General features: G+C 37.4%; 1 protein-coding gene across 1 annotated transcript; it reads right to left on the bottom strand.

The window, feature by feature from the left end:
• Positions 1-3,137: 3,137 nt before the first annotated feature.
• On the bottom strand, positions 3,138-44,337 carry RB1CC1 (RB1-inducible coiled-coil 1; the record flags this gene model as incomplete). Its single annotated transcript, XM_010159117.1, has 14 exons — positions 44,216-44,337; positions 41,685-41,812; positions 39,252-39,378; positions 38,823-38,993; positions 27,622-27,824; positions 26,110-26,545; positions 24,406-24,576; positions 18,665-18,849; positions 15,974-16,160; positions 15,808-15,889; positions 14,996-15,057; positions 13,827-13,930; positions 11,241-11,367; positions 3,138-5,053 (listed from the first exon to the last, which is right to left on the bottom strand). Coding segments are annotated over exons 2-14 (3,842 nt in total), but the record flags the coding sequence as incomplete, so codon positions are not given.
• Positions 44,338-57,971: the final 13,634 nt, after the last annotated feature.

The following is a 57,971-nucleotide window of genomic DNA, read 5'->3' as shown; positions in this document are numbered from 1 at the left end:
CGGAGTTAAACCACGACAACAGGATAAGTTTGTCTGAGGTATAAAGAAGAGGTATGCCTGCACTGCACTTCATAAGCAACAAAAATCCACTCTCTTATTATTCTGGATTATGTAAAAAACAAGTTAATACACCAGCCTAACCGAAGCAGGTACCATCGGCCTCTCAGACAGGCTGCCTGGCTACTGACTGTTCTCAAATGACAGGCAAATAAAGGACCTTGTTATTCTACAAAGGATGCTAACATACATTTCTAGTTTTCTTAACTGCTTCACTCTTATCAGGTATTCAGTTTACATACGTAATCTGCCAAGGTCTCGACAACTATGGCAATAGTGACAACTGCAGTGTTTTCAAGATACGAAAAGCACATTTCTTCAGAGGCTGGAGTTCCTTTGTTAGTAAACACTGCACTTATTGTACTCTAAGATGACAAAGTATGTATTTTAGCAACGTTACCACTGTTCTACCACATGAGTATCTACTGAAGATACAAACTATTATGCAGTAGTATGCACACAAGAAAGCCTGTAAGAAGTTGTAAGTAAGAGCCCTGAAAGCCAAGTGAACTTCTCAGAGCGGCAAAACAACCTTTTGACATTCCAGAAATCAGAAGTAACAGAAGCACAGAATAAAGCAAGTCATGAGGCACCCAGGGAGATTGTTCTTATGCCACTGGGAAAGCATCTTCATGTTGGATTAAATTTCAGTTTATTTCTAAATTAAGCCTAGCAGTGAGAGACAGCACATGCTCTACACAGAAGGTTCACTACTGATGGTCTGATAGAAGTGCCTGGAAGACACCAAAGCTGTGTTTTCAAAGCAGTCAGGATTCTTATTCTAATTTTAATATTCCATACAATGTTATACATCTTTTAACTAAACTACTTAACAGTGAAAGTCATTACAGAAACTGTTTTTTATCAGTTAATCCTGATAAGTCAATCTTAAATACAATAGAAAGATTTACAAATGATTTGCAGTTTTATTACCTTTCCTAATCACGATGACTTGAATTTCAGGCACATTATAACCAGAACACATTAATTTTCACGTGTTGGTAATGCATGGGTCACAAACATTTCTTTGTTGCTTCTCAAAAGCTCAAAAATACGATTCCTGACAGCAGTGCAACACTCGGGTCAAATTTAACAATTCATCTCCCTGTCCGTGCCTCCCAGACAGCTAACGTAACATTGCTCTTTCAGAAAAGGACATTTACCTGACAAGTATACAGGCACATGCCAAATAAAAGTTGGTTTGTACCATTACAATTTAATTGCTAAACAATGACTGAGTGAGGAAAACAAGTCAACTCGAATTACTGACATAGGAACTCAAAACCCAAGTAGCTAGACAGTGACTTTGAAATATTAAGACAAGTTTCGCATAACATAGGCCCTCCAAAAGATAAAACTCTGCAGGTCTTTACTCCTAAAGAAGAAAACCTAACAGCAGATTAACAGCATAAAGAGGAGCCTTCGGAAGCAATACATATTTTAACATCACACTGAAAATTAAATCATTTAGACAGAACTCACAACAAACTACTAACTCTTCTTTAGACTGAAACAGGTAATATTTCTTCAAAATGCACTACTCTATAAAGAGTTTGTGTAAGAATACACAGCTGCGCTCAGAAGTTCTTCAGATCTGAAGAGTTGGTGGACTTTTAGCAAGTCTGATGACACACACAGTTATACCTTTCTCCTGTTGAGTCAAGCTTTTTTTAAAAACTTCTATGATCCACTAATACACAAAAAAGGAAAAGAATATAGCTTATCTTTTCTCTCCTCAATTCACCAGGAATATTTTGTTCAATGAACAACAGTTTCGAATTGAGATTAGGATATAATGAAATTAAAAAAAACGTAGTATCTTGAAGCATTTTTTCACAGTTACATACAAAACACAGGCACTGATACATTATCATTTAACAATGGATATATTCACGTATCACAATCCTGAGGGAATGGGACTGCAGTGGATAATCCAAGCAAAGCGGACTTGCAAATTTCCTTTGCACTATGTGAATTGTACGCACGTGTTGTACTCTGCATAACCTCCCCTCTCCTTCCTTTTAGTTATTTTTTTAAGATTACATATATATTCAAAAGTACTCATGTTCTGCAGTAGTCTTCCTGGTTTTATGCCCATTTTGTCCATTTTATTGGTCCGTTCCCATTTCACATACTTGGTGTATCATAATAACTAGAAAAAATGCTCCATTTAGGTACTGGACAAAAGAGATCTATCCATTGTGCTCCTTCACACTACAATAACATAAATGACAAATTTTAGCATTTCAAAATTCAACATTGTTTCTAAGCAGTAGCCACATAGAAAAATTCTAGTATTTCCATTCCACATCATCATAATCTACTCTGCTGACTGGCATTATGAACTAAAAAGTAGATATGAGAAGTCAGAAAGAGTAATTCTAGGCATTTATAGCAAGGGAAAACATTTTTCTTTTTAAAATGGAAAAACACTGCAGAAATTAACAGTGAAAGAATGTTAGGATGTTTTTTAAAATTATGTTGCCCATGTGTTTCATTTTAATCTCAAACAGAAGACCCTGAAATATGTAACTGTGGCAGCTAAAGTCAATGGAAGTCCAGACGGCCATGCGACAGTTCCCAGCTGATCATATATATTCCCAAACACTTTTTCATGCCACCATTAGCACCAAGTGTGTACAGTTACCCAATGAAAACAAGTTAACAGCCTAAAAGCTAGCCACTGCATGCTTCCACAGTGCTAATACCAGTGCAAAGGATGGGAGAGAGAGAGGCTGAGACTATCAAAATCAGAATTTCAAGCAAGATGCTATAGTCGAAACACTCCTGCTAACATAAAAACACTGAAATACAAACTCTTCATTGAAGTCTGGAAATAATACTGCATAAAAGATACTGTACAATTCACAGATTCATAGAATCTTTGAGATTAACTACCGACACAAGTATATCGCTACCTATAAAATGGAAGTAACTTGAAATGTGACCACAGAAACCAACCCAGATAAACACTATTACATATACATACAAATTTTACTTACTGCATAGTGAATCATGAATATACCATATTAATTACTTTAAAGTACTAGGAAAACAGAGCAACTTAATTCTTACAGTACCTCCGATTTACTTGCATCTCAAGTTGTTGTATTTTTTCCAAAAGCCCTTTTTCAGCAGCTTCCCTCTGTAATTCAAACTCTTTGCAAGCAGTTTGTACTGCAGTCTCTTTTTCACAAGTGAGTTTCTCAATGAGCAACTGCCTGTCTTGTTCTTGGTTAGACACTAACACTTCTTTCTCTTCCTTAAGCTTGTGGATAATAGCTTCGTATTTTTCCTGCTGCTCGCAGAGAGACAATTTTTCTGTTTTTTCCTTTTCTAGGGCATTGGCTTCCAACTCTAACTTACTTTGCAGTTCCGTTATTTGCTCTGAAAGTCTTTTTTCTGCCTCAGAAGTTTTTTGATGAAGAAGTGTTACTTTATTTAGTTCAGTTCTAAGCAAATTTGATTCTTCTTCGTATCTGTCTACTAGCTCAGAAATGCACTGATCTTTCTCAATTGTCATCAGAGTCCTTAGTTCTGATAAGACCACTTGATATTCATCAGTGTTAATTTGTATTTTATTGTTTAATTTATCTATCTCTCTTTTTAAGCTTTCAGTTTCTTTATCAATCTGAGATCTTAAGGTCTCTTGTTGCTGGTTTCTGCTTTCTTCCAAAAGCAGCTTCATTTCATCAGTTTCTGCCTCTTTCAGGGCAAGTTCAACTTCTAATTTGCACCTCAAATCAGAAAGATCTGAAACCTTGAGTTGTAACTCTTCTACCTGTTGTTGCTTCTCCTGCATAACTAATGCATGAGATTCCTGCATTTGTTCAAGTCTATGCTGGTTCTCTTTTTTTACTTTATCTAAGCAGTCCTTGTGCTCAGCTAGCACCTTCTCAAACTCCTGTAGATGCCTGGCTTGTAGGTTGTTCTCCAGTTCTTTTAAATGGCTTTGCTCTAAACTTTCGAGTTCCGCCCTCAGGAGTTGTAGTTTTTCATTGTTTTCAACATGAAGTTTTTTCAAGTCTTCAAGTACTATCTCCCGTGACTCTCTCAGTTCCTTAATTTCAGAATTTTGTGTCTCCATTTGGCATTCCAATTGAAGTAATTTTTGATCTTTCTCATTCTGAAGGCAAACTACAGCTTCTTTCTCATTTTTCACCATTGCAAATTCATCATTCTTATTCTGAAGAACTTCCTCAAGGCCTAGTAAGTCACCTTTTAACTTTGTAATCTTCTTTTTATTTTCTTCACCATCCTCCACCAATTTATTAATTTTAGTTTCATATTCACTTTTCAAAGACTGTAATTCTTTTTGATGTTTATCTTTTAGTGTTTTTTCAAGTGAAAGTTTTACCTTCTCAACAGTATTTACTATTTCTAACGAAGTGCATTTTAAAGAATTCGAAAAGTCACACTGTTCTCTTTGTACAAGTGTTCTAAAGTGGCAAAGATCTTCTTTTATACCTCTTAAATGTACCTTTGAGTCTTGGGCAATAACCCTACACTTCTCCACGCAAACATTGTGAGAAGCATTGTCTACTGAAACATCCTTTACACAAGACTTTGTGTCTTGCATACGTCTACTGTCTATTGCATTGATAACTGAAGAATAAAGAGATTCCACCATCATTTCTGGACTTTGTGGATCACTTATTACATTAGGAGATACTGGATTTTCTTCTATTACAAATTCATTTACTGCTGACATGAAGTCGGATTCTGGACTTTCTGCTAATGAATCCAAGTCTAACGACCCTTGCTTAAGAGCTTGCTCCAAGTTCGGATGGGCAATAGTTTCAAAATCAAATGTATGAGCATCAATGCTGTCTGGAGACAATTCTTCTAATGGAGCTGGGGGACACACAGGAGGACACAGGGGACCCTGAAGACTGAGTGACGGAGGAGTTCTTGAAGAGGTAGCAATTGCGGTTCCTGTTGTACTTTCCATCCTTGGTGTGGTAGCAGATTGTGGTGATGCTTGACTATTGGAGGCCTACAAGTTATAAAATATGAAACACACACTTAACGTGATAAGCAAAACTGTTAATATTTTAAATTTATTAAAAATTACCAGGCAAAACAAGAACTTAAAAAGTAAGCCTTATTATCTGTAACCGTCCAAAATACATACGACTAAAATTTAAGTAAAAGATGCAGAAATTCAGAGATATTTTCAGTAAATATTTTTTAAAAGCGTCATTTGAAAAAACAAATATCAAGTGTTCATCTATCCCAAAGACCACAGACATATCTGGAAGGGCTGAAACATAAGTTTGGACAACAAAATATGAAGTAACCAGTCAGAAATAGGCCTTATTTTCTAACTGCCTATTGATTTCAGTTTTCCTAATAATTTTCCTAATAAAATATTTTTATTTTATTGTTGCTAATACTGTTATTAAAAGACAGTGTAGTCCATTCACTAGTAATATACTAAACTGTCTTACAAAACTGTTGTCTGCTAACATATCAAAAACATGCATGAGAATTGTTCTGCTCCTGAGTGCATGAAAGTAATACAGAATAATGAAGGGAACGTTCTAATTTAAAGAAACATTCTAATTTTTCAGAATGCAAGACATCATAGCCTGAGCAGATTTCCACCCCCATGCTGCTCCCATCACTCCCAGGTTTTGACGTTTTGCCTCTAGAACTTGGATACCACCAAACCTGATAATGTCCCACCGGATCCTTCAATATTCAGCTGAAAAGCTATTGGTTAGAATAATCACCCATCCATGAGTAACAACATCTTGCAAACCAATACAAAGATTAAGAAAAGCTTATCTACCTTCAGAAAATTGCTCCCAACTAATTCTGATGAACTCCAGCGCTTTTGATTCTTACAAGACTAAAAACTTACCTTTAAATCAGTCTTCCAATTAACTGTGATTAGACAACATGCTTACATCTTATTATCATCAGTTTTTCACTACTATATGAATTATAAAGCAAGATCTCAAGCTCCAGTGCATACTCTGCTGTAGAGTGTAACTTCATGGACAGTGTCTGAAAACCAACTGTTGCTATTTCAAAGACATCATACTTTTCTATACTGTCATGGAATATATACAGTGAATTCAACTGAAGTTTGATTTATCACAGTTGTAACTGCAGGCAAAGTTACGTGCACTCATTTCTATGCACCTGAAATTCAGTAAAGCATCATTTTGAAATGTTTTTAAAAAAAAGTCAACCTCAGCAAGGCATTAGAGACTGTGCAAACAGCCCGTGTTCTGAGATTTTCAAGCTTTTTGCTATCTTTGCTATTTAATAGATTTAACATAATTGATTTACTGTTTGCAATTTTTGATTGACAGAGTAGGTGGTGTGTTAAAATCCTCTTCCTTTACTATCTTCACATCAACCACAACTACGAACAAATGGTCAACCTGTACTATCTTATACTATTAACTATTAAATACAACAGAGAATATAAAAGCCCTAATACCAAGTGTCATCACCTGCAGATTCTTAGAGCAAAAATATAAACCTTAAGGTTCAGCAAGTGAAGAACATATCCCAGTGGAAACCAAAAAGCAATGTACAGCCTCAGTACCCACCAAGGATGCATTCCTGAACAAGTTTGTAATAGGATGCATTGGAAAGCAATTTTTCCTAAGAAAAATACAGTGAAATACACACAGTTAAAATTCATAAGGAGAATATCTGTGACACATAGGATGGAAAGGCATAAGCAGGATGACAAACAAAGAGACACTGAGTTTTTCTGAATGGGTCAGCATTCTGAAAGATCTCAGACACACTGCCTGTAACACAATAGCCCAGCCATTACCTTGCTTTTCCCTCCTTCATCCTTGAAGGACTAGTTTGATCTTATTCATCTGAGGAATGCAACCACCTTGAAAAGAAACTGTTGCTACAGACTCATGGGAGTATTTATAGTAAAAGTTTCCCTTAAGATATTCAGTCGCAAAGTGCAGGAGATCTTTCAGAATGGTGCTCTTCTCCAAAAGCCGCCAACTGATAATCCTGATGATCCTGCTCTTTTTTCCAAACTATCTGCACTGCCTCCATGAATTAAAATAGTGTCTGGTGTTCTTTAGGATGTTAGTTTTTGCTATACATTGAACTCAGCTACTTAACTGGCAACAGTTAGTGGAGCTTAGCAATAAATGGTCAGCAACAGAACCAAAAAAAATCCAGAGAAGTGACAGACATCAGACTGCTGAGGTATAAATAGCCATTTTGTATTTTCTCAAGCTTTTACAAATGTGCTACCCAAAAAGGGACCCTATACCATGTAAATGTTCTCTTAATGAAGATGCAGTGTGGCTAACTCAATCCTGAACTGAGATATAGGAAGAATCTATTTCCAGCTCCGACATGCATCTGTTCAGCAGAACTGCATTTACACCTCACCTCCATTAGCCTTTGCATCCATATGAAAGTAAATCACACAACGATTTTTAAATCCCATGGTGAAAACCCACTGTAAAAAACATCTGTATGTTTATTATGTACAAAATATTGTCTTTATCAAAAATGAACACAGGGCAGGAGACAAAAACTTAAAGGGAAATGATCCTTTTGTTAGAGGTACTATTAATCCAGGTTTAAGCATTTCCTTTGAATTTAATTTCAGCTATCTAAGAAAAATTAGAAAAATAAAAGTTGAAGGATACTGTACATGCTGATACATGGATTTAAAGCATATGTTTTAAGTGACAAACATTTAACATTGATAAACCAGAGCTTTAACAGTAATAAAAGCTAGCATCACACATGTGACTAAGCACGCACTTCAAAGACTGAGTATTAGAAGGCCACATGCAAAAGAAAGACGTTATCTTTTAGCACCCCTGTAGAATCATCCCAGAAGGTAAAGAGTAAGGATCTAGCATGAAGAAGAAAAAAATATAACTGTCACTGTGTAGAGCAACACTCTACTGAGTTCAGCTTCCTTCTGACCTGGGCTGTAACAAATTCCATGCAGTGGCTGCTGTGAGCTGGGTCTGTAGTTAAGAGTACCAGATTGCTGCCCAGAGAAGAGTTAAACCTCAAATTTTGAGTGGCTGAGTACATAAGGCCTTGTTTACTGCTGCCTATTTCCGTGAGAAGCTGGTGCCTGCTATCTAGACTGTTTACAGTCTATAGGCAGCAATGTATGCATATGTCATACACTAATTCCTGTGATGACAAAAGGAAAGGAATGAAGAGCAAGCAAGAACAAATACAAAAGCAGAGAGAAACAGTTGATTTTTAAGCTCTCAGGTGTTGCTGAATTACATGCCTTGTTCTCGTTATGTTACTATGATAAGCATAATCAAGGGAACGGGGCAATTCTTCGAAGGATTACAAACAGTGTTTGTATTTCAAACTCAACTACAACAAATGGTAGATTCATAATCTGATTTGAAAGGCAAACTTCTCTTACAAGTGAAACTTTTAGTACCAAAGGATTGTGTATGTAAACTGCCTACTAGCTGTGGAGAACATACCTTGATCATCTTACCTGACTCCTATGGGCACCTTAACTTTCTCCTGGACATCTTTAACCTAATCACTAATCTGCTTAAACTTTGTCTCTATTATGAAAATGAGAGGGCACAGCAATCTCTTTGGTGTAAATTACAAAGGAAGAGCAGAAAGCTTTAAAAAGGAAAACAGATTTCAAAGTAGTGACAAATTAAGAAACACTGGTTTTCTTTAACTACTCTGATGTAATACTCAAAACAAGAAAGAAATCAGATAGAGAAATGTGTCACCATTAATTTGAAAGCTGAAATAAGTGATGGGACACTTAAAGAAATGCTACTAACATCCCCAGCAAGATACTCCTCTCTGATTTGCTCTTTGCTCACCTGTCTGCAGCCACAGCTTTTCTCTCCTGCCTAAAGCAACTATCAAAAGACCAGCTGCTGCGGCTGATGCAGTTGGATGAACTCTTACCTGACTCCAACAGAGCTAAACTGCTGCACTACCAAGAAGGCAGGGAAACTACCCCAGTTCAACTTAAAGAACCAGGCTTCTCCTGTCACTTGTAAGGAAAGGGAGGTTGTGTCGTATATGACTCCTTGGAAGAGGACAAAAGGAACATTGTTATACGAGTGACAACACCTGCACAGCGATCACCAACTCTACACCAAGCTGCGACAATATTTCACAGTTCTCCAACAGAATGTATAGGCACATGAAACTGTAGACATCTTCACGACTATTATTAAATGTTTATTCATCCTTCTAATTACATACTGTAAATTCCCAGCAACACTAAGGATAAGAAAAGAGAATTTTCAAATTATTTCAATAATTCCACACAAAAAAAAACACCACGGGCAAAAGTAGTATAATTTCAAAACCATTTCCAGATCATGTGCAGAAGAAAGCAACACAGAAAAAGACCTAGTATCTTTCAAGTAATAACAAGAACACTGTCATTGAGAAGGAAAAGAAATCTGACAGATCTATTTGCTTCAAAACCAAAAAGAGTTTAAATGAATCACTGAAATTACACACAAGCTAGGCATTTTCAAGGTGACATCATGAAAGGCCCAGCTCTGAATGTGCAATGCAATTTACTCTAAGGAAAGAGACAATTATCCAAATCTGTCTAAGCACCTGACATTTATGAGTCAGCCAAGAATCCAAACTGGTCAAAGCATAGCAGAAGAGTGGAAAGCACAGAATCTCCTGATTTGGCAAACATCATCTTTGTGCAGTCAGATAAAAATGTCTCAGATAAGTCAGTCTGAACCAAAAAGGGCAAAACATCAAGACTTGAACAAGTAAGGCAATTTTCCTGTTTATTTTTCTCCTATAATTACGTATATTTTTAATTAAAACTTACTCCTTTGATTTATTTCACCCTCTTCTGACATCCCAAGCCTTAGTGAAAAATTAATTCATAAGAACCACCTGTCACTACTCTGCTTTCTGATGAGATATATTTCAGGATGCTCCAAGTTGGGGATGCACTTCTATGTTTCAGAACCTAGTCCCAGATTTTGCAAAAATTACACCACTCCTAGTCATTCCGTTGGCTGATACAGTGGCCAGGCCCTAATGCTCTTATTCTTAATGGCTGTTCATATCAAAAAAAAAGTCTTCATAATGAGAAAAAAAGAGCTAAGAAATTACACAAATCACACACCTTTTCTTTATTACAGGACAAAGAGTGGCCCAGATGCTGTATTTTAAAGACTTCCAGCAAATCTCTTGTTCAGACCCCAGACGAATGAGTAGAGGGCATCGTATTTAAGCAGAAGTTTTCTAATTCAAAACTGAACATGCCCATACTTTTGGCAGTTATAGAAAATGTTTCTAGTCAAAGTGCAAACAAACACACTGTAAATGACAACATGGCATCCCACAAAAAGTGACTCCTTTTTTCTATAGTAAAACTGCTGAAGAAACAAAATCTGAAGCACTCAGCTACACACAAGGTTTTAAGTATTGCTAAATTCACCCACAGCTTCACTAGAATAGGCTACAGTCAGCTAAAAAGACCCTGTTTGGGGTATTAGGAAATTTAGAGGCTGAATGCAAAGAAGCAATCAAAAGTGCTTCTGCCAAACAGTTTCTAGAGCTTGACAGGCAGAGTGAAACTCAGAAGAAACCCTTTTGCCATCTGTTCCTTTTATAGTCAAAGTAAGAGACTGCACATATTTCTTCTCCTCCCCAAAAAGCAGGGCTGCAACAAAGGAGTAGGCGACACATCAATATTCAGGCTAATGGGGACAAGCAACCAAGGCCCTAAAGTCTCCCTAACTGCTTGTGCCAAAAGGACTTCAGAAGCAGTGCAAAAATCTAGAGAAGTAACAACTTCATTATATACAAACTAAAGCAACAAAGGCAAAATGCACACATTCATCACAAAGAAGCTTGAGAAAATGGCAAAGGACAGAAATATTGACAGAATAATTCTACTTCTATGACTTCTGTGGAATATAAGCACCTATTAAATGTTCAGAAGATATATACAGTATCTTTTGACTGTTGCTATATACAGATTCACTTTACTCACTGCAGAGCTTAAAATTCTCAGAATATTTATTAGTATGTGGTTAGAAAGGAAAATACTATTACGCAGTTAGGAGACCAACTAATCTTTACAGCTGGAAAAACACTTCTTTCTGAAGTGGTTGATAAAACAATATTACGAAAATATTCTCATTTTCTGAATATTCTCTTTTCTTGGTACAGAAAAAAAGAGATACCTTTTGTTCATTCAGCAGGTCTGTAATGGTTTGTGACATTTCATCCAAACTCTGTGCTGCCTTTACCAGGTTATGTAGAGCACGTACATGCTGGTGAAGAGGTTCAAAGTCACAAAGTATGGGAACCCTTAAAAGACAGTATAGGATTAAAATTTTTTCCACATTGTTAATCTAATATTCAAATACGTTATTATGTGTATATTCCAACAAGACTATGCTTCCCTGTGTAAAGTTTGCACTTCTTCATTTCACCTATTTTACATGAAAAACTCATTAAGACCACATGATATTGGTGTTTTAAATTAAGAACTTAAGAGCTTCTAACGATAAACAGTGATGGAGAAGTAATATGTCTGAGTCTTTCCTTCTGAGGAAAACATTTTGCAGTAGTACCTAATGTTACAATAACAGTAACAAAAGAGAATTGATAGTGGTTAGATCTGTAATTGAAGCACTTATGTTTGCAAATGACTATTATTCTCTCCAGCTGGATTCTTGCCAATCCAGCTCTTCCTTTGAAGTAGCTATTAATTCTCTACTGTTTTATTTTAATGATAGGTAGCCTAAATTAAAAGACTGATTAATGTGCTTTCGATTGTGAGTTTTGCAAATCTCTAGAAAAGCATATTTAATGTTTCTTGGAGTCTGTATATCCAGAATTTTTAATTTGTTCAGGAATTGCTCGACTGAAGTAATGAAATAGGAGTTCATTTACACTAACGATATAATAAAAGCACAGTATACTTCAATGAATTTTGCATTCTCTATTCAATATATAGAGCAAGTGTTGTAATTGTATACTGTATTTTTGTAGAATTAAGACTTCAATAATTGCTCAAGCGTGTAACTTCAGAAGACTGAAATACAGTAAGTAAACAGAATCGTAATTTTAATTATGTAGCACAGGGCTTCAGTGCTTACAGAAAGGGAATTTGTGCTAGGTCTCACTTTGGCTATTGCCTGCTCTTTAGATGTTAAACGAAAATACCGAAGAAAGTACTGTTCTAAAGGTTCTTCTGAAGCTCAGTGTCTACCAAGGTGTGTAACAGCTTTGCCCACTCGAGCTGCAAAGCCACTACTATCAAATATTTCCATCAAATATAACCTGAGCCCAGAAACTAGGAGGAACATGATATAATCCCACCTCTATTGCCATCAAGTGGACAGTTATGTCACTGCAATTCAGACCAACTAAAAAGAGTTTGGTTAGTGATTGGTTTTCTGACAATACCAAGCTAAATTCTTCTTTAATTCAGTCCAAATTTCCCAAGAAGGTTCTAAAATTCTCATAAACCCAAAAATCAAGGAAGCATCAATGATATTAGTTTTTTTTTTTTTTTAAACTGCAGAATCACTGAAGAGCAAGCCTAAGAGCATAGCAAGAGAAATTAAAAGGGTACATCAGCTGTATCATGACCTAGTGCAAATCCACTGTCAAGAAGACTAAACTCACTATACTTATTTTTAATTCCAGCAGTAATCCCACAAGGATGGTCAGGAATTCTGAATAAAAAAGTGTCAGTACAAAACAGAGGTGAAAAAAAGAGTGAATTCAGCTCTTGCAATGGCACCAATAACAGATATCAGCCTGATACTGTGGGTGAACCCAACAGATGACAGTGGAATATCCTCCTCTTTGATTTACCTTATCCTTTGTGGGACTGTGGCCTTGAGGCTAAAAACCAACATGAAATCTCAGCAAATCTCTAACTGCAGTTCTCTTCCAGCTGAAGGATGATGGACACATGCAGCATCTGATTGTGGTCATACTGACTGACAGACAGATCTCTTCCTACACAGGACCTTACATAGAACTTGCTACTGCCTATTTCTTGCCCATTGTCTTGGTTGGAATTTCTGTTTGCTACAGGTTTCAGACACAAGAGTCTGAACGCTCACTAACAGCCAACTTTTCCAGAAAGACACCTCTAAGTTCTATATACGAAACTAATCCTGTCACATTGCCTGTGAGAAAAACACCCAGTAGACCTTTCCTGTCTACATTTGCACATCTGCCTCGTTGTTGGAAGGTAAGAAACGCAGAAACAGAGCTTTGCTCAAAATGATGGATTTCCATACTCAGCAGAGGAAATTGTAGAATACACCTTTTAGTAAAATGTCTGTCAGAGAAAAAGCAATAATTGGATACAGAAGATCTCTATGATCTCATGCCAGGCTAAAGAATTATTCGTATTCTTTTCTCCAGAATACAACCTACAGAACAAATTTAAAAAAAAAAATCAATCTAATTCTGATCTGACAAAACAAAGTTATGAGTTTATTTCAGTTTAAAACTGAAAACACTTTTGGATTTTTTTTTTTTAAGCTACAAAGCAACTCAGAAGAACATCGAACATCTTTTACATCTCAGTATGAATGTGTCCAAATCATCCAAGCTTGAGTACACGAAGCATATAGATAATATGTCTCTACATGAAGTCAGCGAAGAATACCACTTAAGAATGGTATCAGTTCAAAAAATATCCTTGTCTGTTCCTTACAAAAAAATTAACTGAGGGGGCCGAAAAGGGTGGGAGCATGGGAAAGCTACTTCCATAACACAGAAAGTTTACAAAGGTGCTTTACCTGAGTAACGGCTGTACTTCTGAAGGACAAAAAGACTGTAGAAACTGCAAGTCACTTAGTGAGATATCTGGAAGCTCACTGTCAAACCTGCGAGGTTTTCGTGTCTGTATTAAGAAGAAATTAATTTACATGTTGTTAAGGTAAATAATATCAAGATAACAAGGAAGGATTAAAAAAAGAGGTTAACAGTAACACAGAGTTGGTGTTAGCTGATCTATCAAAAGATTCCATATGCAGGGTTTGGGTTTTTTGTTTGGTTTTGTTTTGTTTTTTTTTAAAAAAGGAACCATGTCTGGTCCCACCCCCTTAAAAAAAATAGTTTACATTTATAGTCATTAATCTCTCACAGTGTCTCATGCAGAAGTAGAATAGAGCATTTGGAAGGGACCTACAACGATCACATAGTTCAACTTCCCCCCTATTACAAAGCTTCATGAACATTAAGGATGTGTTTAAAACATTAAAGCATAAGAGATGGCACTGAAGCTTTATGTACTGTGCTGCTAAATATAGTCAAGTATTAATTCAGTTCAGTATTCTGTTCTGAATAATGAAATAAGCAGTATTCTTATTTCCTCAAGTATCCTTTAAAAAAGCTGCAAAGGAGAAGCTGAAAAGGTTAAACAAGGTAAAGTGAGATGGCAGCATAAGGATCAGGGAAAGTTGTCTTACTTGAATTAACCAAGCTGTATGAAATCAAAGTTAACAGGCAATGCTTGATTACAGAATTACTTTTTCACCCCTTCATGCTATCCAACAATGAAGAGATGAAAATGCTTTTTTCCTCTCATCCAGTAATTATAGAAAAACATGAAAACTTTTCACTTGCTTGTACAATCCAATTAATTTTATGGTGCACTCATTCAAAAGAGAGGATTAGATGATCAAATTATCCCTCTTGGATTCTTTTTTTCTGATCATTAATAGCAATTTTCTTGTTCAATACCACAGACTCCTTGTTAAAAAGGAGTATCAAGGTAACATTTCCTCTCCCAACACACTGCAAGTTATGAACCAATGTTAATATAGGTCACCTGAAACAGCAAAGAACACTAAAGCTCCCAGCTTTATCCTCTGTGTCAGAGCAATGTAACAGGCATATAGCTTGAATGAATTAAGCTTTCTTTTTTCATTTATGAAAATGAAATAAAAATATATTGAGTACATACACAAAAGGATGGGGGCCAGGAGTCAAGTCCTCTAAACAAACGATTCCTTAGAAAAGACTTCCCTGAGCAAAGAAGAAAGGTTATTTAAAAGAAAGAAATGCAATATGTAAGGAATGCCTCAAAAGATGACAATGAATCTACTGCAGTTTAAGAACTGAACTGCATTTGAAAGCGCTACTATGCCATTTTTTTACAACATAAAAATTGCAGATGACCACAAAACTTCACGTGAAATCCACCATCCAAATAGAACTTCTCAACTGAAGCATATTTTTGCTTAATATTCATCCCTGCAAAAGCCTCAAATCCTTTCCAATTTTCATTGTAATCTTGTTAATCTCCTTTCCAAAATTTTTTATAACATTTTTGCTCTATTTCCTTATTTTAGCAATTTATTCAGAACAAAGAAAGAGGATTTACCAGGAGCTTTTTTTTTTTACTCTTTTTCTGCAGTAGTACAGAGGAAGTAGCAATACCCAAATGTTAAGTAGTTCTTTTAAAATGTTATTCAAATCTTGCAGAACAAATTCAAACAGAAACTGCATTCAAATACAATAATTAGAAATCTTATCTTTACAAGCATTAAACTAATTAGAACTGTCACAGTATTTTGGATAATCTACGTAAAATCAGTTCATTAATTTGATTAATAGAAAATTAATAGAAAAATAATATTTATAATAGCACCATCTGTATGCATTTCCTCATTAAGTTAAAAATATAGGTATTTAAACTACAACATAGTGAAAATATTTTGACTACAAAGTCATACATAACCACAATTCTCATTTCACAGAAGATGAAATACTTACTGAACAGTTTACCAAAAGATTCCCTTTTTGCCTTTTCAGCTTCATATAAATGTTTTCCATCTTTTATTAAAGCACCTGCCCACTGTGGAAGGGAAAATACATAATGAGTTGTTAACCTGCACATTGCCACAAAGGTTTAGTTGTTAAGTTTTACTTTCTTACTTACCTCCCTGTAGTGTTTTATGAACATTTTCCTCCTCACAACTTCAACAACAGCTAGACAGTACATTTGAGGAACAGTACTGAGCGCCTCTACAACTTTGACCCTTTCTAGGAGCTCTGTTACAAGACGAAGCAATGCTTGTAGTTTCTCTCCATCTTGGTCAGCATGAAGCATTACAAAACAACACCACCTACAAAGGTAGGTTACACTTTAGAAGGTAACAACTTAGTCATCTCTCCTCCATTTAAATTCCACTAAGATTAGCAACATGTCTGGACAAACTAAACAACAACATCCTTTTACATGGGACAACAACACGCCATCTGGAGTACCAAGAAATTCAGAATTCAGTAGTTGCCTTGCATTTCCCTGTTCATTTTTCACAGGAGGATATCCACACCAGTGCTCAAAAAATGAGCACTCAGCACTGCTGGAGCTAAGGTGTTGGTTTTGGCAGGTAATGCTCTTAGCACACCTAACCTTAAGAGGAATGATAATGTAACTTTCTCACGAAGAATTAAAAAAAGCTGGTACATCCAGAGCAAAGAGACTATGTTTTTAATAAATCTTAAAAATACTTACTGAAAAGCATTAGCAAGAAATATTAAGGGTAGGGACAATGTCAAAAAAATGAGATCAAAACCCTGCATGGGAAGATCACACCATCTACTCATACACTACAAATAACAGCCTGTGTAATACACAAATTCTTACACCTTGTAACCACATTGTCTTCTTGATACAATCTATACATCAATTTCAAGCACAGTCACCAACATAACTAAATCACAGGATAACTATTGAAAAGGTTTGTTTGAGGGGAAACATTACAGCAACATTGCCACACCACAGACAGCCTAAGGTGGAGGTATATCCCACAAGAAGCAAAAAAAGAATAAAGAAAAACTGCTTTTATTGACAGAATTGAAGTGAAACAACAAATTCAAAGGAGACAACATTAAGAAACTAGGAATATACTAACAGAAAAACTACAGGAGACAATGTTGACCTTCTCATAGTAATGAGTACTAAGAACTAAAAGAGGGCATTATACAAAGCCAACGAGCAGCCAGCTCAAAATACAAAGGGAAATAAGTTTTCCACACAACACATAGGTAAGCTGCAGAACCTGCAAAATACAGGAGTTGGTAGATTCAAAAAGAAGGTGGACTAGTTCATGGAAAACCTGTCCATCAGCAATTAAACACAGAAGAGCTTCTTCTAAATCAGGTAAGAATATTCTCCTCTAAGATAATGTATGTATAGTTAATTCATGTTCTTTCCTCATTATTAGATTCTCATTAATGGTCATTTGCTACTAACTCCTACTGAAAACAAGCTAGAAACACCTTTGATGTGATGCAAAATACAGAAGTTTTTTGGGGGTTTTTTCTATGTTTGTTTTGGGTTTTTTTGGGGGGTAGAGGGGGTGAAAGTGGGGGTGGGCTGTTGTTGGGTTTTGTTTGTTTGAGGTTTTGGGGTTATTTTTAAACATCTATGCTTTATGAGACTTTGGGCAACCTGGTCTAGTGGAAGGTGTCCCTGTCCATGGCAGGGGGTTGGAATCAAGTGATCTCTAAGGTCCCCTTCCAACCCAAACCATTCTATGATTCTATTCTTCTCTTCAGATTTATCCTCTCTGCAGTCACTCTCCACACCTCACTTGCCTCTTCCTTACAAAGGGATGCAAGCCTTTTCCTCTAACAACTTATGAATTAAGAGTATACCACACAAATTACAAATACTTAACAAACAGGAGACGAAAGTGGTATTTATGGCACCCTAGGTTCTCCGTACTATCCCCAAATACCTACTACAATGAAAAAAAAAAGTCATCTTTTCATCACGCTAAAAGCAGATACAGAGGCAAAGACAAATTCACATTTCAATTTACTTAGCAGTAATCAATTTCACAAACACAACAGGATCTTTGTCTCTAGTACATTGTTTGACTTCTTCCTGCCCCCTGCATCTGTGTCTTCTCTATATAAACTGCCATCTCTTCAAGAAGAAAAAAACCCAAATCTACTTGATTTACATCTCCATTGTGCAAGTCTAACAGGGTCACAACATTGTCTAATAGCTTCTTGCTAGCATAAACGAAGTTTTTTCTTCCAAAAACTATTAAACTCTGTATACTTTTCCTATGTATTTGACATAAATTATCTGAAGCTTTAATAATTAAACTATTGTAGTGTTAAAGTACTGTATTTCACCTTTAGCAATATAGACTGGATACTGCTTTCCATGTAACACAGCAATGATTCTCACATGAAAATCTGCTGTATTTACTGGCTGTGACTAGAAATGATTGGTTTTGATGAACTACAAGTACATCAAACTACTGGTTACACTTATTATAATCCTTTGAAAACATCAATATAATTGCCAGTCAAATTTTAAATAAGATACTGATGGCTCCTGAGGTTGATGAGAGGAAAGGGGATTATAGGTTTTTGGATATTGTTTTATTGATATGAAGACCATTTAAACTCTAAGAAAAGTTTCTCTTAAAACAGTATTTTGTTTCACACTTACAAATAACTTCATATACAAAGTGAAGTAATCCAACTTTTATTTTTTCCCCCATTAAGGAACACTCTATGCATTACCAAAGAATTTCTTAGGACATATATTCTTTAAACATTCTTAACACAAGTGGAAGCAATATCAAGTTGAAAAGTTGTAACTTACTTCAGTCTGACTTGTAGATTATTTGCAAGCTCCTGTTTGGCAGTGGTACATTTCTGTTTAATATCTAACAGTTTTCTGTGATTAGTTAACATAATCATCAGCTGATTTGCATGACTCAAACACAAATCAGGCAGTACAGAAGGATCTTTCAAGTTCTCAGCTCTCTTCTGATTAGCCAAAAATCCCTAGAGGAAGCAAATACACATTTGTTACACAAGCTTTGTAGCAGAAAGCATGGAAGTGATCCATCTTCTCTTTAAGAATGCAAACATTTTAATAAACTTCCTTTAACCATTCAGGAGTATAACAGAATGCTACACAGAGAAGTGTCAAAGTTGCTTTGTTTACATTCAACGAGATTTATTTGGACTGGATTATAGGATAATTCTCTCCCACACAGTTACCAACACAACCCTCTAAGAACTTCACACAACTGACCACCACCACCAAAAGATAGTAAGAGTTATGCAGCAACAAAGTAGCTACGACAATGGAGGGGAATTGACCATCATTCTAATTTCTGCAAGCCACCAGCCTGTTAATTTCTGGCAGATGAAAGACTTAACATCAACTTAAAGCATATTCAGTACTATTGTGGGCTAAAGAATATATTTTTTGCCTAAAGAAATTCATATGTGTCATGGTTTAACCCCAGCCAGCAGCTAAGCATCACACAGCTGCTCACTCACCTCCCCCCTACCACGGCGGACTGGGAGGAAAGTTGAAGACAAGGAAACTCATGGGTTAAAATAAAAAGTTTAGTAATTGAAAATAAGTGAAATAGAGTATTAAAATAATGATACTAATAATACTAATAATGCTAATAATGCTAATATTACTAGTAGTAATATGTAAATAAAATAATGGAAGAGAAAAATTATAGAAATGCTCACCACCTCCCAAACAGTTCCTGAGCAGCAAGAGCCAGGCCAAGACCAAGAGAGACAGCACCAGAAAACTGTCCCACTCCCCCGAAACTTATATATCAAGCATGACATTTTATGGCATGACTTTGGTCAGTTTGGGTAAGCTGTACAGGCTGTGTCCCCTCCCAGCTTCTTGTAGAGAAGAAGCATTAGAGAAGAGAATTACACCAGTGCAGTATCAGAAACTGAAGTCGTCCTTGGCTTGGTATAAACATTCCTTAGCAACAACTAAAAATATTAGCATGTTAACAATATCCTCAGCACAACCAAGACACAGCCTCATACTAGCTACTGTGAGGAAAATTAACTCTATCCCACCTAAAACCAGCACAATACATGAAACATTCTTCTTGAGAGCCAAGACTGCAGCTTGGCATCTCATTTGCACGTTGGAGTTGGGCACAGCAAAAAATTATCTGTTGCAGATGGTTAACTGGCAAACCCTAAAAGGTTGGGGGGGACAAAACAGAGAAGATGGACTGCCTTAGATAAATACGTTCAACATGGCTGATTACAGTTCTACAAACTTGTTTATTAAGCCTTTGTTTTCCCAATGAAAAATTAAAAACCAGAAAATAGTTTTAAGTGTTTCTTTCTGAAGCTGAAGTTGATGAGAACAGTAAACCATAGAAAATTATACAAAACTGGTGCAAAATGAAACCAGTCATTGCTGATTTGATATTGACTGTAGAGCAATCTTGTCATAAGATGCTACGAAACACACTTGCAAAGCCTGCAATAATTACTTATATCCTGTGAGAACAGCACAGAAATGGAAGGAAATATCACAAAAGTATATTAAGTGTAATGACAAGGAAGAAGATGCATGCTGAAGATGGAAGAAAATACTGAAGAGTCACCCATTTACAGAACTCTAAGCACGTTATGCACTGAATGAGTGAGAAGCCTCTGTGAGACAAAAGCAGGCTGCAAACATTTTAACTCTTTAGCCAAGCTAAGTGAATGGAAACCAGAAAAGGCGGGTAGAACTGTTACTGAGATGAAGAGGACTGCTGCATCAAAAGATCATGGGTAGTTTAGGCATGAAGACAAAGACTTTGAAGAAACATGCTCTGGTAACAGTTAGGGAATTGCTACGCACCAAAATCAAAGGCAGTATAGGCATGAGAGCATAGAGGTTTGACCTAGCCCAGAATATTCTCACATCTGGGATTATGAACAGTAGAACAATTGGACTGTATACAACTTTGCCACAGGAAAAGTCAAGAAAATAATTGCTTTTAAATAGCAGCTTAGTAAGCTTTTTAAATTAATAACATGGCCTGGAGCCTGAAGTTACACAAAACTTGTTGCAGTGAGCTAGAAAATCCCTTCCAGCTTTACGCTCAGTTCCAAAATGACACAAAAATGGCAGAAGATACTCAAATTTATATCTGCAGACTCAGCTTTAAAATAAAATTGAAACTAAAATTGCGATAATCAGCAAGTTAAAATGAAGAATCTCACCATACTAGAAAAAGGCCAAACAAAAAAGAAAGGGGGGGGGAAGTGGGGGGGGTGGAGGGGGGAATTCCAATAAATTGTGAAGAAACACAAGGTCTACATAAACAACCTAAATTAATAGAAATGCATTGGTATGTAATAAAATGTTTTGAAAAGCTACACTGCTAATAGAGAAATAAAAAAAAAACCTCATCACCAAACCACCACAAATCAGAAAATGTTGGAAAGGATAAACTACTGGGCAGAATCACATCAAAAGATGAGAGCCTCCAAATTTTCCAGAGGCGTACTCTTATTATGTAATACCACCTACTGACCACAATTCTATATGCTTATGTTACAAATCCCAGCTTCCACTGAGAAAAATCAGTTTTTACTTTAACAAAGCAGCTTTCCATGTTAGATGTTAGGGGCTGGAGATCAACTATTCAGCTACATACATCAAGATGCAATTTTTCATGTAAAAGTCTGTTTAATGGTCAATTAATGGAAAAGGCTGACTAGAAGCAAGAGAACTCAGGGCAGGTCGAGGAACAAGCAAATTAACTAAGCAATGAGGCCTTCTAGCAGCCCATAACTTTGTTTCATAGGATAAATTTGGTCTAAATTTTAACAACGAAACTGATGTTGGAGAAAAATGTCAACTCAGATTCTGGATAGAGCATGAGCTTCTTCTGACCTGAGAAAAGTAATTCTACATCTTCCAATACAAAATACAAATATTGCCAATGGAATTACCATTGAGGTGTTCCTTATCCTTGTTCCATAAAGTACATCCACTTTATTTCTTTATGAACAGAAATAGCTCACTGTTCAAAGATGTGATGTAAAGGAAAATTATGGGGTTGTTTTCAGACAACACTGAATTTTCAGAGTTATCACACAAATGTGAGTACTACCATTAAAAATGCACCATCTCCTCATCTCTATTTTAAATACAACTAAACCCTTGTACTTCATTCTTCAATTTCTATGCAAACTGTCATTTTAATCAGTAACACGATACCAAGCTCTACTATCTTACAGTGTCTATTTTTTTCCAAGAAGTATCTAAACAACTGCTAAGACTGGTATGAAAATACTTCCTAAGGCTCAAATATAAAAGCAAGGAATAAAAGCATCTGGTAGTACATTTAATCACTTGTTTAAACACAGACATGTAATTAACTGAAGCTACAAAATTAACAACAAAAAAACACAAGCTCACCATCACATTCTATCTGACTGTTCTTAAATCCTGTATCATAAATCAAGGAATAGACAATTTACAACAAGAAAAAGCAAAGATGAAAGCGTGAAAGTTACAAGTCTCTGACAAGTCTTCAAAAGCTACAAATTCTAGATTTACAGTGGCATTTAAGCAAGGTGCTAAAGTATCTTTCCAAATGACTTTCAGTCAAAAGTGGGATGGGTAAACTGGAGGTACGCCCTTCATTCAAGTGAAAAGGGAACACAGAGTTCAAACCATCACTCCCAGCATTGGGCAACCAAGCACTGGGATGGAAGAGTAGCTTTTCCATCATGCTCTATTCCCTCAGATTTAGCACTGGCCTACAAGACATACTGCAACACTGAGATGCAGCACAAACTTACTTCTGAACTTACTCATTGAAATTTACTGAGGACAGGCTCCACCTTTAAACAATGCTGCCCAGAAGTACCGGCACCACCCACCTTTATGTAACAGCCAGATGATGGAGCACAAAGCCGGGATCCTGCAAGACTGTCAGCCCAGTCCTCTCCTCCTTACAGGGGGATCTAACCACCCCAACTTTGTTCACTTACTCCTACGAACCATTTTCGATTTCACATTGGTATAAATAAACTCATGCCCTTCTTCACAGTCCCAGCTCTGATGTAATGGTAAAAATCTGAATAGCAGATAATGACCATACACATATTTGAATATACTTTCAGTTGCAAAGAAGGCATTAAAGAGCAATCTTAGGTATAAAGTTACCTGAAGCTCTTCACAGAAGATTTATTAAAGAAGCTTTGATAATGCACTGTAATGTTTTCTTAAAAATAGGAGCTATATATTTTACACTAAGAATTCTATAATCAAATTTATCACTTCAAGTGACACCTAGTGCCGGCACACTACTCACTCTCCTCACTATAAACTTGGTCATCAACCATTAAACACACTTTTTCTTCCCTGATCCTGTATCACTGAGTGACAAGTTACCGAGGACTCAGCCTTTCCCTTCAAAATTAAATTTATCTTACTTATCTCCTATTCCATATCTCCAAGTCAAGTTCAGACATTCTAGCTGTTTTTGTATTTCTACACCATAAGGATAACAGATAACCCCTCCGAAACTCAAACCTGAAGGCCCTCAATTCTTCTAACTCTTGAACTATGATATAATGCAGCAGGGTCATACCTCCCATTTTCAGCTCATAAAATAAAACGACATGCCCTCTCAGAACAAGAAGCACTACCTGCATGGAGTGGCATGTGAGCTAATTAACATTATCAAGAAAAAGGATAAAAGGACACTGGAGCAGCTCACTAACAGTCTGGCTGTATGTCTGAATCCGGAACTAGTTGATGTCAGAAGACAACATAACCAATGAATTCATTGGTGTGACAGGACATGCCACCTGCGCATGATGCCAATTTCATACCTCATTTTCCCTATTATTGAGGGTTTTTTTCCTTTTCTGCCTTCCATTTAGTAAGAAGCTGGATGAACTACTGAAGATTAATTAAATTTTACCATTTTCTAAGTGATTCTTCTTCATCCAGAAGAAACCTGATTTCGATTCCAGAAACAATACCATATACTGATGTATCTGGGAATTCATCAATTATACACTGGTGCCTTTATGAAAATGCTGATTGGCTGAATTGAAATTAAATATATTTTTCCAAATTACAACCAAGAGAAAGTTGACAGAAATACTTTAGCTACAAAAATATACACCCTGATATGCAGTTGACAAAGTTGCAGCAAACTACAGCTCTGCATATTTTAGGTGCATTAAGCCCATGCTATTTTAAGACATTTTTGTTTTGTAGAGTTACTTTTTCTCCTATGTACATTAAGTGACATAAATAAGCCCTACATTGAAGCTGCATTTTCAACTACATTGACGTTTATAAAAAAAGTATTAAAATTAACATGGTATTTGGAGATACGAGCTGAAACCATGACAACAAGATGTAAATACTAGCAATACTTAAATGTCAGATTATCATGAACGTAGCACCTTTTGAGCATCTCCAGCGTGACAAATTGAAAACTATCTTGCCTTAAGACATACAACTGTTTTGTTGTAATCTTTAGCTGCGTACCCCTATCAAAAGTCTACCATCTTCCAATGTTACACACAGATGTGTATTACCTGAGCAAGTTCCTTTTGTTCATTCACCAGTCTGCTGCAGCTTGCTATCATCTGGTCCAATGCATAGAGCCTATCCTCAAGGCCTTTAATAGCCTTCATGTTCTGATTATCTAGTTTGGCGATAGTTTGGCGACATTCTGCCAGAAAGGGTTGGATGATCCTTGGATCAAGCTAAAAAAAATTTCAAAAAAAAAGGAAAAAATGTTTATTAGCAGTTCACATATTGAAAGGTGACATGAGCTAGCCACATGAGTTTTTATAACTTTTTTTTCAACCTGATGTCTGCCAATCCATTTCAGAATTCTGAGTTAAGGAGTTGGTGGATTTTATGTCACAGCATGTATTCCTTTAAAGCATTCCAACCAGACGATCATAGAAACCAGGATCCTTATGGGGAAAGGGACATCAATTGAGGGAACAAGGCAGGGTGCAGGGGGAAGAGGCAATTTAAAGCTAATAAACACAGTCTACCCTGGAACAGAGCCCATCCAGCGACAATCAAAACCAGTGATGAATTGCAACAGCTTATGTAGGACAGAGTTTAGTCTAAACCTGGAATAGATTAGTTAGGAACATCGTAAGCATCATTAGCCATTAGCAGAATATGAACAATTTGACCAAATTTATCTAAAATGGTTACAGAATGCCATTTATTATGATTATCATATAATATATGGCTTCTTTCATCAGCATGAAGGTTTTGTGCCCCTTACAGAGCGCACAAATTAACTCTCAAAAAAGAAGCCACTTAAATGACTCAATATTGACATAAATAAAAGTACTATTTGTCCCTCAATCTATTATTTAACTGTATAAAGCTTTCACACACAGCACTTTCATTCTGTAAGCCAAACTCCAGGGTAGAGAGGAATCTGAAGGGGAAAGGCATTACAAATTAGAAAGCAGCTATGATGAATAGGTCTTTCATTCTCTTCAAACAAATAAAAAAAATCACCCAAAAAAATCCCCAAGCAAACAAACAGATCATAATGAGAAATACTAAAAACTGGTATTTAGCTCAGAAGAAATTTTCAGAATAAATAATGCTATTAACATGAAAATATAAGTTAATAAGCAAAAAAAGGCAAAAGGTCTTTAAAAAATTGTAATGCTCACTGGTTAAAATAATCATTTGGAAATTAAGAAAGTAAGAAATGTTTATTCTACCAGCAGCAGAAATACAGGCTGGCATGTTGGGCTCTTCTGAGTCCATCTGTACCAGCTAATAAAGAATGCCTATATATGTAAATATGTAAATTTATCACAATTAACCATATGAATTTGTCCTATATTTTCATAAAGGCTTCAGTATTTTTAAACACAAAAGAACGTTAACTTTGGTTCAGGAAATTCTTTACGTTTGTTACAAGCATAATTTCTGTGAAAAAGACTAGAAGAAAAGTCTCTTTGCTTATACACTACAAGAAGCTATTGGCTTTCCAACGGGAAAGGCTATTTGAGAAAACAGGGAAAATGACAAGCATTCATTGTGAAATTCTACATTTTCCTAAAGGTCAAATTCTTAACATTCAAGAACTCTTAAAATAACTCCCACCCCCCAAACCCCCAGTCTCAATTCACAAAGTTGTCTAAGAAAAAGTAAGTTACAAAATTTTGAGTCACTTAAAAAGCACTGGCATCTAGAAAATAAACAGCAACATTCAATGTGATATAATTTAAGCTTTAAAAAACCTGTTAACTTACCCTGCTCATAGAATCAAAACACTTTCTCACCAGCGATTCAACATCATTAGGTCTATCTTGAACATTTATCCAGTCTAACAAAGACACATTGAAGGAAGGCTGATCATCATCTTTCAATTCCACTGATGTTTCACTGTCTTGGACAGTAGCATTCTGACCAGACTCCTTATCATCTTTTACATTTTCAGGACCTGTGCCTTCCAAAGTTGAATGTTCAACTGATTTGCAAAATGAGGCTAACATTGATTTATTGTTCTCTTTAGATATATCAGAATAAAGCACCAATTCAGCAGATTTCCCATCCTCAGTTTCTTCACCTTCTGCCCCTCCATGCTCAGCTGAAGAATCCAGTCTTCCTAAACACTCTCTGTAACTATGTCTCGTTAGGCACTCCAGAAGCGGTATCTTGGCCATGATAGAAACAGCAGAAGCCAAGCTTTGTTAAAAAGGGTGAAAAGAAAAAAACATCAGTATACAGAAGCCACTGTGACAAACACTTTGATACAAACCACCTGCAGTATAAAGTACTACTTATTTTAGAATTGAAGCTGATTTCAAACCTAAACTGGTAACTATCCTTTCAGAGTACTGTATTCAGTATCAACATCATGAGAACAGCTGAAAAGTTCTTACTCTCTTTCACTGCTGAATATGAAGTCTTCTATACTTCCAAGTAAGCTTATGTTTTTCATGCAATAAAAAAAGACAATTTGATGAACTGATACATGCCCTTTTTTTGTTTTTAAACACACAACTGGGACTTCCATCTTCCCAATCTGCATAGAAACCTATGCTTACAGCTAGAGTGTCCTCTAGCTGACTACTTCTGTGGAGCTTGAATAGTTTTCTATGTATTTGGTAAAAGCTGTGAACTTCTTTTAAAAAGTATAACATATTTATGCTTTATTTCTTTAAGTATCCAACACCCACTTACATTCTGTTACGTAAAGCACACACCAAAATACCCTAACACTACAAAGTCCAGAAAGATGTCAGAGATTTCCCTTGAAGTAACATCCAGAATTTGCAGGATACATGTATACACATACACACACAATATATACACACACCCTAAAAGGTATACATGTACACCCAACGTTTGTTATGACTTCATATTTTCAACATAGATCATTCTTAACACCATCTCGAGTGTATTAAAAAGCTATGACTTCAGAAGTGCAAATATGTATTTTAAATTGTTGCTTAATGTCCAATTTTATTATCTCACTATTTCTAGTGTGCATTCGTAAAGACTCCAGCCCTTAAAACAGCTGTTCATTAACAAGCCTGTCTTTGATATAATTTAATACAGATTTGTGTGCTGATGAATACAATGAAAAAATGCCAGTTAAAAAAGTGACTGGCATAGAACAGAATTAATGTTCTCTGTGACACATAACCAGACAAATACACGCTTGATTAATTAGAACTAGCACCAGACATACAAGATTCAAGTAAGTTTATAATACAGTAACTTTGGAGATTGAGGCTGAAGTTTAACGTCAAACCTACTGTGTAAGTTTCAACTTGATATCATCTATGGACTGCAAATAGCTTGAATATACATTTTCAAACTTGAAAAGTAGTTTTTGGTAAGAGTATGTACAGTCTTCCAAGTTGGCCATTATGGCAGCCCAGCCTTGATGCTGAAGATGTTCATCATGTACAAGACCTTCACAAAAGGAGCAAAGCTTCTTGGCAACCTCATACATTTCCTGCAAAAAAATAAATTCCAAGAAAAAAGCAAATCACTTCAGATATTAATATTTCATACAGTTACCACAGTAAAGTGAGACATTTAAAAAATATTAACATAAAAAGTATTAGATTTAGATAGTAAAAAGTTTACACCTTAAAACTTCAACCAAAAAGAGTGAAGCTTCCTTTATTCTCAAATAAAAAGTCTGATTAGATGTCATAAAGACATATAGTCAATTTACTGAGAAATATCTTCCAATAGGCAGGTGAAAGTTGCAGTTCAAAAAAATCCTATAGAATTAAACACTGCTAATGTAAAATATTCGGTGCACACATCTGAATAATAATACTTGTACTAATCTGAAAGAAGGAGCTGGCAAACAAGGTCCATTCAGGAGAATGCTACTGACAAGCCAAGCAGAAGCTCAGAACAAGAAAATGAATTGCAGGATCAGTCAGCAGAAGCGCAGGTACATCAGATGCAAGAAGAGACGCACAAGGAAAACAACAGAGCAGATAATTGACATCTTCCACTGAGATTAATAAAACCAATAGAACATCATCCACAAACTCTGAAACACACCCTGAAACTTAGTATATGCAAACCAACATGGAAGCTTTTCTCTTAAACAACTGAACCACACAGGCATTTTACTGCCTTAAGAAGGTTACCACACAGCTACGCAGAGTTAAAACAGAGACTACATATGGCAAGTACCATATCTTACTAAAATTGCATTAACATCAATGCCTATTATATTGAATTCAAAAGTTCTAACTAGTAGGAAGAGAAACTATTTTGTTTACCATTTTAAGAAAACAAGATTGCCCCCCCCCAAAGGGCCTACTGCTCCAACATCAAAATAAGAAAGTAAAACAAAAGTCATACAATAAAACCTTCAACTCAATACTTTGCCAATAACATCCTATACAGAAAACATTCTCAAGTATACAAGCATCCGTGTATGTTGGGTTTTAATATCTACCTACCCTCCAACAAAGAAATCTTACTAATTTTTGCAGGTTGGACATACTGTTAAACCAGGACTGAACACAATTTTGCTTTGCTATACTACATGTGAGAAAACCACGCATAGTGAAACAAGGTATACAAATACAGTGAGAAAACTGTTAAAAACCCAGCACATCGGTATGTTTCAGAATGCATTTGCTGCTGAACACATGGTTAGCAGCACGTATACATACACAAAAAAATTTAGAGCCCAACAACATTTATCTTCCCCAAATAAACCACAAAACTGCAGAGCATTTTATTCAAACACTTCAGAATTAACATCAACAAAACCTAAAAGTTGTAAACGTCCTCCCTTTTTTTAAGAGGCAAGCCTTGGCTCAAGCAGCATGACAAAATTCCACTGTCCTTCAAATCACTGGCACCTAAGCTACCAGCAGATGAACAATGAATAGAAATATACATTCATGTAACCCCACGGAAATCAAAAGCTATTATAAATTTCTATCACTCCGTAGTAAAGACGTCTTCTTGTTTTTTGAACTTTGGTCACAGTCTATGCACATGAGAATACGAATTTCTGGTTTGAAAATAACAGTTATTTGCTGCATGAGCTCTCACTTCCTAAATGAAAATCAAGTGATAACACAACTGGGACAGCAACCAGATAGTCTGAAGAAAACAGTGCTGAAATCTGCAAGTTATCTCCAGTTCATCTATACAATTTAAATTCACGTAAGCACATTAATGCATTACTGACAACCCGAAAAATTTTTTATTATTCACTTTGTACACAAGTTACTCAAAGGCAAATTCCAAAGCATAGAAAAAAGCAAAATTACTAAATGATCATATTAAAAACCAGAAGAACAGGCTGTTTTACTCTAAGGTACACTAAAAATATACATCAAAAACGTGAGGCTGAAAAGGTAACCAAATGTCCCCATTGTGTTCTAATGTTTGTCCTGGGAATGTATACAAGCATTTTACTTTTAACTCAAACACTATTCTCCTCCCAAAGTCAACCCTCCTCCAAACTACTGGCAATAATTCCAGAAGTGAGAGCATATGCAGAAGCACACATTAGTTTGAAGACTAAAACAATATAAGCTATCTACAAAATCAAAACTGATTAAAGTCTTTTTATAGAGCTCTTTCAAGTAAGTATCACAGTTTACTGGCAAAAGCAGGACTTCTCCCACCTTCAACAAAAAAAATTTATTTAAAACCCCTGGGTAGAGGTTTTTGTTAATCTATTTTCTTTTGGACAAACTCACTTAACACAGCACAACTTAAAAGTGTAATGAAGAAATGTATATGCTAGGCTTGACATGACCAGACTTTCCACCCTGTGACATACTCTTAACTAGCGGCCAGTGTTTGCTTTTTTAGCTACATCTTTTTGTGTTCACAGTGGGAGTCAAAATCTACAAGTTAGTGTTGTCCTATGAAGCTTTATTATAGGTCACTCTTGATGGTCCCTTGAGAAGCTAACCGTTGTCAGTTTAAGATTTTAGTTTTAACAAGGTTGTTTCCTCAGCAGAACACTTTCAAACACAAAACAGGAGTCACTAGTTCCCAAATTTTACTGGGGGGGTGGGGGTGGGGTGGTGGAAATCATTACAGTTGAGATCACTTGTTACACTACTGATGACCAACCAGCACTGACACTGTATCTCAGAGTCTAACCCATAGTGATTTAGCTAAATTTAACAAAACCATGGAACAGAAGGGCATTCTAATGTGTGTCAGGATCCATCATATAACAGAGACATGCCCCAAGGAACCGTTACATAAACCCAAAAATACCCCAATGCCATCTAAGTATTCAGTAAGGTATGCACTGTCACATGAGCTGCAGCTCCTTGTTGTATACGCAGGAGACGTGGACATTAAAACAAAAAAAATCCCCTTATGAAAGCAGTCATAAATACGATGCCGAGAGACAAAAGATTTTTCTGAACAATTTAGAGCGCAAACTGAACTATCCCTGAACTCAAAATTCATCACCCTGAAAACACAGCTAAGGTTCTTTCAAATAACATGTTTTCAAAGTTACCTGCAAGCCAAATTGTACAATTCAGACATGACTGTTTCAGGGCAGATATTACAACAGCATTCCATATTATTGTCCTCCCAAAGTTATTTTTACATGTGTATCCCACGTGCCAAAGAAATTCCGTCTGGGTGAGGGAACATGGACGAACCCAAATGCAATTAGAGTCTGCAGGAACCCAGAATCTCTTTCAGTGCTGGTTCCATAAGCAATATAAAGAAATAAGCTCATTACATTCAAATAGGAAGGAATACTACTCTGAACTCATCAGAGGATCCAAGTAGCTTGTTTTAACAAAGTTCCAATCACATGGAGTAACTATTCGTACACTTACCAGAGCCGTTCCAGCCTTACACTATAGAAAGCAGATAACAGAGCAGAACAAGAACACTATGTTAAACCATTATTTTACTTTTTAACACTGCAGGGAGGAGGGAAGGAGAAAGAGTCAATCCTACAATCCTGCTTTCAAAATGTGAGGAAGAAAATGAAGAAGTGGTGAAGCTTTACTTCCTCTAAAGTATCTATGTAGCTTAAAAGTAGTCAAGAAATTAAAAACCACACAGATATATCTTATTATTCCCTCACTACTGAAATATATCAAGTGATTTGGCTTGTTCTTCCTACCATCTCCATAGACAACATTTCTGAGGAGACCTGCTCAGGCTACTTTAGAAGGATAAAGACCAATCTATTTCACACAACCAGCATGTCTGTATGCAGAAAATAATTAAGCAGCTCTCTGCTAAATGAATAAAGTATAAAAACTGAATTAGGTCAGGTGTATAAATGAAGGTCTGCAATCAAACATATAGAATCATAGAATCATTTGGGTTGGAAGGGACCTTAAGTGTCACCCAGTTCCACCCCCCCTGCCATAGGCAGGGACACCTCCCACTAGACCAGGTTGCTCAAAGCCTCGTCCAGCCTGGCCTTGAACACTTCCAGGGATGGGGCATCCACAGCTTCTCTGGGCAACCTGTTCCAGTGCCTCACCACCCTCTCCGGGAAGAACTTCTTCCTGATATCCAAACTAAACCTCCCCGCTTTCAATTTGAACCTGTTACCCCTTGTCCTGTCACTACAGGCCCTTGTAAAAAGTCCCCCCCAGCTTCCTTGTAGCCCCTTCAGGTACTGGAAGGTGCAGTAAGGTCTCCCCGGAGCCTTCTCTTCTCCAGACTGAACAAGCCCAACTCTCTCAGCCTGTCCCCATAGCAGAGGTGCTCCAGCCCTCTGAGCATCTTCATGGCCTCCTCTGGACTCGCTCCAACCAGTCTATACCCTTCTGATGTTGAGGGCTCCACAGCCGGATGCAGCACTCCAGGTGGGGTCTCACGAGAGCAGAGTACAGGGGGAGAATCACCTCCTTGACTTCTCAGTAAAGTTGCAAGCTTTAGCACAGAAAATGGAACCTGCCTAACAACAGATCTACTCAAGGGTATCTGGCAGACACCCAATGGTTCACAGTACATAAAAGTTAACTTCAGTTGTCCGGCAGAGCTATGTCCCTCTTACCTGGCTACACCAGCATACCTACAACACTGACAGCTTTACCATGCCACTGGAATGTGGACCTCAAGGAGCACCACTACCAGTACAAAACTAGACAAACCCAGACTAATCTCAATTTGCTCTTATGTTGAAGAGTAAATAAAGGCATCTTCACTTCCTAACTTGTCAAGAAATTCACAGGCCCACCAGAAAGCTTATCCTTGGTTGAGTGCTTTAACGGAATGTTTACTTGAATTATTTCCTTCAATCATCGTAACTTAAAATTTAGGCGATTCTTCTGATTATAATTACTTCCGTTCAGTATGTTTCAACCAAAGTCAGTAGAAGGAACAAACTATGTTTTATCTAAAATGGAAATTAACTTGTAAAGGATTTCCCATTAGTTTCAAGACATTGTCTTTGCACCCTATTGTTATAGTTCTGCTTATCCATATTAAAAAAATCCAGAGAATATCTGTTTGTCTTAACTGGTCTTCAGACTTACCTCTAAATAACAAAAGTTCTGAGGAAATGCAGGGTTCTTTCCATTCTCTATAACCCTGTGATGAAAGGAAACAAGTCAAAGTCCTCTATTGCCATGTGTCTGAAATCCTGCAAAAAGGACTCCTTAAAGGTTTCAGTCACCCTAAAAAAACCAACCTCAAACCAACAAAAAAGATCCTGGAAAGTGAAATTACACATGCCCATACATTGTAACAGCAGGTAAACACTTCCATAAAAGGTAACTTATCTTGCTTACCAAAATTAGCAGTCAAGAGCATTACCTCCAATTCACACTTCCATCAGTAAAGCTACTCAATTAAATAATTCAGTATTTCAGCTTTTAAGACCTGTAATTAGAACAGCTATCTTCACTGTGAAGGAGGTTTTGATATTTCATTGCAACTTCTCTCATTAGACTGATTATTCCACTATTATTCCACTCCTTTTTGATATTGTTCATTTTTGGTGACTGTGTCCTTTGGAGATTTATCCACACAGTTCATGACATTACATACTCAGGAAGTATTAATTTTCATCAGCATCATACAGAGTAAGTTACTCTAAGGCATAGTTTAATGACTTGTTCTTCAGTACTATTTTCACTAGCACTTCACACTGACATTAAACGCTGGCTTGGAGAACTGAAAGGATTTACCACTGAAAAAAATACTAGGAAGCTGACATAAACCACCACAGCCAAGGAATAAAACCATGGGACAAGGTAAGTGATAACTTCTACTAGCTTGATTCCAAGCCACTCAAGTCTTTTTCTCCTGGTGAATTTTCTAAAAGCTTGATCTAAGAGTTGTCATTAGAAAGGCCAACCAAAACTAATGTTCTTTTAGTGCACATTAGGTTAGATCTTTTCATATACCTATGGGTAAATTTAAACCTACCCCATCTTAGTCCCATCAAGCTTAATTACCTTAAAAGGTTGAGAGTAACCAATACTCTGAGTTACAAAGAGATTTGGACTTCTGTGGAGGAGCTAGGAAGCATGCCTAGCTATAATTTAGCCAAAAAGAATGAATAGCATTGGCTTAGCTACACAATTGTTATAAACATTGCAACATCTTGAAGAACGTTAAAATTTTAGAGTAACTCTTTTCCAAAGGGACTTAAAACAGCTTTGTAGTAGAAGAGAAAGAGCATTTCTCAAAACAGTAGATAGGCAGCTTTCAGGATGTATGACGATACTTCTTGGCTGAAGTATTCTGAAGCATTTGGAACAAAACCAAGGATGACCTAGGTACTATGACTATATACAGTCATGGTTTTAAGCAACCAAATGAAGTGGCCATGCAGTTTCTCATCCTCATACCCATTTTGCAAATAAAACTGACCCAAATTGACAGTTTGAAGATGACAGCCACGGTATCACATGAAACGCGAAACATATCCACAAACAAAAAGTCCAAGTTCCCAATATCCTTCTTTTGGGAGAAACAACACAGCAAGTTCGGTTAGATCACCGAAACAATTCAAAATTAATCCTATCCTACAGGCGAAGCTACCAGAAATTATTGGAAGCAGTAGTGTTAAAAGACCACAAGATTAGACAAGATTCACACAATGTCGTTTGTTGCACAAGACCCTGCATAGAGAACAGCTTGTCTTCTCCTAAGCTGGTATGTACGTAACTTCTCACAAATACTCTGTGGACCTCACTGTCCACATACTGCAGGTCAAGGCCAAAACTGCTGAACTAGAAGTGGGAAACTAGGCTAGTTGTAAAAAGGCAAGCTGTAACCCTTTAGGCACAGACATCTCAAAAGGTAAGCCTTCAGTCAAAAGGAAACCAGCATACTGGGATATAAAGTCAAAATAGGCTTAGCAAGTTCCTTTCACTGTGATTTAAAAGCCAGACAGTAGATGCAACAAACACTGACCAAAAAGTAACTGATAAAAAGTTTGTATGACAATGGCATTGCATCCTGTGTGACAAAACCTACGGCAATAATTTCAGTTGAATTGGAAAAGGAATGAGTTAAGGTAACAGATAAACCTTCTTTCAAGCTACTGAATCTTTATCGTGCAAATTCTACATAATGAGATCTCATGTAATCAACAGGAACTTCAGAAAATCTGTACAGATGTTAAAATCATGAAAGCAAAAACAAAGAAAAATTGAGGTATCTTGATAGGATAATCACAATCCAGTGGAAAACCAAACAGGAGGTAGTAAGTTTCTCTCAGGACTGATTTTTGGTTAGGAGGTATTAAATCTAGAAGTGGCTACACACAAGTTAATGAAATTGGAAAAAGAAAAAAAAGTCTGCTTTTACATATGACTAAGCATATATGGACAGAAAGCTATGAGAATGCCAGGGCCTCCACTGTGAACTAAAAGACAACTTTTGTTCATACCTGTATAGTAACTAAGGGTATCAGAAAATTATGGAAAAAAAAAATGCAGACAGCAAAAGCATAATTTAATGGTGAGCTTTAGACAGGCAAAAAAATGATGGAGTGGAAATAAAGGCATAAATTAAAAATACCTGTTAAAGGAGAGTCTAGAACTACTTGCTATTGTGGAGAAAAGTTAAAGGCCATACACCAGTGTATACAAAGTATGGATCAGAAAAAGTGATACAGAAATATTTGTCCGCCTTTCTCCACAGTACAAATAAGGTTCAAAAAAAAAGGTAAAAAACCACAAACACCTTCCATACAGTTCTACAGCACAGTTGCCAACTAATACACAGTCCAAGTCACAGATGCCGAAAAACTTGATTCAACAGTTTTCAGACAGGCTTAAAGTGAGGGAGAAACAAGTCAGAAATAAAAGTCTTCCTACCATGAAATATTCATAATCTTCCATATAAGTTTGCCTATTACTAAAGCAGACACAAGGCATGAAGTACCAGAGATCACCAGGAGTTCTTGCACAATAAGTTAGCAGCCACTTGCTAAACAATTTTTACTATTTCATATGTTCTGATTTAAAAAAAAAAAAATAATCACCACATTGTATAGCCTCCAGGCAGAACAGCAAATTGAATAGAAACTGGTAGCTATCAAATATCCTCCCTAATTTTAGTTATACAACACTGCTTCTTAGAGTTGACAAGAATAGGTAAGACTTGATCGTGAGCAATGGTTTAGGTTGTAACTTTTGTTCTCCCAATACAAAACATATTTCTAATGTATTAGTAATAAATATTAATTAAATTACCATAAATAATTACAACAGACAAAAAACACTCCATCAAGTACTGCCACGCTGTTTTTCTGGTAAAGCAGGTTACTGTCCCCCTAAAATTAATAAAAGACAAAGCTTGGATCATCAGGCAGATTTTTCATGCCCATTTTGCAGGAAGTCTGCCATACAGTACTTTCCGTGTGGCTTTAGATGCATCAGTGTCACAACAACAGAGGTTCAGAGCCTTTCAAACTCTCTCAAGATCTTAATCAATTTGAGAAGGATTAATAGCCTACGTTTCCTCTTCTTCCCAGCCAAGCAGCTTATGGCGAACCCTGAAGAAGATTAATGTTCTAACCACATTCCCAGTCTTCCCTCAGTTTCTTCTGAATTACTGCCCAATATGCTTCAAGTAGGCATCATGAAAAACTGCTTTAGTACAACAACACTGCAATACTCCTTTATACAGCTTTCACACCTTGGTACATCTAAAGTCATGATAGCCTATCTACTAACCTTCCACCATAAATGATGGTTTTGTCATTCCCTTGTCCTCCCAAAGAAGCACCCAGTGCATTTCCACAGCCTAACACAGAGCCTACAGTTTTAAAAGAGTTAAAATGTTGGATAAAATTACCTGTGGGTATAAAGATATATCAGATTTAAGAACATTACTACCTCTTCAGTCTTTAAATAAATTTCTACATTTTTCACAAAAGAATCTACTATCATTGTAGCCCCTTTTACAAGCAGGGAAGAACTGGAAGTGGTGAACAGAGAATAATCTTTTTCAAGATAAATCTGCAGGCTAAAAATAAAACCTTCATTCTACTTCGGTTCATATTTAAAGACCTTTAAACACTAAATTCTTTCCCTCATTCTGTAATAATATTAATAGGTGCCATCAAGTACAGAAAGATTTATTTTCTTCTTGCCAATCAGCCCAGGACCACTCGCTCTAGGTACACATTACAGGTCCATTTGGCCAATAAAAGCTGTACTCCATGTAGAGACTTTTAAGAGTATTTCAGAAATACGGGCTTCCCCTACAGAAGGCTTACCACCAGAACAAGCCAGTAAAGATCTAAATAATTACGTTTATAAGCAGAAACACTGCAATAAGTTTGCTCACTGTGCATATTAATATGTCCTTTTAAATCAAGGGGAGGAAAATAGGTTCAAAGTCTAAGTAGAATTATTTTTTATTGAACTCCTGGAACACAAAAAGCTTGCTCCAGAGGAATTAAATCTCTTCTATCAGTGTACTCTAACTTCACCAGACCAAAAACAAAATTAAGAATCTTCAAGACCACAAAATTAGGGATGGGATGAAGAAAGAAGATAAAATATCAACAATGAGAAATGTGAGACTGGGTACCACCACCTTTCATTTCAAGTACCTAAGTAAGGCACAAACAAAGCCCATGTAATTACCAGAGCCCCCCTTTCATATCAAATCAAGGTGTTAAGCATTTAACAGATACCAGTCTTGCTAACTTTTAAACAATCCTCTTAACACTTCACAAAAAAATGGTTTTAAAGTACTTTCAGCTGCTAAAACCAAAATCCTCACACTCTTTAAAGGAGCACAAGTGAAAACCTCCCACTCCCAGCTGAATTCACATCAATATCCACCCTGCTCCGTATGACAGTCACATGATTCTCAGATCCCTAATAACTCAAGGTCCTATTTACTAAGTCAGCAGTAACTGTCAACAGGTGGTAGAGAGAGGAAGAGAGTCTCCCAGACACAATTCATGCCTTAAATCAGACAGTATGTCAAGGTCAGACTATTCAGGCTAACTTTCCCCCTCCTGACAGGTCAGGAGGCCAAGGGGCAAAACAAAACACACGTACTATATGCAAGACTTGGCACTTTTCTCTGAATTCAGCTGCACAGTGCTAAAACCCAGCCAATTCAAGTGCATTAAATTCGCTACTAAAACCAAGAAATTTTATTACCAGGATAACATGCTAAAACCATGTATTACCATTCATTTTGTGCTAAATGCTACACATCACCACTCCTCCACTCTCAGTCACTGGAACTTTAAAAACTTTAGAGACCTAAAAAATATTTAAAGCATTTAGAAAGTAAAATTTGAAAAGCTAAATGACAGCAGTATTTCCTAACATGAAGAAAAGCAATCAGCGCAGCTACCAAAGGCGCTGTGTCACTCTTGAACACACAGCCGTTCCTACTGCAGGCACACTTGGTGTCTAACTGACCATGTTGCAGGGAACTAGTTCCCCCTATCAAAATAATACAAAAGTAATCAAATTGGAATTTTGACATGTTAGCTTTCTATGCAAGTAAAAGCCAACACTTAATAATAAAGGAACTGAATTTTAGGAAAAGAAAGTTTAGTTTAATTAATTCCTCACCAGTTGTTTAGACATACAGGATGAAATAGAAGCTTGGCAAGGTGCTTTTAAAAATTATACTGCTAATTTTCTACTTGGGTTAACAACATTTCCAAAGAAACGAAGCTTTCTGTTTTTAGGTTGAGACATACTGAAGACACCGAAAATAAGGCAAAGCATTAAGGCATGGGTCCACAGCAACCAGATAGCTTTTTTTTGTTTCTCGCAAAAGCTGTAAACATACACATCCATAAAGCTGTATTATAATATGCTTTCGAGAGAAGCTTGGAACATGCTGAAGAAGCAAGTACATTTCAATACCTACCTTGAAATTTTGAGACAAAGGCTCTGAAGAAAACATCACTTATATACCATTCTTACTGCCTTTTAAACAAACTATTTCATAATTTATATCAAGCTTTCCCTCTGACATACAAAAAAAGCTATTTGCCTTTGGAGTGCAAGTACAGTAAGAATCTACTTACCACAGCAAGCTGTGTCCGTGATGCTACTGTATGAAACACTGCAGGCATCATGAGAGATTCTTCTACTTTCAATTCCATCTCATTCTCTGCTGAAAACGTGGTTTTGGGGATAGCTGGTGGGCGTTCACACAAGATCATTTCTTTGTTGAATAAAAAAATTGGATTGGTGTCCTACACTCAGAAAGAAAATGAAACCAAAAACTGAGTAGAAGCAACGTACTGTTCAATATCCACATATTTCATCATGTGAGTAATGTGTTTTAAGAATGTTAAAATCTAAATGTATAAGCTGAACACAAACATGTTTCTTAAAGCTAAGAAATCCAGCAAAAAGTACGTTACAGAAAAATACTTTAAAATACTTTACTAAAACATCTCTTTTTCTCCCTATAACTGACAGTTTAGATGACGAATGCGGTATGCACTTACTGTTCCAGCACTGTAACTACATACTCTTCTGTCTGGTGCCATGCACTCTCCTCCATTGACAACCAGTACTTGGTGCTGAATAGCAATCTTGTATTTTGTTTGAATTGCATGTTTCAGATCAGCCACACTAGGAAAAAATGGGAAGAAAAGATGACACTATCATTATATTTGTGTCTCTAATTTTACATAATCCTGTAATACAAACAAGTGACTTGTCTGTACCAAAGCAAAACTATTTTTAAAGAACTATTACTTTTTATCCTGCAGAATGACATATTCCTAAGTTTAAGTACTGTAATGGGTTGCACTCTCGATACCCAGCTAATAAGCTATCAGCTAAAACACAGCCTCTGCATTACCAGTAACTCATCAGCAATCTTTTTCCAAGAAGATCTGATAACATGCTGAAATTCTGGATTAAGTCACATCAGGCATTTAGGATAACAACTGTGAAAGTCATATTATGTTCTCTGAATATATATTTTATGAACAAACAGCTGACTTACTGAAACTCTAGAAGACGACAAGAAGAATATTAACACTCCATTATGCATAACATAAGCACAATTTCACCTAATCAACTCTATTAAGTGCTGCACTACACTTCACGTACAGTAAATCAATAACAGAAAATTAAACGATCCATATATATGCAACAAATTATCATAGACACATTACAGACTTTTAATGCAGAAACAGTATATCAAAAAGCCATCCCTGTTTGCATTCTCCATCCTCCTACCTTTAATTCTGGGGGATAACATCTTCACGTTATCGCTTATCTTAGACAGTTCTACACTTCGTCTTGAAGACAGAGGCAAACAGCAAACTAAACAAGAATTTACTAACATGATACAGTAACTGACACAAACTATATAACACACTGAGGTGGTGCCTGTCCAAAGTTATTAAAAAGTTTCAGAGTATCAAGTCAATAATCAATAGAAACATCAATGGTTTTGATATGCAGGAGGCATAACAATGTTCCTGGCTATATGGTACTTGAAAAATAAAGATCAGTTACCTAAAATAATCATGATCCAACACGAACTCACTACAAACACCTCACAAGCACAAGCTTGTACTCATTAGCTGCATTAGAGTAAGCATTCACCTATCATCTCCACGGTCTTTGAGAAGACAGGCCTGTCCATGTATAAAGAGATAGGAAAAGAACCCAAGAAATTTAGTCCTGCTAGAAAGAGCAAATCTATACATACAGATACACAGAATAAGAAGTTAAACTGTTCAACTGAAAAGTCCTGGATTTTGTGTGGCTCACCTGCTGAAAAGCTGCTTTCTCAAAGAACTACCCAACTGACCAAAATGTCAGCCCCACATGAGGCTATTAGGTGCCTGGTCTGGCAGTTCAGATGCTGTACCTTGCCATGATGTAGGAACAGAATGCCCCAGCGTACCAGACATCACAGAGGCATGCTCACCCATCTGCAAGATGACCCAGTAGATCCAGAATGGCTGAGATAAAACACTATTTCATTCTCAGTAACACCCTGAGTGTCAGTGAGCTTTGCAGAAGAGCATACAAAACCACGCAGTGCGGACAGTCTTTGAGGCAGAAGAGCCTTAGAAGTTCCAAAAATCCAAATTCACTTGCTGAGTCATGAAAATTGCAAACAGGAGTTCAGGAAAAAGGAAGCAATGGATTTGAGCATAAAATCCATGGTAGAAGTCTTTCAAGCACCATTACTTGCAACTCATTCATCACTGACAGAATAGAAAGACAGCAGGTAAGGTTGGTTCTTACAACCTCCAAGATGTATGGGCTATTACAGTATTATACATGATTTACTTATTATATCAGAGTCCTACATGAGAACAAGGGAAGAGGATACCATACATCCAGTATATCTAGACATGTGTAAAAGCATCTTTATATTTGCAAGATGCTGTTAATGTACAGTGAAAAAATACAAATAACAAAGTTGTTGGGACTTCATTGAGATTCCGTAGTACTACCCATGTCTCAGGCATCTGGGGGGTTCAGAAGTTCGTATTTTACATATAAAATGCTGTAGAACATTTTGAAGCCTTACAAATAGGGACAAAAATCAACATTTACCCTTTTTACTACTGTCAGAAGTAATTCTGACAAGTTTTTTCCAAAAAGCACCAAACAACACCAGATTCTGCTATAGGCAGGTCACTGCCCACAAAGCACGTAACCTCTCCACCTTCATGGGATCTCCACTACACACAACCACCAGCAAGGCACTGAAAACACCAATCAAAAAAAAAAAAAAGAACACCAAAATTCACTCAAATACATGGAAACATAAAAGATAACTACATGGACATACTAAAAAACAACTAAGTATCTATCTCATGTCTCCAGAACTCAGTATACAAAAAGTATATATACACTTCTCTTAAAATTTAAAAAACAAACAATATGCAATTAATTTATTTTCTTACTTTTGTACAGCAAGTTCTGTGTCAAAGGTAAGGGTAGTTCCAGTGTTGACCAGAAATACATATAGCTTCATGATGATTTCTTGAGGTCTCTGAAGTTTGTAACTTTCACTGGTACAATCATTTAGAAACTGAAAAAAAATTCAAGTGTTAGTTTCACATACCAGTTACAAGAAGACAAGTACATGCTCTTGAAAAAACAATTTTAGATATATAGTGGGTAAATACATCAGCTCTCGTACACGTTGCCTAGAGAAGCTGTGGATGCCCCATCCCTGGAAGTGGCTTTGAGCAACCTGGTCTAGTGGAAGGTGTCCCCTGCCCATGGCAGGGGGGGTGGGACTAAATAGTCTTTAAGATCCCTTCCAACCCAAACAATTCTGTGATTCTATGGTATTCCACAGTTCTTTATCCCTTACTAAACATACAAATGCTCCACTGAATGATGGGCACAGTAAGCCTCCACATACGCAAATGGTAAGGAGAACACATCAAAATAAACACCGAGGAGAATTTAAAAAAAAAAAAGCCAAAACAAGATGGCTTTCATTTGTCAAGGCCACCATCGCAGGTCATTACCTGTCTCTTCTCAACTATGAAATGCATTTTTAAAGCCCTACTTAGTTACTTCCAGAAATCTTTTCCAGATTTTACAAACAGCAGCATTACCTATGCTGCAAGTATTAATTCCTCACAGCTACAAAGTCTATCTGCTCACTGCTATTCCTATCCATACCTTAGACATATAGAAGCATTAGCAAAAAATAAAGACCAAAATTATCAAAAGCTATGTAGATTTGTTTTGTATCTCTCCATAATTAACAGTTTTAATAATAGTTTAATTAGTTTAAATAGTTTTTAAAGCTATTTTCCTCTGTTTTCAGCACTAGCCAAATCTGTAGCTACCTCCTTCGTCACTAATAGCAAATATGGAGTAATCAAGAAAGAGTATTCCAACAGACATTTTCAGTCCAGTGCCCTGCAAGCATCTGTATAAGTGACAATAAGCACATGTTTTTCCAGTGTATATAATAGATGAAAAGCATTGAACTGCTCTGTAGATTTTACAAGAGCCTGTAGTGATAGGACAAGGGGTAACGGGTACAAATTGAAAACAGGGAGGTTTATATTAGATATCTGGAAGAAATTCTTCAGAGAGGGTGGTGAGGCACTGGAACAGGTTGCCAAGAGATGTTGTGGATGCCCCCCCCTTGGCTGTCTTCAAGGCCAGGCTGGATGTGGCTTTGAGCAACCTGGTCTAGTGGAAGGTGTCCCTGCCCATGGCAGGGGGGGTGGAACTAGATGATCTTTAAGGTCCCTTCCAACCCTAACCATTCTATGATTCTATGACATGTCATCTAAGATTTTATCACTGAAATACTCCAAGTCTGAGCCATTTTTTGTTTTCCTTCACAGGCACTCAGAGGTTTATGAGTAATTTCCCTCACACTAACAAAGCTGCTGCAGAAGTACTACTAGCACTTCAGTCACTAATGACCCGATTTCTTTTCATGTGGAAGAAGTTATGAAAAGTTGAGCTGTAAAAGTTTTAGCCACTCAGCAATATTCTTATATCATTACAGAAATTACTTTTTGAAATCAATTAGGTCTAAGGAAACAAGCTCCTTTCCCTGAAATGTGAATAGGGGACACACAATGTCTACAGAGCTAACTGTATTATTCTAAAATGAGTCTGAATTTGCATTTTTCTCTTTGCCTACAAAGAGAAAAATTGACAAACCATAAAGGAAAGTAACAAAAACGTCATTAAGTGGGGAGGGAGAAGAGGCTTTACCAGAATAATTCCAGAAAGTCAAAAGAAGTTTCTTTCAAGAGAGTGGTTTTCCACACACCTTTCAAGAATTATAGTACATAAACTAGTCAAAACATGTATTTTCACAATGAGGCCTCAGAAATAGAACCATATGAAATAAACTACAGTGAAATAATTCGATCTGAATTTAGTATTGTTGTCCTTACACTTGAACTCTACTGTACTCATGGCACCAGTTCCAATTTATATTGGAAAGAACATACTCTATAAACAAAGTTATTAGACAAAAACTGCTGAACACCAAGAACAAGCTAGCAATAATTTGTTACTAAGTTCTTGGGCCTAGGTTTCAGAATCGATCAGCCTCATGCATACAGAGAGCTTTCTTTTCACAAAGGGTATATTAGTGACCATGGTCCAGGTAAATACTACAATGCTTAAAGTAAGCACCATGGACACACACCAAAAAAAAAGCTCTTTTCCACCTAAGCAGAATAAGAGGTTTGTGTAGCATCTAGTTTCATAGAATCATTACTTTCAAAGCTGAAGAGATATTGAAGAGACAATCTGTCCAGAAACCTCATGCACATAAAGTGAAACTGTAACCAAGCATTTCCCCCTCCATACTTTAACACTAAAGCTAACTATTTAAAACAGAGAAAGAAAAAGCATTATCAAGATCAAAAGTATTTATGACAGCATCTACCACACATGCACTAGCAGTCTCAAGCTTTTTAACTTCAAGCAAAGAAAGAATTACCTTCAGGCACTACACAAAGCTACCACCTTCATCAAATTCAACAGGAGAATAGAAGTGCACATTCACTTTACTTGATTTTTGGCAACAGAGCAGCATGGCTGTTCAAAGCCAGAGAAGATCTGCCAAGAAAAGATACAGAATGCAATTACAGGTATTACTAAAATGTCAAGATTTTATGGTTAGCATTACATCTACCCCAGAAATCAGTGTATGCCAATGCCAGAAAGAATAATTATGCCTTAGTTTGGGGTTTTTTTAATTAACAGTGCTATCCAGTTACAAGTCTACTCAAAACTGCTACATACCTGAGTATTTTTGCCAATAAATTTGGTTTCAAACAACTGTTAGTAATATTCTTTGATATTTACAAGGACACAAATTTAGTCCACTAAAAAGAACTGACTGCATTTCCATTAACTGAAAGTATTTTTCAGAACTGGTGCAGAATGCTGATATGAAGATGCTAAAAGCAACAGAAACTCATAACAAAATGCAATTTATCTAAGAAAATCCAGAGTAAAGAGGCAGACATGTTATTGCTGTTGAATCAATCTTACCCTGCAGCTGTATCTAACAGATTCCTTGAGGAATCAGCATCACCTTCCTTACCTGGAACAAGGTAACCTTGTCATCCACCTACTTCCAAAGTATTTGTCAGATTTTTTTTTTCTTTTTAAATAAACTGAAGATTTTTTTTTTTCTTTTTAAATAAACTGAAGATGTTACCATTCCCAGCTGCCTGTCACTGGCATCCTTGCTAGGGGGCTTCCTCTCCCAGAACTGCTGTTTAAACTACAATGGAAACTACAACAATCAAAACGAGCCAGATCAGCAAGAGTGGTCTTTTTAGGCTACCCTAGTTGATTTTAACTGTTGTCAGTTAAGCAGCAGTGCCAGAGGAGAAGGAACCCTTGGCAAGGAAGGCAGTGATGAGCAGTTGGGCTCAGAGCAGTGAGGCAAGTACACAGTCAAACTCTGAACTGCAAACAAACATTATTTCTAACATGTTAGTGCCCTAGCAAGCTTTCCGAGAAGATGATCAGGCACTATAAAGGGTGATAATCCATTACTAAAAATAGGTTTGCTGAAGCCTGAAAACCCTTAGAACGTGTAAATCATTTTATACAACTCGTGCTACCAATAGTAAATCAAAAACACTTCGTCCCAAATTTGAAAACATCATGAGAAAGGAGAAAAAATTACACAACTACTCTATGTATTTTATGTGCATGGAACAGATGGCACATTGTTAGGCCATTATTTGAGCTATTATCTTCCTCCCTCCTGCACAGTCCCTCTTTCCTCCTATGCAAAAGGCACACAGACCACTTTGTCAGAAGCAAAGATAAAAAAACAACGTGTTTAAGTACAACCACTGGAAAACCAGTAACTGATACATTCTCTTCTAGTTTAGCTATCAGCAGTCAGTAGTTGTACTTGACCAAAATAAATGTATGAATGCTTGCTTTTGATTTAAGTAACATACATTAACATGAATAACAAGAAACTAATTAAACACTTCAGCCACAAAGTAGGATCACAACACTATAATCTCTGTTCTTCTAATTCCTTCACAACCTTTAAGAAGTCAAAACACAAGTGTTTCTTCGACTGAACATTTCAATAATCAATCCTGGGGTAAAAGTACACTTATACAGGCAGCACAAATTTGTATGGTCTCAATATTTAAAGAAAAAAGAAAAAAAAACAGTACAATTCACCCACTCCCAAGGTTGCCACGAATTCTACTAGGTACTTCCAGGAACAGAGGAATTCTGTGAAGCAATGTCTCAGAGAATCATAGAATGGTTTAGGTTGGAAGGGACCTTAAGTGTCACCCAGTTCCAACCCCACTGCCATGGGCAGGGACACCTTCCGCTAGACCAGGTTGCTCAAAGCCTCATCCAGCCTGGCCTTGAACACTTCCAGGGAGGGGGCATTCACAGCTTCTCTGGGCAACCGGTTCCAGTGCCTCTCTATGAAAAACTTCTTCCTGATAACTAATCCAAATCCACCCTCTTTCAGTTTAAAGTAATTACTCCCCAGTTCTGTCACTACAGGCCCTTGTAAAAAGACATCCCCCAGCTTCCCTGTAGCCCCTTCAGGTACTGGAAGGCTGCAATAAGGTCTCCCCGGAGCCTTCTCTTCTCCAGGCTGAACAAGCCCAACTCTCTCAGCCTGTCCCCATAGCAGAGGGGCTCCAGCACTCTGAGCATCATCGTGGCCTCCTCTGGACTCGCTCCAGTCAATACCCTTATTTTGTTGAGGGCTCCACAGCTGGACACAGTACTCCAGGTGGGGTCTCACCAGAGCAGAGTACAGGGGCAGAATCCCCTCCCTCGACCTGCTGGCCACACTTCTCTGGATACAGCCCAGGATACAGTTGGCCTTCTGGGCTGCCAGCGCACACTGCCGGCTCATGTCCAGCTTTTCATCCACCAGTACCCCCAAGTCCTTCTCCTCAGGGCTGCTTTCTATCCATTCTCTGCCCAGCCTGTACTTGTGCTTGGGATTGCCCCAACACAGGTGCATGACCTTGCACTTGGCCTTGTTGAACTCCATGAGGTTGGCAGTGGCCCACCTCTCCAGCCTGTCAAGGTCCCTCTGGATAGCGTCCCTTCCCTCCAGTGTGGTCAACCACACTACACAGCTTAGTGCCATCAGCAAACTTGCATAGGGTGCACTCAATCCCACCATCCATGTCACTGACAAAGATGGTAAACAGTAGCAGCTCCAACACTGACCCCTGAGGAAGTCCACTCACCACTGGTCTCCATGTGAACATCGAGCTGTTGCCCACAACTCTTTCAGTGCAACTATACAGCCAATTCCTTATCCACTGAGTGATCCATCTGTCAAATCCATGTCTCTCCAATTCAGAGACAAGGATGTCATGCAGGGCAGTGTCAACACTTTGCACAGGGTACATCATGTCAGTTGCTCTTCCTTTATCCACCAAGGCCATGACCCCATCATAGGCCACTCAATTTGTCAGGCACAATTTGCCCTTGGTGAAGCCATTCTGGCTGTCACCAATCACCTCCTTATATTCCATGTGCCTCAGTATAGCATCTGGCAGGATCTGCTCAATGATCTTGCCAGGCAGAGAGGTGAGACTGACTGGCCTGTGGCTCCCTGAGCCTTTCTTTTTTCCCCTTTTTAAAAATGGGGTTTACGCTTCCCCTTTTCCAGTCAGTGGGAATTTCACCAGACCTGCCACGTGCCTTTAAAAGCTCTTCTGCAGATTCACTGGTGCCCAATAAACACAGTCTGCAGCCCACCCATCAGCAGGAGCTATGTCAAGTGCCTCTCTCCAGCTGCCTGTTACCACAGCACTAGAAGAAACTGAATTTTGAGAGCTCTCCCTAGTCTTGCATCTCCAGACAAGATCTGCCTGAGTCTGGCTAACAAAGTCCCAGATTAGTTAAAGGAAGAGATGCATGAAAAGCAGTTACAGTGACTAAATCTCTTTCCTTTCAAAGGTGAGGTTACAGCTGACTATTACAGACAAGGTCAGCTACGTATCACAAATTATCCTTTAAGTTTCTTCCCAGTATTCAAGAATATTTTGACTTAGCAGTAACACAAATTTTTAATATAAGCTTGGAGTGAAAGTCAGGCACCAAACTTTGAAAGAATATACCCATGAACACGTACATTTTATTTTTCTTTTGTTTGCATTACCTCAATGGGCCATTAAGAGAGTCTCAGGCTTCTTTAGAAGTACACTGTTACATGGTGTTACAAGTTTCAAGCTTTTTAGCGTTACATTGCTGAAATTATTATAATTCATTTTAAGAGGTTGAATAATTACCAGATTTGATAACTACTGGAGACAGAGCTGCTAACTCAGACAAACTGTAACAAAATGACTAATCCACCTAGATTATTTGTTTGAACTGTGTTACCTGCAGCATTCCATCCATGCTACCATGTAGAATAGATCCTCCACATTATAGGATGGAAGCTTGTATGATGAACAGCTATGAATTATCAGTAACACCATTTTAAAAAATAGCTGAAAATTTGAAAAGGAGGTTTCTGTAGCAGTTGCCAGAGCAGAGAGAAGATGGCAGAAACAAATACAAGAAGATGACAAAAATGAAAGAACAGCACAAAGTACATAAAGCTTCCAGAATTAATTCAGATGTGTATTTTGTTACATTAGCTAACAAAACACCAAAACCAGACATGAATACATGATGCTACTTATAACATTTATTTCACTGTTCTACACTGTGTTTACATTGCAATGCAATTACCACATCTGCTTCACTTCATTAAAGTATTGCAAGCTTTTCCTATCCAGTGTAAGCTTTTCAACAATTGAGTACTTCAGAAATCTACGTTGATCCATTCTTTCAATGCACACTGTTCAGAAGTTTTGAAGTGTTCTTCTTTAGTTCGGAACATGCTCACAGTCACATCTGTAAAAGGAAATGAATGTCTGTTTACAGACCTTTCCTTTTCGTAATTACAGCACAAGGCATCACGGCTTTCACAGCACTGCACAAATAATCCTACGGCTACATTAACCATCCATTTCTGCCGTTAAGTGCAGAATCCACACTCCATTATCCGATTCCGACTGTTCCACTGTTCCATGGTGCAATTCTCTCCAGCTTCACAAACTCAAACACTGACATAAAATGGCATTCAGGGTAGGACAAAACCAGAAATCAGCGTTTATTTATGCCGTTTTGGTTTAAAGAGGCATTATCAACTTCACTTTAGATATTGGAATACTATAAAGGAAACAAGTTTGTGCACATTTTTGACATCTCATTTCCCATGCCTCCTTTATTAACTGGATTACAAACCATACTTAAGTAAATCAAATAATGAATACATTTTTCTTTAATTCCCCTGGAATTAAAATTGAGCTTTGCCAAAGTCATGGCTTTCCTTTAAGCCCAGTATTTAAAATTCCATCTTCTACAACAGCAACACACCAGCAATATAAGGTATCTCTTGCTTGTGCCTGGCAAAGTACTGCTTCACATCTGCACAGTAAGTGCTGTACATATCAAAGTTTCATCTCCCAGGTCATAGAGGATGGGGAGGCCCAAACTCCGCCTTCACCCCCACATGCCATGTATACCTCCCAGTTGGAAAGGATTCAGCTCTGAAAGCTGACTAGCTTAACTACCTAAACACAGCAACACTCTGTTCACCCAGATGCCTGCAATTTCACGTTGCTGATGATTAGACATTCACATAGCTCTGTACGAACATCATCTGTATGCTGCTAACGAAGGAAGATTCTACTGCGGACCCGCTGAGGCTCTACTGCAGGTAACAGATAGTGCCTCCAATGCGAGCCATAAATGTCACCTCCGATTACAAGGGTCAGGCTTCCCACAGGAGACATGACTGCAGAACTCCTGCCTGTCAAAAGGTCAGTTCATCTGAGGCAAAGGCTGACAAGTCCATCACATGTTTAAAAGGCTGAAGTGTTATTCCTCATTCACTGAATATCTGATCTAGAGAAGATCACCCCTCATGAAGAATATACCTTTATTACCTCTGGAGATGGGAGAGCTAACTCTGGGGCACATTAACATTTTATTAAGCTGTGCTTCATTTCCATACAGCAAATCTTGAAGTTTGACTTTGAGATGCTGCAATTCCTGTGATTTCACCTTTCTGTCCTCTCCTTTCAGAGTAGGATTTCCTGTTTCACTTCAACTTAGGCAGCTCTACAACAGACAAAGTTATGAGATGAGCACAGAATGTTCCTCCCAATGCAATTTGCTTTATTCTACAAGCCTGTTTTCTACCTCTATTTCTCTTGCTTTTTCAGGTACCCTTCTCAGAAAAGGCTGTCTTGCTCTAATTTGCACATCTCACCTCAAACAAAGCATTTTACAGCACATATTTCCTAGTATCAAAGGAAAAGGCACATAGACAAGCTGAATTTAAGGAAGCAAACAAATTTCTTCACGTGAGTTGTATGATCATCTCAAAGCAGACTTCAAGGAGCTTTCTCCAGTACTGCAACCAATGCATCTAACCCAAAATATCTTGACTTGGCAGAAGACTACCACCACCACCAGAACATCAGACAGGATGACCTCTTTATAAGTGCACACATTCTTTACTAATGCTTTTAGCAACAGAAATGGCTTAGACACAATGCAAATGCATACGCTTATCCAGGCAACCATTGAAAGGAAACATGCTTTAAATGGCACTTAAAAAAAAAAAAAAAACTTAGCTTAGGAATTTCTTTAAGTTTCACTCTATGTGATGAATAAATAGTAGAGTTCTTCCTGTCCCAGTTACAGAGAATAATTTCATCACCCACTCCCCCAAAATGAATTTAACCAGAAGACCACATCTAATCACCAAGCACCAGGTGGAGATCCTATCTCCCATCACCACCTTATATCAAAGCCTATAAACCTCATGTTCAAGCCACACTCTAGTCTTAAAGAAAGGCTGTCAATCCCTGACATCTGTAAGGTGCCATCTGGAGCTCTATTTATACTCTGTTGAGATGTGCATCAGGAACAGAGGCGGTTAATTACAGCATCTCCAACAGTCACTGTGTTGTTAACAGCTCTCAAACTCGGCTGCTGGTCAGTAAACCAAGTCTTTTCCACTCAAGAGCAAAGCTGCAATTCTGCAGGGCAACCAGGAAACATGCCTAAGCCCCCTGCTTCCCAATTCACTGAAGAAGCATTTCCCCCCAACCTTTAAGATGGATCATTTTACCCAATACCAAGAGTTACATATGACCACCATATTCCAAGTTGCAGGAAAAACTGAATTACACCGAATCTGCTCATTCAGCAAGGTGGGTGCTGCAAGACCTTCAAAGATCCTCAGCATAATCGGTGGGACAGCAGGAGATCAAAAGCAACTGCATCTGGGCAGGTAAGAAAACACTGCATTAAAGAGCAGCTTTGAAATCGGTATGGCCCAAAACAGCGCAGCTTCTTACAAGTCCAGACACAACCCATACTGTGAATTCTAGGAACACAATAGTTTAAAGCATGTTTATGAGGCAACAAGCACATTATTAGGCATTGTGTCATGATACCATATGTATATAATTATAAAACTTCAAATCTGCGGGTTAAGATCTATTTACACTGCTCTTTTCACTGATTTGAGGAGCTGCCAAAACACAATCCATATAAAGGATCAGACAAAAGTTTTTCCCTTACAACAGTAAAAAAAAGGCACCAAACAAAACAAACCCACACCAAACACACACATATTCCATGACATTTTTCAAAACTCCACATCTCAGTAAGTCAAATTTCTGTGCTTCTGTTAACAGGCACAAGTCAGGAAACAAACCAAGGTTTCCTGACCTTCTTATTGCTAGGAAACTGCCCACAGGCTGTAGAAGCACTCTTTCTTTCTTTCTTTTCTGCCTTTAATTGATGGAAACAGTCTTTCCACTGCTGTCTGCAACCTGGTCTTTTAACAAAGTTAACTGAAGGTTTTATCAGCTTTGTGTTTGGTGTTTTTTTTTTTTTAATGAATAATTTTGCCATTTCAAAAACATTTGTAGATTACAAGTCTCACTCCAATTACAGAGGTTAACACATTCACTTTGCAAAGAATGGTGCACTTGAGCATGTAGAGCTTCAGGTGGTTTTATTCAAGTTACCACTGACTCCATACTGGTGGGAAGGTTCTCCCTGTAGGCATATACTCCTTAAAAATAATTAGCATGTAATATCTTACTGTGTTTGCAAACAATTCTGCAAGAAACAGCCAAAAAATTCCTTTATTTCTCACATCAAACTCAGACAGGTCGGCACCACTGCATCTTTCACTAACACTCTCTGGTTTACCAAGACCACAGCCACATAAACACTGGTTCTAAGGGCACCAGACTTAAGAATCCCTTTCCTCAGCCACTACTGCTCCTCTCCCTGCACCAACTTTCAGTGGTACAACTTTCCATACTCCCATGGATTAAACTGGATTACTTCGCTGTAGCAAGTTAGAAACAGCATACTTCCCTAGGTTACAGCTAACTCAAATTAGCTCCATGATCCAATGCACTACACAGCCCCACAAACCATTACATTACAACTAAGGCTGGAAAGAGGCTGATGAACACAGGGGGTACCAACCATCAGCACTGTCACCCAAGGAGACAACAGAGAATTTCCCAAAGGCATCATTCACATTCCTAACTGCCCATACCAGCATCAACTTATAAATGGTAGCCTATTAAAAAAAGTCAGCATCCTCTTAAAGATGAGGCTAAGATAACTCATAAATGGGGAATTACTACAGATGCAATTGAGGACAGTGTTTCTCAAAATTCAGTCTAGGAGGCCACTTTTCCTGCCCTCCCCTCTCCAGATACAGATACACCATCATAAGGCTACAAGGCTTTTTCTTCTCTTTTGTGTGGATAGTATAAGGTAACTCACCCAGACTTACTTTGAAGGATGAAAGCACAGAAAGTAAGACTGATTAACTGGCATTTATTTCACAGGAATGAAAATGCTACAGATAGAAAAAAAAAGTAAGAGACTTACAACAATGATATGTAAGACAAGTCAAGATCCTTGCGATTTAGTCTGATTGCCTGCATAAAAGTCACAGGTTCTTCCTTAATTAATATCTATTAATAAACAATTATATTTTTAGAGTAACATTAAAGTCTTCCAGTAATAAGGAAATCCACCACCATCTTGGTAAACTGTTCAAATGATTAGCAACTTCCAAACTTACTTCTGATTTTTCTTATTCATATGTATAATTATATATTTAGCAAATGAACTTTCATGATCTAAAGATGGAATTTCTCATTTTTAAGGTCCTTATAATTCACATGACACCTATGAACCTCCTCCTATTTATCAACAATCAGCGGTATCTGAAACAGACAAGAAAAAGACCATCACTGACATGCAGAGTCAACACAACACCTGCCATCCCTACAAATACATATTCAAAAACCATGTCTAGGTTTTTGGCAAATCAGCTTATTACTGTATTTGTACGTTACACAGTTACAAATCACCTTCAGACCTCTATTAGTGTCAATCTGGAAGAAGATAACTGCAACGTATTGAGAATGAGAAAAGCTGCAGGATGGGTCTGAAGAATATTAAACTTTATCTTACCTCAATAACTTGTTTAGTAATTTTCAACTGCCCTTCTTTACCTTTCTGGATAAGGCTTAAAACACTACCTCACAAAAAACACCCAACAAAAACCATAACCCACAACTACTGAGATACTACAACTGTATTCCTGCCTTACTGAACCCCGGTTGTGCTATTTGCAGACAAAACACAAATATGAATTTGTTATTATATTACATCCCCTTTTTGAAACTTATAGGTGTTTTATCTCTGAGTCTTTCACATAACTTTACTTATGTTAAGTTTACACATTACACCCCCTCTTTTCGTTCAGACAGAACGGAGAATTTTGAGTCATATTTCCATTTTTTAAGAACCATTCATTGGGTTTGAATCAAGTCTCTTTCAATCAGCATACAAGTACCTGTAAAAAATATTTTTAATTACAATAGAAAAATAAGTGATCCTGAGTTTACTAGCAGAATACTTGCAGTATAGCATAAGCATAATATATTAGAAGAGAGCTGCTAGTCCAGTTACACAATATATTCTTATGTAAGAACTTCCACTTCATCTGAATTTAATAAAAATACACACTCTGGAGGATGGAAGGAAAACTGTGTAAGTAAAAGCACCACTTTGTCAGTATGAACTGTCTACCCTAGGTACAACTACACAAATAAGGGTCAAACATCCACACTCTTAACACACAGCACAGCTACTTGGCATCAACAAACCCAAAATAAAATTTGAGATAAAACACTGACGTTTAGAATCCCTGCACTATCAGGTAAATACCACCTTTCAAAACTTGCCGCAGCCATACTTGGACAAAAGAGCATATTTTGCAGAATGTAGCATGAACATATTCAACCACACCAAAAAATGGCAGATCAGTTAGTTACAGAAGAAAACCTGAACACTGAACAAAATAAAATTTGGGAATTTAAGAGCAGCTACCTCAAATGTTCAGAAATTAGATCTCAAAAAATTACCATTCTTCACAGAATTTATGTTTTAGCTTTGCTAAGAGTGGTCCGATTTTTGAATCCACAGTAAAGCTTTCCTTTTAATTACTACTGTTTTCTACCTCTTTAAATACACATTGTTTTCAGTCTGTTCAAGCTGAAAACAGCATAATGGCCTTTCAAACACATCTTCAAGAATAATAATGAAGATTGATGTATTTTGTTTCTATCACACAGACACTAGTTTCACTTAATCCGTCCAAATAAAAAGAACAGGCAAATTAAATACTGAACAACTATTTCACCACCACTTCCCTACTCTCCTGAGAAAGCAAAAATACTGTTTCAAAAATAAGTCTTAGGAGGCAAGAACACACGAGCTATTTTATAACAAGAAAACACAATCATGTTCTGAATTTAGAGACCCACTAGAACATTCCTTAAGCAAAGCTGCTCTCAAATATTTGCACATCCTTCTTCTTACTGGACCTAAAACACTACACAGTAAGACAGATGCAGGACATTTGGAACCTAACTAGTCAAAGCAGTTCTACGTTTTACTTTTGATCAACAGGTGGTCACCACAGGTCACAGCGAGAAATTCATATAACACTTAAGTCATTTCACATAGAAAGCAAGCTACCACATTCTACAACACCCAATTGTATAGATGCAGAAACTACCATAGATTTACATACACCACTCTGTAATCATTTCACCTTGATGCAATAAAACCAGCAGGCCCACCTGAAAAATGTGTTCCCCAAAGAAACTCATCTCCGATGCACATTAAAAAGCTATGCTAGCTGTGGCTTGAGCTCAGAATCCTAATAGTAATATGGACTGCAAACCTGAGCAACAAAAAGAAAATACACACCTGGAGATAAACAGAAAACAAGCAAGAATTGCCCTGACACCCTGTGTGGTTCTGACCAGCCAACAGTGGCCACCTCCATCTAAATCTCCAAATGAACATTTTACATCAACACATTTGTTTCACTATTTCTATCGACAAGTGCTAAAAATTTAATTTAGACATCATTTATTATTATGGTTTGTTATGCTTAAATCCTATTAGAAAACACAAAGTATATCCACTTCCAACCCTGTTTACAAAAGGGGATCAAAATAGCTGATACATGGCTATGATGCCTTCCAGCTTCTCTTCCAAGCAAGCTCAAAACTAAATTACAAGTGGATCTGCAACAGGAATAAACTTGTAAATAGACAAGTGACTTTCACAATAACCAGAGAATCCTAATTAGCTCACAAAAATCATTGTTAACAATTTCTCTATCACCACTAATCATGCTGTAGGCTTTCTCAACAAAGAATTCATGTAAGGATACTGCAATTTGTGCACTGAAATCATCACTCTGATGAATCAGTGACAAAATACATAGTACTCTAATTGCTAAAATTACAAAGTAATTTACATATTAGTGATACTTTTTTGCCTGCTTGGTATCAGTGCATTCAGTCAAGTCCTGCAGTTTAATACGGTATTATTTTTTAAGTTGGCATCATGTAATCAAATGTTTGCTATTCGATAATACTGATAATCAACTTTTTCTACTAGAATGCTAACTATGAGTCCTTGAAAGTAGTAAGGTATTAAAAATTTTTTCCCCTCCCTTTCTCCCCAAACTCCTTATGTCACTGAGCTGTGGACCAAAATCAGGAGCCCAGCTTTCCTGAGCACTATGCATATGCAGGAGACACATGACTGCTTAGACACTGTCCAAGTGACACGAAGTAGCTCGTGTGATGGCAAGGTATGCACACTATAGTTTTCCATTTTGACTTGCTTCATTTTATCACAATATGCAAATGAACGCAACCTCTGCACTACGTCTCGAGACCTTAACACCACTCTGAGCCAGTTTTCCACAGAAACTAGCTGCGAGATTAAAACCAGAGACTTAAGAAAACACTGATAACAGCCTACCCTACAACATAACACACAAATTTTTTCAAACGATCCTAGTGTAACTGCCACTCTCTTATCAAAAGGAACAAATCAACATGTGCTACTCCTATCCCCCCACATACACTCACCCCCTACTTAACCAGAATAACTGAAATTCTAAGAAATGTACTAACAGTATAGAAATTGTATCTCACCTTAACTTTCGCAAGACTGTGTAACCTTAGCAGTGTTCAGACAACATTCACGGACAAACAGTGGTTCAAAGACACCACAAAAAACCTCAAAATAACCCCTGCCCTCTCCTGCAGAATGCAAGTCTGCTCCATACGCTTCTAATTATAAATATGGTAACATGACATGGGGAGAGAGCCAGCCCCTTGAATATCATCTCAGAGACTACTAACCCAAATCTGTGCTGAGCACAAGGCGAGAGCAAAACAATACAGGGTAAGTTTGGGTTTCGTTTGGGGGTTTTTATCTACAAAACATACAGCTACCTATAGTGTGTGCAACAATAACAATATACTTCCAAAGTACAGTTAGGCCTATCTCACATTAAGCCATTATCCAAAAAAATCCCGTTTGTATCTCCAGCTCTGTAACTGGCAAAGCTGAAGTCCCTTTACTCACGTTCTTCAGTAAGTTTTCATCTTTACTACTCCCAACATAATAAAACCATTTTCAATTCCTGACAGCATTTAGAGTAAGTACAAATATCTTCTGCACACTTTGATTTAAACTAAAGATGTTCAAGTGTCTATTTTCTTTTTTGTTAATAATTGCTTCTTGGCACTAAAGTTTATGTTAAAACACTAGATAACAGTCAAGTCTCTTCTTCATGTGCTTCATATTCTAAAAACTTCCCAAATTACTAGATATTAAACATTCTTAAATTACACAATTTAAATATACCATGATAAAGCTTAAGTTTTATTGTTATGAAGTATTTTTGTGTTTAGTATTCCTCACAGCACGAGCATCAACTGCAACCAGCATGTTTTCCCATCCTCATCATTTCTCCAGCACCACCGAGGCACCTTTGACCATGGCAGTCAAACAAACAACTTCAGAAGTGCGAGTTCTTCCAGAAAGCCAGTAGCTTGATCTACTAATGCACATTTATGTGAGTGGCAAAAAAAAAACCCAAACCACTCAGCCTCCTCATTCTCTCCCATAAAGAAAAGCGAAAGCTTTGAATACCAACCACGGTGAATGAATGGCTCATGGACATCGCACCACCTAGTTACTTCATACCAAAAAAAAAAAAAAAATTACACAAGATAAAAAAAACCAAGCTATGGCTATAAGACGACTAAACTAAAATTTCTGGGTGGGATCCAAGTACCTTCGGTTCAGGCATGATTTACTTTTTTTATCTTTAGATGAAGTTAAGTAAGAAACACAAGTGTTCCAAAGACTAGTTAATCTAATTTTCCCAGCATCCACATTAACATTTCTAACAGTAGACCACTGTCAGCCAGAACTTTGCGAGGGCACTGAGAAGGAAAGGCCAGCACAGACCAACAGAAGAGCCTCGAAGTGTACACGAAAGCCATAACGAGAAACGGACGGGAAAATTCGGCACACGACATAGGCTTCCTCGGGAGCAGAAACACGTAAACAACCGGGGGAAAGGCAGAGCAGCGCTTGTAAACAGAACGCTTCTGCACGGCGCTCGTCCGGCCGCTGCCGACGGCGAGCACGGAGGCGCAGCCGGGCTGAGTCATTCCTCGTAGTAACTTCACCGCGAATCCCTCGCCCTGGCAGCGGAGCCCCGAGCAGGGAGGGAGCACCCC

Source organism: Eurypyga helias, unplaced genomic scaffold (genome assembly GCF_000690775.1).
Source record: "Eurypyga helias isolate BGI_N326 unplaced genomic scaffold, ASM69077v1 scaffold329, whole genome shotgun sequence".
NCBI lineage: Eukaryota > Metazoa > Chordata > Aves > Eurypygiformes > Eurypygidae > Eurypyga > Eurypyga helias.
Note: the sequence above shows the minus strand (reverse complement) of the source record. Positions and strands in the feature narration are given on the sequence as shown.